Here is a 61,116-nt window from a genome sequence, read left to right on the forward strand (position 1 = left end):
CTCAGGTGTTCTTAGGTTAAAATCTGACTTGAAAGACCATTTTGAACCTCATCCCCCACTTGTCTCCTTTTCCTCCTGTGGATGAGTCTCAGGGTTTCTAAGACCTGCACATGGGGCTCCCAGATGTGGGCGAGGCCCTGCTGGAGATCAAAGACATTCTGGACCAGCTGCTGGATACTTGGAAAGGTACCTGAGGGCATTTTGTATCACACCAGATGCTTGCACGTGGGCAGCAAATCAAGCCAAACAGATTCCTTTTCTTCATTGTTTTTTTTTTCTTTTTTGGCTTATGAATTACAGTAGACTATGAGGCTTTTTGAGTAAGTGCATCTGACATAAAATTAATCTAAGCTTTTCTGTTTATTCAGAATAGTGTGATCCAGACTGCTGTACACAAGTCAGGCTGGCAGAATACATGCATTCTCCTGCATGAGGCCTGGAAGCAGCAGGAATTAGTGCTGCTGCTGTAGGGTTACCTGCAGCAAGGAAAGGGAAGGCTGAGTTATGAGGAAAATCCCATCAGTCTCGAGCTGTGGAGGCACCAGGTAGAGACAAGGCTGGGTGAGCTGTGATCATCTCTGCCAAGTGCCACAACTGTACATTTGACTGGCTAGAACCTGCAGGAGAAAAGAAATGAGACTTCCAGTTAAGAATAGTACAAAGTCAAGGAAGGGAATGATAGAGAGAGGTGGTTTGTTCATTTACAGATTCACTAATAACTCCACAGTAAGTTTTTTTGCTATTTTTTCCCCATTGAAGCATTTATAGAGCTGACTTGCCACTAGAACTAATAAACTTCCATTGGTAGTAAGATCAGAGGGGCAGTAAAAGCCTCTCCTGGACAGCAGTTCAGGGTGCTCAGACTTTGGAGTTGTGTCCCCCTCCCTGACTGAGACTCAGGACCAATCTGACTTTCAGTTAGTCTGGATTAAAGTCAGAACTTTCCTCCTGCTGTTTTCACATTTCCCCTTCAGCATGAGTTAACCTTACAAATGCAATTATTAAGAAAATCAATTTTTAAAATATTTTGCCCCTTGGCTTTGTTTTCATTCCTGCAGCTATTTGAATAACTAGCAGATATTTGGCCAAACCACCTGTATCTCTATCACTGCTGCAAAATCAACAAAGACTATGAATGTGCATTATAAACCATACATTCCTGGGTACTTGCCACTGGCTATACTTTTTTTTTTTTTCTTCACTTTGACTGTGTACTGCTCTATATTAGATACTTGAATTCATTCTCTGGAAATGTTCTGGTGCTTGCAGCACTAAACGTGCTGCAGTGCTGAAGGAAGGAAAAAATGGGCAACCCAAAACTTGCATAGTGTGCTTCTTACAACAAAATTCACTGTTTCATTTAGTGAACCAACACAGATAAGATTATTTTGTCATACATGAAGGGTCTGGTTATTTTTCCAGCATTTATATTCAAAGGTACTCCTAAGAGAGCACTTCAGTAGTTAACCTAACTGGCCTCTGTGTACCAGATCTCTACTGATCTCTACAATGGAGCTGAACCAGAAGTTAGACCAGAAGTCACAATATTACTGCTGTTGTTGTGAAAACTTCAGCATATTTTCAAATGGCAATTTTTCATAAAAATGCAGAAACCTATTGTTCAGTTGAGATTTTAACTAACTGGAATGGCATATTTTTTTAAATCTCTTTTTTTTCCCCCCTTTTTGACTGAAAATACCAAAGGCTATTCCAAAGAGAACATTTTAGCTTTCACTTACAGGGTTACTTAGAGGGGTTCTCTTTTAGCATGTGCAAATGAGAAAAAATAAAACTGCATCATTTAACAAAATGATACTGAATGTGACACTAAATGTATAAATCACACTGATCTCATATATGTGGTCATGAAACCAAACCTGTCATGTTCTGATGTAAAACAGCAAATATATTCCAGATATTAAATGGTCATGCAAGTTTTAAAAAAATAGTTTTATTATTAATTGCAAGTAAATAAATTGAGGGGGAAAGCCCCTTAAATGAAGGCACTCTTCTAGTTCAAAAAAGAGTTAAAAGGCAAAATAAACCTCTTGTCTTCTGCCATGGATTTGTGTACAGACAGAGATAAGAATTTGATAAGCAGTTGGTTTGCTGCTGGCCTGCACTAGCATCCATTCAGATAAAAGTAAGGATTGTTAGTGGCCTTAGAAGGCTGTGAACTGTACAGGCTGTAGGTGCAGTGCAGGGGCACTGTCACATCCATAAAACACAACTTGCAGTGAAGAAAAGTGGTTGAGCAGCTCTGTGTGGGCCTGGGTGTGAGGCCACCCTGCAGGACAGGAATCCATCCCTGAGCTCCCTGTGTGACCTGCAGCACCTGTCAGGGCCAGCCCCAGAGAGGCACCTGAGTTCTCAGCAGGGACTTGGCTACCAAACCTCACTAAGCTCTGCCAGTAAGACCTTTCTTACCCTGAGGTCAAAGCCCTCCAGAACTTGCTCTGATTTTTACCCAAACAGCCCGAGCTGTTCTGCACATGGCCAGCCCTGGCAGCAGAAGAGCTCAGGTACAGTCCAGGCTGGGCTCTGGCAATGATGTGCTGCTCCTCCTGCAGAGAGGCTCAGGGTAGCCCTCAGTCTCAGTGTGAAATTTTATAATCCAGCATCCCAAAAAAGGCACCAGGGGTAGTTCTGCCTATGAAAATGCTGTATGCAGGGTGGGAGCAGGATACAGTGATGGGAACAGCCTGGGTACAATCCAGTGTCTGTTTAGTGAACCACTGAAGAGTTTATGTAATACTGTAGGTGGGTTTCACGTCTTGCCTACTTAAAATCTCCAGGACAGAGCCACGAAGTTTTCAGGAATGTTTTAAATTGTGTCTTGGTTGTTGGGGTTTTTTGAATCTTTGTTGTATCTGCAGATGCATACAAACCATAGAAACCATGTAGGAATGAGGTGTTTTCTTGCTGGAGAAGAATGTTAAATATTAAGCTCTGGTGGAAAATGCTTCTATATTAAAGAATAAAATTACGTTAGTATTTGAAAAGCTGTTCTGCTTTTCTAAAGAATTTGCTGAAATAGCTTTTCAGTGTTTAAAAAAACACTTTAAGTTTCTTCCAAATCTAGGGAGTGTGCAGCTTGGGCATGGAAGCTTGTGAACAAAGGAGCTTTGAAATGTCTGTCTCTTCTTCAACTGCTCAAAATGTTTGACCTTGTTGTATCAGCACCAGTTTGGTGCTGATAAAAGCTTGCTGTTGTGTAGCTGTAAAGAAAGTCAGCTGTCTTAAGAACAGCTTAGTTTATTGTCAGTTGGGCATCTGAAACCAGAGATTTTTAGCTTGTGCATCCCAGGCTTTGGAATGCTGTCCTATGAAATCTAACACTGCAGGCAAACAATTAGACCTGATACCAGGAAATTGTAGGTCCAAAATAAATGGAGTCCTTGAAGCAGACCCTGAATATGATATGCATGTGAAAACAGAGCTAAACTGTGCACAAGCAATAGGACTCTTATCAATATGGAAATGTGAAGGACTCCTTTCTTCCATCCTTGTTTACCACAGACAAGGTCTGGCTACCCTGAGGTCAGTGGGAAACATCCTGGCCCATGTGGAGGGGAGTATCAAGGGTTAAAGTGATAGCAGGATAAGGTGGCATGGCCTGAAGAGCAGTGTCACAACTGGACCTACTGAAGGAGGAAAACAGTTGTTTTAATCTATAGAATGAAGCAAGGGGCTTCTCTTCTTGTAGTTAATGCATTTTGCAAGGCTCTTCTGTACTGTAAACATAGCCCTATTCTTCAAGCACATCTTGTAAAAGTTATTTTATATTGAAGCATAAGGATGTAGCAATCAAATGGAATTTGGAAGGTTTTTTTGCTTTGGGCTGTAACAAACTTTCAAGGCAGCTTGTTTATTGAACAGGCTGCTGCTATGAGGGGAGGAATTCAGGGACTGAACCCCACCTAGCTTGAGTCACTTGCTTTAGGCATTTGGAAAGTCACCCTAGGCTCTCTCTGGACTTGACAAAGACAGACATACCACAGACAAGTCTGAGGAGCAGCAGGCTCTGGGGCTGCATGCTACAGACCCAGCCTGGGTGGGCAGCCAGGGCACAGCCTGCTCCACAGCCATGCTGCAGAAGGATGCACAGGATTGCTCAGAGCACCTACACAAGTAATATAGTCAAACAGAATAATGAGTGCTGGTTCCTATACTGCCTTATTTCCTTTTTATTTCTTTGGTCCACAGTACATTTATGAATAAAAAGCTTTGTGTGAATAAACACTGGTTTGTGGCTGATTACTGTACTCAAAAGTTCTTTATTCATGTGCACCACATTTTTCCAGAGAATGCTTTAGAACATGTTCTAAAAACTGTAAGTATTGATCTCAATAACTTACAATTTTAAAATATTTTTGTCTGGTAACACAAAAACTCTTCTTATATATATGTGTGTCTTTAAGATCACTGAAATATTATGATGAATAATTTCTAATTGCTAGGTATCTGGAGCTAACAATCTCTTCTTATTCCAATTCCAATTCCAATAAAAACAGTTTAGAAAGTAAACGATAATGCTTAAAAGTACTAATGATGAAGATAGTGATTTAGAAATCAGCCTATCTAGAACAGGCTTAGACATAAGCCCAAATGTATGCCTGAAGACAGGCATTCTCAATTAATTACATGTGGCCTCACATCATCACTGTCCACCTCCCATACTGTACATCTCTGCTGTAGTTGTAAATAATCACTTTTTACCTTCAGAATTGCTCACTAGCCTTTTCTCTGTCTTTCTGCCAAGATCAAGCCTGAAGGCTGGAATGCCAATTAGAGATACAACTTCCCTGTCACAGCTGACTGCCACATCCATTCACTGGAGAGGGACTTTTCACAAGGCTGCACAGTGGCAGGACAAGGGCAAAAAGGTTTAAGTTGCAAATGGGCACATTTAGATTGTGTACTGGAAAGGTTTTCCTTACTGTGAGGATGGAGAGGCACTGGAGCAGGCTGTCCAGGTTGAGGATGGCTCTGAAGTGTTCCAGGCCAGATTGGATGGGGCTTTGAGCAACCTGGTCCAGAGGGAAGTGTCCCTGTTCATGGCAGGGGGGTTGGAATGAGATGATTGTTAAGGTCCCTTCCAACCCAAACCATGCTGTGATTACCAGTTTGACACTGAATTCAAAACCTGTATCTCTTCTACCTCCTGCCTTTCCCAGCACCTCTCTCACCTCCTCTCTTTGACCTTAGCTTCTCACTAACAAATCCAGAACCATATTGCAGAGTTATTACTACCTGCCTGCCCTTGTTTTGTCAGTACTATGTGACTTTTTAATGAAAAAGTGATAATTTCTCAGCAAGCCATTCCTGTGCAGTCAGGAGGAAGCAAAGGAGGAGCATGGCTGCTGTGTTTTACTCTTGATTTAGCTGGGGAATTAATTAGCAAATGTGTTTGTCAGACTTTCTGTTTTTTACATCTTTAAAAGAAATGGCTGTGGTGATATGATTGACAGGGACTGTGTAGAGAATGATGACTCCCAATGTAATTGTGTGTCCTTTGCCAGCTGTGGCAACTATTTGAAAGGCTGCACTTCTGGCCAGAGATTATTAACTTATATATACCAGGTTACATACTTTCATACAATCCGTTGCTTAATGCTTTATCTCCCTTGAGGGCATTACAGATATTAGGCAAAAACCTGGATTCACATTGAAGATGATTTTCTTTAGGAAGAAAGATGTTTTTACAGTGAATAAGCATTGCATTAATCATGAAAAGATCCAGCCAAGGTTCTGGAAAGCGATGACTGAATCCGGGTACATTTCTAGAATTCTCAGTCTAAAGGATTTACTTTTTCCAAAGCAAGAGAACAGAAAATGAAGTATTTTTAGAAGAGCCAACTTGCATACCAGGACCACTGCTTACCACACACTAATATTTGTGTTTGTATATTTACTTCCCATTGAAAGAAAATATAAAATGGTTGAAAAAACTAAAGACAGGTGCTGCTAAGGGCACTAACCATATTATCACTACAATCACACTAGTTTCCTGCATAGCTGAAATAATAGCAGCCTGGTTTAGTGCCTTGGACCAGTTTCTACTGGGTGACAGTAAAGCCTGCAATACATCTGCCATTAAAATTGACAGCACCTTAAATGTCACACTGAGTAACTACAGCAGGTGCTGAGAAAATCTCCATATCTGCCCAGGCTTGGTTTTACTTCTTGGAAAACCAGGGAGAGGATGGTTTGAGTAACAGAATATTTCCATCAGTAACAAACTGGACTGTTTTACAAGACCTGAATTAAACTTTCAGCTCAGCCCATGTAAAAGAGCAGCAGTAATGTTTTGGTGTTTTGGTGATCCCTTTTATTTTCAGTATTTGATTCATAAATTCTCTGTGTCCCTCTTCCTGAGTGCAGTGATACGAGGATATAATTATCTTTGGAGAGATTTGTACAGATACAAATATGTTTTGGAAGTAGTGTGCACTGGAAAAACTGGTTCTTAAGAAAGAAATACTAGGTCTTAAACATGATCTCTGCCATGTAGTTTGAACTCCAACAGCAGCATGCATTTTGAAAATTAATTCAGTCAAGAAGTCAGCAACAGTGCAGGCAGAGCAAGAAAAGCAGTTGTAAGCAACAGAGAAATCAGAAACTGATGGAATGAACATCATACAAAAGACTCAGCAGGAGGGAATGCAAATGATGGTATCAAACAGAATAAAGTATGGTTTAGGAGAAGAAGAAAGGAAGAAACACTGAGAACAAACAGTGCTGCATTCTGAACAGGTTGGGCAAAAGTGCAGTTTGAATGGGAACATGGAGAAAGCTCTGCTGATTTCCAAATAACAGGTGAAGATGCTAAGATAAATGAAAGTTAATGAGGTAAATTAAATATCAAAGAGCTATGGACAGAAGCAGGGCTGGAGTAGCATGCAGCAAATGAAAAACCAGGTTAGTAGTGGTGAAATAGTTGGGAGTATTGAAGAATGAGGCCTCCAGTCAGCAAAGATTTAAAGTGAGGATCACAGAAAAGAAAGAAGAGAGAATGGAACTGAGGAACAGGGAGTTGAAAGGGAGAATGGGAGAGATGACTGGGACTTGAAACTGCAGAAAGAATGAGGATTAAAGACAGGTCATATAGATAGTCATTGCTTCTCCTTCATTCAGCGATATATGGGATTTTTTATTGTTTCTTTGTCTACTTTATCATGCAGCACTTTTTGTATTTACACCACAGTTGCATTACATGTTTTCAAGATTAATTATTTCAAGCAGCTTGCAATATGACCTTAGGGGAGGCTTAAGGTTTTATAGCAACCTTTTACCTACCCACCACTTCTTGTCAGGAAATTTCCAGTTCATTCCTGCCATGACTGAAATACTGCATGATAGCATCTTTGCAAAGCCTTCAGAAACAGCACCAGGCCAAAAGCATCTTATTGTTTCTCAGTTAGCATTCTCTCAAAGTCAGTTTAATCCCACATATTTAGTGCTGCAAGCAAGCAATTTCAGAAAATTAAACTGGAATTTCCCTATGTGTTTATGACATGGCAGGAATGATAGATTTTTATTTGTAGCTAAATATTATCCTGCAGTGTTTACCAATTAAACATTCAAGGCACACAGGGAAAGTGATTGTGGGCTTGACTGAAAGCCAGATGAAGGGAGAAAAAAATCATTGATTCAGCTGTGATTTAGAATTGATAAAACCAGCCCAGAGAATGATTTGTGAATAAATGTGGGCATTTCACTAATACATAGGAAATGTGAATGCTTGTTTTTAAGGGCTGGAACACTTATGAGACTTTTAACTCCTAAACAGTCTATAAATAGAGCTCTGTGTTGCTTTCAGCAGAAGGATATACTGTAAATGTCTTACTGGAGGCTACCATTCAGACAGACTGCAGATAACCCAGGCAATGGGATATGCCATGCAGGATGGGTGTCACATGAATAGGACTACTCTGGCAATAACACATGCCCAATCCCTTAAAGCTGAACTCCATGAATTGTTATAAAGGTAGAAGGGAGGCTTACTGACAGAAGTAAGCCTGAAGCCAATGCTACTTACAAGATATGATTTGATCAGAAATATTACCTGCAAGCAGAGAACTATGATCCCTTTCCCATCAAAATTACCATTTAATTTTGAACAAAATACAGGGAAAACAAATTAATGTGGTTTTTTTAGCTCGATATTCATGAATGAGAAAGAAAAACAATATGAAAACCATAGAATGGCTAAGACTGGAAAAGACCTTTGAGATCATCAAGTCCATCCATCAACCTAGTGCCACCACCATGTTCAACATTAAACCATGTCCTCCAGTGCCCTACCCACGTTTTTTGAATACTTACAGGGATGGTGACTCCAACACTTCCCTGGATAGCCTATTTCAATGCCTTACAATGCTTTCAGTGAAGACATTTTTCCTAATATCCAATCTAAACCACCCCTGGTGCAACTCAAAACCATTTTATCTCATCCTGTCACTTGCTGCTTGGGAGAAGATACTAACCTCCACCTGGCTACAACTTCCTTTCAAGTAGTACAAGAGAACAATAAGGTCTTCCCAGGAACCCTTTTTCTCCAGGCTAAAAAACCCCAACTCCCTCAGATGCTCATCATTGGACTTTCACCAGCTCTGTTTCCCTCCTCTGGACTTGCTCCAACACCTCAAATAAATCTAATTGAAAGTAAAGCAAATTTGTTGCCAAGTGATCACTAGTCTAAACAGTCCTATATGCAATACAAATAATGGGTTTGCTCTCTTGTCTAAAAATCAAAGAAAATTTTCAGAGTCCCTTGAGTTTACCCTGCAAACCTACAATCATGTAGCCTCATAACTAGAAGGGATCCAACAGTAGAAATGCTGACAAGAAAGTATTTCCAGGGAAGAAGAACACATACAGAGTAAGGTGCTTTCCTCTGAGCATCTTGGCTTCCTCCTGGAGCTTCACTCAGCCTCTCCCATGTCATCCCATGGGACTTGTTCCCATAGGAGCATCCACTAGGAATGGAAAGGGGGACCAGAGGGACCCCAGCATCAGCACTCAAGCCTGGTTTATGGCAGGATAAGCTGTTATCTCCTAGGGCAGAGTCTAATCCACCTACATAGTTTCAGCAGGACAGTGTGTGGGAAAGCAGGGCTGGGTGCTGCTTCCACACTCCTGCAGTGCTGCAGCCAGCAAAGGCTCCACACTCAGTCTGGCTGCAGGAGCTGCCCTCAACACAAAGGAAAACTGTCCCCATGGACCAGGAGAGCCCTGGGCTCCCTGTGCTCCTCAGTGCCACAGTGTAACCACGTCAGAGTGCCATCAAATCTGCAGAAAAGTTTCCTGAAAGAATGGAGACAGGCAACTGCAGAATTTGTTCCAATAAGTCTGCATGACATATTGGTTAAGTTTTACAGCTTTGTTTGACATACCCAAAAGTGGCTGTCACATAGAAAATGTATCTTGTCTTTTCCTGAGCCATTTTAATTGCAAAATCTGTTATTCAGCATTTGTTGGTCCAAAAAGGAATTCATACACTTTCTCATTAGTTCCTGCACACTTTCTAAACAAACAGTAAAAGTTAAAGGCTGGCAATTCATATTGTTTATTGTTACATGGGGCTCTGTCAGTTTGAGTATGTGATGAGGAGAAATACAATAGTGCACAATTTAAAACAGGAATCAGGAAGAAAATATAATCCAAGAGTTATTTCAGCATTCTCAAGTATCTTTTTGAATCAGTGTCTTTTGGTATTGGCAGGACACCAGCTTGAGCTCTTTTGGCACAATGAAACAGTGTCATTGATTATGACAGATGTAGCCCTTGAAAACAGGGCAGAATAGAATAAAGGTCAGGAAGAAGTGAGCACTCAGAACACAGCAGCTTGAATTCATCAGAGTACAAAAACAAGGCCACCATATCACTGCCTAGATCAGAAGAGAAACCTAACCAGGATTTCTAGTACCCTGCAGGTACGACAATACATTCTTTTCTTCTTACAGCTTAACCCCTGCTTAGAAGCAATCCCAAAACACTGAGAGGATAGGAGCCAGACCAAACTAAATTATCCACCATTTGCTTTAGGTCATAAAAACAACCATTCTGTCAAGTTTTAATTGAAAAATTATAATGTTTTCACACCAGAAATTCTAACAACATTACCTATTCACGTACATTTTTAATTTTCATGTCATGCTGGTAAAGTTGGGATTGGGAAATGACACCAAACGAAACAGCTACTTGCTTTTTTTTTTCCAGGATTCATGCACTCACAGAAGTAAGACTCTGAATTGATAAACTTTAAAATACAGAAAATACAAATTGTTTTTCCATAGATACGTGAAGTCCTTAGAGTGCAGAACTCTGTATGAATAGCCTTCCTTCGTGTAGCTGAACAATCTTTGTCTATTGAAGCAACTGGCATCTTTGATGCCTAGGCTTTGACATAACTCTCATCAAGGAAGTTTTTGCTTCTATTTTTTTTTCCACACAGAGGAAATTAATGATGATTTGAATTCTGTATAAGAAATTCTTTTGCTCTCTCTCTTTTTCCAAGTGCACATTTCATTCACCATTTTCAGACCAAAAGTCAAAATAGATACAGTACTCAAAAGTCCTACCTTTGAAAATTATCCTCAGGTGTTACCAGTACCTGCAGGTTCTATTGGAAATCCCCTTAAAAATTTGAAAATCTTCCCTCTCAAGATTTTCACCTCTCACCCCTTTGAACAAAACCTTTCAGAATTCTGATGCTGGGAAGAAAAAAAAAAAAAAAACACCTACATTTGAACTTTGCATATGGTAAGTATTCCTATCTGATTACTTTTCTGATTTTCTTGTATTTGAGGTTAATGTTGCTGGCAATAATAGGCATTACATAAGCACTGCAGCCAAAACTTCTAAGCAAACTGTGTTATCTTTTGAACAACTGCTTGCTCATTGACAATATCTTTACATGCCATTCTGACTCCATCAAAAGTTCTTTCAGTTTAAAATTAACAGAGTAAAGAAGGAAACCTAAAAAAGAAATCTAAACCAACCTGTTAAATAACTGGAGAATATATTAAAGGCTGTGTAAGGAATCAGTCAGACAATATAAGGTAAGGAATAATATAAGACAAGTAATAAAGAACCATTATGGAAAATTTGTGTAGAATACAATATACATTATTCACAAGAGGAATTTAGAGCTACCTGTTGAATTTGTATTTTTTAAAATATCACAGTTGAAGCAGTTTTCGTTCTCATGGGTGTACAAACTAACTGAGAAAATACTGTAGCCACCAGTTTTTAGGTGGAATAATCATTAGCAACTTAAGAATTAAAACACTTATCCCCTGACTCCTAACCTACTGCTCTAGCTTCCCTCAAAGTATCAGCTGAGACATTTTAGTAGAGACTGAGCTTGCACCAGTGGGGACGAACTTCTACAATCAGTGTATCTTACCTGACAAACTTCTGAGTTGCAAGGACACATGAGTTATCTGATGTTTACAACAGACTGTTTCAGGCTGAAAATTGTTATGTCAACTCCAAAAGGCACTTTGCTGTAATTACTGCCTATTACTACTTTATTGAGTTCTGGTGAAGTTTTGGTAACAGATTGCAATACATTATTATTATATTACCTTGTCAGTAGCGTCAGAATCTTTATATAGGTTTTGGAGGATTAAGTACTAGACTTTTGTTAATTTCTCCAAATTTGGTTTATCCATTTTAGTTCTAATTGTGAAAGTACTTAGGTGAGCTATAGATCAATAACTTTGGATTATATTCTTGACTCTACATTTTGATTTCCATTGCATTTAAAAAAACAAATTTATGATTAGATGTTACCTGACAACTTATTAGAGGAACTGACTGTGAAAATCCACAAAGTCTTTCGTGAAGTCCTTTCAACTTTTTCTCTGTGATGTTATTTAATGAACTCAAAGATGGTCTGACAGCAAATGAAACGAGATCATGGCCAGCTGAGTGGATCAGTATTATCTTAATGTATTGTTTTTACCCCTGGAAAACTCATCTCTCTTTCCTAACATACTGTTCTGTATTTACAATAGAAAACTGAGAAGTTTGTGCAAAAGTTTCTGCTAAGGAGAAAACTTGAAAAAAAGTAACCATGGCTCTCATCCCACATGGCAATTCTTGTTTCTTGTTGAGAATATCACGGAATAGAAGGAAATGAATTCAATCTGTTCAAAGCACTCCATGAATGTGGAATTCACCTGGACTGTTCATAGGCAACAGATATAAGCAGAACACATTTTATCTGATCTGGTTTGAATAGATGATATGAACTGCATCTTAGAACTGGCTCTCTGCTGTTTCTGAATGCAGTCAAGACAGCCAGACCACATGCAGCTCCTGGACTGCAGACATCTGAGCTGGAGGAGATGAGTTTCATGCACAGGGTGCACACGAGAGCCTGATGTGCAACAGCTGTTCTGCACTGGCACCTGGGCCTGTTTCTTTAATCTGGAAATCCCTCTGCAGAACAGACCATTTTCTGACTTGGAATTTGTACTGCACTTGCAATCAAAAGGTTCACTCATGACAGGCAGTAGTAATACCTTGTCTCATAATAAAAAAGCTGAATTCATCAATAAAGTAATACCCCTTATAGAGCTCTGAAGGGTTGAGTTTATGACTTAATTGTACCTAGTATGAGTTATAATGCATGTATTTAAGCATTTTGTTCATTCTCCTTGGGTTTATATTTTGAATGCTGTTACATACAATTCTGCCTGAAAAGTCAAATGACCAGGCAAAAAAGAGTATTGGTCTAACCTTGCCTGCAGGCACCAGACAAATATTGATGTCCTGGCTCTCTTGAAGGTAGCATTAATTCTATGTTTGTCTTCAGTGGCAACAGGATTTCATGTAAGAAGCCCTGAATCCAGTATACCATACACATATGAGAATAAAATTCACACTATAATTTATTAGCATTTCTCACAGAGTGCACACTGAGGCATCATCCCTCAAACGAGAATTGGTGAAGGTAACTAAAAGGAACAATTTTATGAGAAATAATATTGTAAAACATGTACATAAAGTACATATTACTGATGTCTAGTTAAGATTTTTTTTTTTTTTCCCACACTCCCTCTGTTTTGCTCATCTGTCCTACTGCCTCCATGCTGTCTGGATGAATTCATTACTCTAATTTTAATCAATCTACCATCCATTCTTTTCTGTGCAGGGATTCTCTCCCTTCATAAAAATCCTTTTATCAGGAAGAATATTATTTTCTTCATGCTATGGGAGGCTAGGATTACAAATTGTCACCCCATGTATCTTTTCCCCTAATATAAAGTTTTACAAGGTGCAAAAGAAATTCTTTTGTCCTGATCAGGTTGTTTACAGTTTTCTATAATATTTACATTGTTTCAACTGTAGCTGCTAATGTTGGTAATAAGAAAGGAGAATGTTGTCCACTGGATACAGAGTGCTGTGATGTAAAAGATTTACCTATTCAGTGTGTCTTCTGGTATCTTGGGGTAAACTCTTCCTGGAGTCACCTGCATAACATGGGAAATTTTAATCAACAGACAGGATGCTGTAACTTGAAGGGATTGGGGAAACCTGTGCACTATTGGTTTTGTGACAGTAATTATTAGGAAATAGAAACAAAACAGAAGGAGAATAGCAAAAAAAATACCCAAGCAAGCAACTAAAACCCACTTAATGTAATAGAAAAATGATTCTTTTGTATTGCTGGTGGAAACAAGGCCTATCCTACAGTCCCAACCATGTCACACAGAGCCACCCCTAGCACTGGTTATCTGACCTCACCTGAGCTTGCCATCATTCTGCTTTGTGTGTGGGGAAATGAGGCATCAGGATCCAATTATTTTCTGTTACATTCTTTTTGATTGTGAAGCACAGGTCCTGTCCTGTACTCTGTAAGTCACCACTTGGGAGTGGTTTAGCCATTCTAACAAGTTGATGCAGCCATCAGACATAACTTCTATAGCTTAGGTCATAAAAGCAGACTAGTGCTGGCAGGCCCTATTGATCCCTGAGGAGCTGCATGCAGACAATGTGACAGGCATGACAGAAGGTGGACAAGCCAGGCAAGTCCCTTGGTTGCTATCCAGGATCGTGATCATCTGATGTGGTACTGGGAATCACCTGATGATCTGCCCATGGGATCAGATGATGACTAGGGACAAAGAGTGAATAGGGGAGATCATCTGATAGGAGTTATATAAAAGGTTCCTCAAAGGCTATTTTCAAACACCAAGAGGGACTTCTTATAGGATATATTTATTCTGAGAGATGACACAGATGTTAAGGAAAAGCTTGATCAAATTTTTCTGCATCACATGGTGGGTTCACAGGCAAAACTGTGTTTGGGATGGAAAAGCAGCATTCGTCTAGCCTTTCCTTGTATTTGTTTTGGGGGTGAGGAAATACTTATTAGGATTCTGGGGAATTCTGTTGAATGGTCAAACATCTATAGAGAAACACAGAAAGAAACTCTGTCAGGTCTGTGGCATTTTGGCAGTTAGGAAAAAACCCCAACCCAAACCTCCCATTATGTGCAGGTTAGAGGTATGATGTGGGGTAAGGTTAGAGGATGCTGCTGGGAAGGCAAAGGTAAGGAAGGGTCTGTAAGTGGTTTCTGTGGCTACTGCATTAGTTTCTGTCAAGACTGAAACCTGATTAATGAGTGTTTTAACACGAGTAAGGTGTCCCTGAAGAAGATGTGCAGGATGACCAGGATCCCGGGATGACTGGACTTGAGGTCTCACCTCCATGGTAAATAACCTCTGCCCAATGGAAACAAACTGAAGTCTATTTGGACCAAAGGAAATCCCAAGGTTTCACACACAACATTCTGGCTGAAATCCAGCAGAGGGTTCTCAAAAGGCAGGGAATATAATAGCTGCTATAATTTATGGTAGCACTTATTTAAGTAATTAACTCTTATCTGAGTTTGCTAACTTCCTGAAATTGTTCTCTTGTTCTGTGAGAAGTCTTACATCCTATGATATAATTTGACTCTCCAGGGTCTTTCTTTGCAGAATTGAAAAAAAAGAGGAAAAAAAGAGTCTTTATTCATCTTGTAATCTACCTGAGTAAGTTTCCTGTTGAACTCAATATGTTTGTCTTTAAAGTCAGAGATTTTTCTCATAATTTCCAGTGAGATGGAGAATCCACACTGCCTAAATTTAATTTTAAATGGACAGTTGTCTATCTTTTTTTTAAGCCTCTAGAGCTATGCCCCAACAAGCCTACATATTAGATAGAAAGCATCCAAGAGAAGGGGGATAAACTGTACTTGTTTAAGTAAACAGAAACATGCTCAGGCACAAAAGTAGAAATAAGAATTAAAGAAGGAAATTCATTACAATAATCAGTTCTTGTTTTCCTAGCTGTATTAAACAGTTGTTCACCTCTAGAAAACATGAATTTCATTTATGTAATAAGATAGTGCTGTTTCACAAAGTGGTAAATTTCAAGTTTGGTCACAATGGTGATACCACATTGTCACCTCAATTTCTACAACTATTAACTTACAAGATCCTTCTCATCCCACCCCACCAACATTTTTCTAAAATGAAATATTATCGTCCCTCTCCTACCTCTCAAAACTTACAATGACTTCTGTCAATGATAAGCAAATACTTAAGGACTAGAACTGTGTTTTAAAAAAAAGAAATTTCCTTGGGAAAAACTGATCCAGAGTGCACAAACAATGATGATGATGAGAGCACTTTCAGGGGTTTGCACCAAGTTCTGCCCTCTTCTGTTTGCAGCCCCTGCTTTTCCCATTTTGGTACTATCTTCTAGCAGCCACTCCAGCTTGGGGTTATGTGTTTGCACATGTTATTCTGTTTATTTAATTGCATTGCATTAATGTTCAACAATACTTTGAATATACAGACCCAGGCATGCAGAAAGAACTCAACTCATGTGTATGTATATTTTTGATAGATACATTTAATTTCAAGGTTTCAATTAGCATTGTGAGATGGCTGCATTATTCCCAAGTGAACATGTGCTCCCAAATAAGGGCTAACACAACCTTTGTGAACTCCTGTCTTAAATGTGTCATCACTTCAGAAACTTTTTAGCCATTCAAGAAAAAAAGTCAACTGTTGTTAAGCAACCCTAGTGAATCCTAGGCTGGACTCAGAAGGACCTGAAGTTAATTAATTTCTGAACAGGTTAAAAACATGAAGAGAAAAAATATTTTTCTTAAATGATGTTTCTTAGCTGTGTATGAGAAGAGGTTGAGTTTAACTTACATTCCTGAGGTGAACTTTGGATTGTGGCAGTTGTAGGTTAAATATTTTCAGAACAATGAACAGAGGGGAATGTAGTCAGAGAGGATGAACAGGGAATCTGTGGTTAAAAATGCTATTTCACCCCACTTAAAAAATAATTGAGACTTGAAACACAGGGTATTTCAGCCTGCTGTGGTCCTGTATGAAGAACAGAGGTTATGCAGGCTAAAACACACATCTAGTGCAGGTTACTGATACTGTGCAAAGCTTTTGTCCCAACTATTTGCCAGTGCAAGATTGTTCTCATCAGATTGTTCTCATCCATACCCTCTCAGAGGTAAGGACTCTGTCCTTGATTTTCAGCACAAAGCTTTCCAAACACCAGTGCTTCAACCTTTCTTTCCTCACTTTTGCAGTTTCTACTAGTTTCAAAATACACACATAATCTCACACTGAATAAACTCCTTCCAAACAATCTGTGCTAATCTTAACAATGTGATGTCATGCAAACTCCACAGCATTTGTGAAACATGTTTTAATATTCAAGATCTTTTGATCTTGTCTCATAAATCAATCCCTTCATCTCTTTAATTATTTTAATTGCTCTTTTAAAAATTCCCTTCAGTGTAATTTTCTAACAGGAAGACTCCAAAAATATCCCAGGCATGACCTAGTTAAGTAGTATATGCACAGAGTAGACATGCCAAAGAAGTGGAAGAGAATTTTGTTAGTTCCTTCCTCAGCAATGGGATCCTTCACAGGGAGGCTTAAATTTTGTGGACTTTGTTTTTATGCTTTTCTGTGAAACCATATGTAATTCACTGTTTGCTTTCACTTCCACATATTGATATTGCAGGTTTCTTCCTCTTGCAAGTTACTTCCTCTTGCAGGTTTCTTCCTCATGTTGGTGGCTTTCCTACAGCTCTACCAAAGTTTCCAAGATGAACCTCTTCTTTTTCTTCTTTCCCACCCCTTATTGAATTTGTTCATGTTGTTTTGCCAGCTTTCCCAGTACCACCTAACCCAATGACCAGCTGCAAAAGCCATTTATGGACAACAACTGTCCTTTAAGTCAAAGTTTAAGAAAGAAATACTTCACACTGTTCTTTGGAATAAATCATTAGCCTTTTCAGCTCTTTAGCCCACTATGAAACTATAAAATTCTCATTGTATAAAAAAGGACACAGTAAGACCACTGCTCTTTTTTCCATGGCAAATTTAATTTTAAAAAGGTGATGTTTCAACTTTCTCTAAGTGCCACTCTGATATGGTTGGCCTTAAGTTGCAAAAATAATGCCAGGAAAAGATTTGGATGACATATTGATGTTCATTTTTCTTTTCCCTGTAAACCCAGGAAAGTTGTTCATGTGTATGTAAGTGCATAATTTAGCAAGGCACTTGGCACGTATGAACAAATCCATTGGAAGGTACTTAGGTGGCAGCATCACTATTACCTTCTTCCAATTATTCCACAATGGAAAGACAATGTAATAGCTTGAACAGAACACAAGGCAACTTGTGGTCTGTTCTGATGAGAGTAAAAATCAATCCAGTAAGCTCCTTTATGGAATGAGGTAACTGAAACCACTGCAGCAGCCACAAGCAAAGGTGAGAGATGTAAGAGACTTTAAAGAACAGGGATTTTACTGGCTGTCTTGTGGCAGCCGCATGTCTGGAAAAAAAATGTAGAGAGATTGAAGTTGGCAGCAAGGAAGCATTGATTTTGGTTAAATAATAAAAAAAAAGAGAGACAGCAGTAAGAAAAATCAGAATTCCTGATGGAATGGCAACAAGGATACACAAGCCACCCAAACAGAACTATGTAATCTCCTATAACATCCAGGATTGGATCAAAGACATTGAATGAGAACCTGCAAAGCTGTATATTTTAGCTAATTAATCATAAAACCCCCCAGCCTCTCATGCATGAGCTGCATCAAATGAAGAGCATCTGAAGTTATACAGACCTGTAGATGTTTGTGTATCTTCTGATGCACATTTTATAGTGAATGTTTCTGCTCTGCTCAGGGTACCCGTGTGGAACTATAACTGTTCAAAAAGTTACTGTTCAAAAGGATACTGCAAGTTTGCCCTGAAAAAAACCTTATTGAAAGTTACGGAAATAATCATGGTAGCACATTAGATTACATACTAACAATTACTTGTAAATCTCTTAATTTAATTTTGGAATCGTGTGAAACCATTGATGCCATGGCATTGTGTAATTCCTCTCTCTTCATGCAATAAAATTAAAGGAGTTTGCCAGCTGGCAAAGTTTCTAATAACTGACAGAGGCAAACATCTTCCCTTGCTATCAGCAGTGGTGAGGCCACACCTGGAGACCTGTACCCAGTTCAGGAAGGACATTGAGGGGCTGGAGCGTGCCCAGGGAAGGACAATGGAGCTGGGGAAGGGTCTGGAGCACAAGCCTGATGAGGAACAGCAGAGGCAGCTGGGGTTATTTGGCCTGGAGAAAGTGAGAGAGGTGACCTGACAGATGGGACCTGGTCTCTTCTGCCAGGCAACCTGCAATAGGATGAGAGGACACAGACTTAAGCTGCACCTGGGCAGATTTAGGTTGGACATTAGGAGGAATTTCTTCACAGAAGGGTTAATGGAAGGGGCTGCACAGAAGGCAGGTGCAGTCAGCATCCCTGGAGGTGTTTAAGGAAAGGCTGGACGTGCCACTCAGTGCCATGGTCTGGTTGACACGGTGGTGCTCGGTCACAGGTTGGATTCGAGGATCTCAGAGGTCTTCACCAACCTAATTGATTCTGTGATGATGTGGTTTTGTGATCAGTCCTGAAGCTAACTACTTCTGGATATTATTTTGCTGGGCTTATAATTGCATGTGATTAATGTAATTTGCGGCTTCAGCGCGCTGTTTTACAGTTATCCGTCATGAATGAAAATACTTTAAACAAAAGGCTTTAAATGCTCCCTGGCGGCGGTGCCTCTGCAGGGAGGCAGAGCGGGCCCCTCCGTGCCCAGGGCGGGCCGCAGGTGACACACAGGACCGAGCACAGTGCGGGATTCAGGGAGCGGGGACGGTGAGCCGGGCCCCGCGGCTCCGCAGGGCCCTCGGACCCGCCGGGCGGGGTCTCTGTGCCCCATGGTCTCTGTGCCCCATGGTCTCTGTGCCCCGGGGTGTCTGTGCCCCGGGGTGTCTGTGCCCCGGGGTGTCTGTGCCCCATGGTCTCTGTGCCCCGGGGTGTCTGTGCCCCGGGGTGTCTGTGCCCCATGGTCTCTGTGCCCCATGGTCTCTGTGCCCCGGGATGTCTGTGCCCCATGGTCTCTGTGCCCCGGGGTGTCTGTGCCCCGGGGTGTCTGTGCCCCGGGGTCTCTGTGCCCCATGGTCTCTGTGCCCCGGGGTCTCTATGCCCCGGGGTGTCTGTGCCCCATGGTCTCTATGCCCCGGGGTGTCTGTGCCCCATGGTCTCTGTGCCCCGGGGTCTCTGTGCCCCGGGGTCTCTGTGCCCGCCGGTCTCTCTCTGTGCCGCCGCCTCCCCGCTCCGCCCCGGCCCCGCTCCGCCCCGGCCCCGCCCGCCGCGCTCCCCCCGCGCCGCCGCAGCCCCGCGCATATAGGGCCGCTCCGCCGCTCGGGCCGCGCCGCCGCCGCCGCTCCAGGCATGGCACAGGGCTCTACCTCACTATGGCAGCAGCAGCGCGGCACAGCACCCTGGACTTCCTGCTCGGCGCCACAGGTAACAGCCGTGCAGGGCGGCGGGGGGCGCGCACCTTCCCCACCCCCGTGTCGATGTCTCGCCGGGGATGAGGCCCGCGCGGGCGCCGCCTCCCGCTCCGGCCCTTTCCCCGCCGTTCCCGCCGCGCCGTGTTTGCCCCGGTACCCGCCTCTGCCCCCGGGCAGGCGGGCGCTGCGCTGCGGCCTCCGGCCCGGAGCCGCCGCCCGGGGGAACCGGCGGGGCCTGGCGGGCGGGGGTGCGGGCTGCCCGCGGCGGCCCCAGGGCGCGTTTTCCCCGCGGGGGCGGGAGGTGCCGAGCCGCAGCGCCGGGGGAAGGGACGGGACGGCGAGCGCGGCTGTTGGCGAGCGGCCGGGCCCAGGCAGCCCCGAGGCCGCTGCGGCCGCACCGCCTGAGGCGGGCGCGGGGAGCCGAGCGGGGCGGGAGGAGCGCGGTGTCACTGCGGTGCTGCCCGGACCCGCTGGCTGTCTGCGATTCCGCTGTGGCAGGGCCGGAGCCCGCGGGTGTCCGCAGGGCCGGAGCTGCGGCCGCAAGCACGTTTCGGGCTGGTGGAATGGCTCGGTGGGGGAAGGGGCAGCGCCGTGGGCGCCAAAGCGCCTCGCCGAGTGCCGAGCCAGGCCGCGGGCTCGCTGGGGCCTTCCCGGGGCCGGCCCTGCCTCCTCTGTCGAGCCCCTTTCTCCCTCCCAGTTCGGTGTGAAGGCAGCTCCCTGCATCTGCAGCCGAAATCTGTGAAAAGCTTGGGTTGAGATAGAGGCGCCTGGCCACAGGGGCTTTGCTGCGAGCGATGCCCTTTGTGGCATTGCTGCATGTGCGTTTCGGAGAGCCCGGAGCAGGAGGGGAAGGTATTACTGCAGGTCTTCCCAAAGTGTGCTTTACCATAGTGTGCTCTGGTTTTCACAGTGAAAAGCTTTCAGTTTCCCTTTTACACTGAGTTTTTTTTTCAGGGCGGGTTAGCTGCTCTGATGGTGACCTAATGGCAAATGAGATAGTCCTGCTATTTTCCTTGTGCTTGACTAATATGAGCAGCATTGGTAAGCTAGACTAGTATAAAAAGTAGTTTCATAGAAACCAGCCGGCCCCCACAGTGACCTCTTTGCCTCTGTAGTTCCCTGAATTATCACGGGTTCAAGAGTTATGGCAATGACTGGCTTTTTCAGAAGGGTCAGAATTGCCAGGGATAAAGTTGGTGTATTAAAAGTAAGCCATAGGTATGTTAGCTCCTCTATGATATAAAAAACAATGCTGTTAATTAGAGAATGTGGTAAGGATCTTAACTCTGTTTGCTTTGATTTTAGGTAGGCTTTTCCACTTATCTTTGCTTTTGAGGATGATGTTTGCATCGTTCTCTGACAAGATGTACCTAAACAGGGATGGGTTGATGGACCCACTGTAGAAGTGTTGCTGTATAGATCAAAGGAAGGGTGAAGCATTTTTCTCTTCTTACATTTGTCTCAGCAAAACAGACATCTTCAGTGAGACGTGAAGGACTTTTTCAGCTGTTGCAGCTCAGTAGTTTGTTTGTACTCTTTATTTGTGGTTTTCCCTCTCATCTAGTGTTAATGGTCCAAAGCACAAAGAGTCATCTAAATAGAAAAAATTGGTGAATATGCATGTGTATTTTATGTTACAGGAATTAAGCCTTATGCCTTAATCATAGATTGTCAACTAATTGAGGGTTTTTTTCAAAATTAGATGGACAATTAGACTTTGGAATGGTCTGGAATGCCATGAAATGGCATTTAGTAAAATTTAATGTGTGGTTTTGGATTCTCAGATCTTGTGAGGATAACCTGTTATTTCTAGCTCTCAGCTAAAGCTGTTGCATCTTTCTTCCTTCTGGAGAAGACAGAATCTGTAAACTTGGTAAATGCACACTACTTGTTCGTCAGAACATTAACTGTGTCCTTGTTTTTGACAAATGTATATTTTTGTTTAGATATTACTATAACAAAAATTGCCAGCTTATCATGGATGGGTTTAAAAGGGACCACAAGGGTTCTCCACTTACGTCCTCCCTGCCATGTGCAGCTGCACCTTGGGCTGGTCAAGTTGTGCTGAGCCCCATCCAGCCTGGCCTTGAACACTTTCAGGGATGCGATATCCACAGCTTCTCTGGGCAGTCTATCCCAGGGCTTCAGCACCCTCACAGTAAAGCACTTTTTCCTAACATCTAACCAAACCCTGCTGTCTTTCAGTTTGAAGCTGTTTCCCCTTGCCCCACTCCAGAACCTTTTGAAAAAAAAGCCTCTCTCCTGCTTTCTTTTAAGTTCCCTTCAGGTACTGAAAGATTGTGATTAGGTCACCTCAAAGCCTTCTCTTTTCTAGACTGAACAATCCCAATTCTCTCAGCTTTTCCTTTAGAAGAGATTCTCCATCCCTCTGATCATCCTGGTGGCCTCCTCTGGATTGGCTCCAACAAGTTCATGTCCTGCCTGTGCTGGAGGCAGCACTGCAGCTGGGTTCTCACCAGAGCAGAGGGGCAGAATCCCCTTCCTCACCCTGCTGCCCTCAGTGCTTTGATGCAGCCCAGGACACTGTTGGTTTTTGGGCTGCAAATGCCTGGTTTTGGGTCATGTCCAGTCTCTCACCCATCAGCACCCCCAGGTCCTTCTGGGCTACTCTTGGTCTGTTCATCCCCAGCCTTTGACACAAGCAGCTGCCCAGACCTGGGTGCTGCCCCTTGCACTTGGTCTTGTTAAACCTCATGAGATTCCCATGAGCCGCTTCTCAAGCTTGCCCAGATCCCGTTGGATGCCATTCCATCCTTCATGTGTGGCAGCCACACCACTCAGCTTGGTGCCATCTACCACTGATCCCTTTATCTGTGTCATTAATGAAGATATTAAATAACTGGTCCCAGTATGGACCCCTGAGGGCCACCACTTGTCACTGATGTCCATTGGAACTCTGAGCCACTGTCCACAACCCTCTGGATGTGACTGTCCAACCACTTTCTTAGGCACCAAACAGTTCACCCACTGAGTCCAGCTCTCACCAGTTTAGAGGGAAGGATGTTGTGGGGGTGATTGTGGCAAAGGCTTTATAGAAGGCCAGATAAATGGCACCTGTACTTAGTAGGAAGGTTATACAATAGTTTGTTTCATTGCAATGCATCTTGCAGTAACTGTATGTGGTAATTGTGGGATTCTTTTAAGAATCTATTTGGCCTGAGAGTTATTATATACATGGTTGAAATAATCTGTATATGTCTCCCTATTCACTTTTTAACATAGTTGTTATCCAAAGGCATCATTGTAATTGCCTGCCATCAAGATTGAAGATGATTATAAAGGCTGAGATGTTAACAGTTCTCTGGGATCTGTTATTGCTTTGTTCTCTGGTATGTGTGACTTGTCTTTATCCTCAGTCTTCTGAGGTTCTCTATGAGTAAAGGATGGAGGCTTTGTTGCTGGCAGGGTGAAGATCCACAGGACCCAGCTCTGCATGAGGAAAAGGAGATTTTTGTCATGTGTTGATATTTGTGGAGCTATTAGCAACTGCTTGTGCTGCAGAATGGTGTAGATTCTGGTGGGTTGTTCTCACTGGCTGACTTGGTATGTTACAAACCCTTTCCCAATAACAGCCCTGGTTTCTTCAGGCAGTCCAATTGTCTTGGGTATTGGACTGTGGAGCTTGGCGTGTACATTCTTCAGGACTGAAATGTACTCAGCAAGGATCTTGAGAATGGCAACTCTTATGTAGCCATTTCTTAGTGTTTGTAGTCATCACTTCTGTCAGATTGTTGGAAGTGCCAGCAATGCCAATAAAAACGTGGGTCTGGGGAGTTAGAGGAAACAAGTGCTCTTGTATTGATTTGAGATGTGGGAAGACAGCACTGCCTTGGGAATGGGATTGCATGAGATAATTAAAGTCATGTACATCTGCTAAAAGATGCCACTTTTTTTCAAACTTCTCATTTTTTTTGTGTACTACAAAAATCTACATACTGGTAAAAAAAAGGCTCTTTTGCATATCATTATAAAAATGAGGCATCTCACTAGTTTTTTAGGAAAATATTTAAAAATATAAGCAGGAGTGCATCTTTTGATAGCTGGATAGCATAGCCTGAGTTTCAGTCATGGTGTTCTCAAGAACTGATTAAATTAGCAACTCTAGAGCTCAGCCCTTTGAACAGAAGTATTTTGCTTATCTGTGACCCTGGAGTTAGACAACTTCAGCAGGCAAACATCAGAGCGCTCCCTATCCTAAAACACAAGAAGACTACTTTAACATTTATAAAAATGGACACAGCTCTCTGGCCTTTTTTATTTGGGACACAGAAAGCTTTAGTTATGTCTTTTTGTCAGTCAGAAGAGATGAATTTGAGACTCCTCAAGTTACATAGTTTGAGGACTTTATTATGAAGATATGTAGATATTTGATGCCTTATACCTGTACAGAGTTGATTTTAGATTTTCTGTATGTTGTAAATCTGCTTGCACATGGAATTTTTTTCATCTATGCATGAATATGTCAACTAAGCTTAGTTTTCTTGATTGTTGAGCGTTGAACTGATTAATGTTCAGGTTTGTCTTAAGAGTGGGAGGAGAGAGAGATTATGGAGACTCTTGTGAGATTTGTGGCTTTTGCTTCAAAAAGTTGCTTTGAATGGCAAATTAGTTGGAAATCAGTTAGAATTGTCTCCATGTGTGCTCTTTGGGATTATTACTGGGGGGATTATATACACAGTTAATGGTACAGTGGCACAAACAGTTGTTATACTCAGGGCCAGGGCATAGGTGAATTTTTAAGAAAAAATTTAAGTGAACATGTGTGCGCACTGGTCTTCTTCAAATTAATATTTTCAAGAAGCTAGAAAGAAGGGAACAACCTTTTGTGGGTGAGCATCCTCTGTCAGTAGCTTCCTGTCTGCAGGGTTGGGTCCACTGCTCACTTCTGACACTGCAGGAAGAAAATCTTAACTATCAGGTGTTCTGAGTTACTGTCCTATATATTCTTTCAGTATTGAAGTATTTACTTAGGCTATCAAATTGTTAAATACTTGAACTGAATGCAATTAAGATTTTCATTCCTGTGCTTCTTTGGATTGGAACTTTTAATGTTCTTCATGGAGCAGTATTAAAGTTTTATATGCTTGTTTTGATCAGCACAGCCAAAAAATTTTTAAGGGGAGAAGAGTTGACAAGGTTTTGAGTTTTACAGTTTTTAAAAAAGTTTTGTTGAGTTTTCTTACTTTAAGAACTAATTAAGGAAATGGTTTTCTGGAAGGGTAATCTCCTGGGAAAAGGAGTGTTTGAGAACTATATGGGGGGGGGGGTGTGTATTGGCTCTTTCTTGCTACCATCTTTGAAATCTCCACCCTAATTTCTGTCTGGGAAAATGCTGTATGGTTTCAGTTGCTTGTGTTTTGAACCATCTTGCTGTAGTAAAGAAATTTTGGGACTGCTGCTGCTTTGGTTTATCTGGAAGATAATCAGCAATTCTAGATGTTGAATCTTGTTTCGTCCCATATTAAATGTGCAAGTAGCAGAGAACGCAGGAAGAGATGACTGGCATTGAAAACTTGGTATTTTTCTTGAAAACTTGTGGGTTTTTTTCTCAGTTGTGAAAAAAAAGTGGTTTCTTCTCTCTAAGTGAATCTTGTATATGAAGAAGCAAGGAAATGTCAAGTTCAGTATTAGATTAAGCCTGAGATTATAGATGAAACTCATCAATAAAAGATTTGAGCACTTATCTCTGTGGAGAGTTACTTTTAATTTGATGCTCTCTGGTGAGTGCTTTTGTTGCCTGATGTACTAGAGATGCTAGGGCTTTGTTTTTTCCTGTGAGACTGATTTAGCTTTTGTGGCTGAACCTGGCTAGCTGTAAAAAACACATTTAAGTGTATTTGAACTTCTTGTGAGGGAATGGTATCCTGATCCTTGTAGCTAAATTTGACTGGTTCTGTCAAGCGTTGGATTGTCTGAAGTGCTGAAACATCTGATTGCAGTGATAATATGCAGATGATGGGCTTATCTCTTTACCTTATTGATTTATGATATGTGAGCAAAATTTGCTGACTCTTAAGCTATGATCTGTATGTGAAGACCATGTAAACAAGGGTTAAGCAAGACTCAAATGTCTCTGGGGCTTGCAACTGTTATAAACCTCGGCTAAAGGTGTGTTTGCAACTGCAGTTCAGGAATGGGTCTGTTTTGGTTGTTTCCTTAGCAGCCTCCATGAGTGGTGTGGGCTCAGCCTGTGCCTTTGTCTGGGCTGTTGTGAGCTGAGCCCTGCAGGTCTCCAGTCTAGTTCTGGCAGGTCTGGACTGAGAACTGGCCTGCAGAGTGTCAGAGCACAAATGGGGCTTGTCAGGAGGTGTTAATACAGGTATTAATAGCTTTCCATTTTTAGCAGTAAGGACTGCTATGAACTCATTCCCTGCTTTTGTTGGTTTGTAGTTTTGGAGATTAAAATGCTTTATGACTGGAACTCTGAAAATATAGTTATCTGATTCTTCAGCATGATGTCAAGTTTTCAGTGGCTGCGTGCTCAGACATGAAGGAACTGTCACCTGCAAAGGTGAAGGCTAACAGTATAGATGGTTTTTTTTGTGAGGTTTGAGGCTGTAGACCAAATTTTTGCCAGAAATGAAGAATGCTTTTGACAGTGTTTGCCATGTCATACATTTCTCTGACCATGCCTCTTAAATACAAAATCCTTGAAAGGACTGGAAAGTATAAAGGACAAGTGATGGTCAGGTCATAGTTGATTAGAGTGCCCTGAAAGATGTAAGGACCAGAACAGCTGGTATTATTTGGACATGCTGAAGTTCTGTTACCAAGTGTGCTTTCTTCTCTACAGGTTTTTTTGTGTGGAAGGGCTTACAGGTATTTCAACATATACTAAGGGTTTAAAATGTGAACAGTCTTTGTATGCCAGGTGGTAGACTTGAGTTGTGTTGCTGGGAGACAAATGAAGGTTAAGGCATTGAAACTACATTTGTTGATACTAAAGCTCAACTGAAGGCTTATATTGTTTTGGAATTTTTCTGGAGTTATCAGAGAATTGCATTGTGGTTTGTTGTGCACATTTCCAGAAGATGGGCATTTAAAAAGTGAACTGTAGTGGGATGCCATATCATTAGTAACTGCAATTAGATGCCAGGTATAGGAAAATACTTTTAAAGCATATATTTAATTAAAACTAATGAAAGAAATAATTTGTAAATGTTAGAGTGAATGGGGTAGACTCTAATATTGGTTGAAAATATGGTCTCTAGTACACTTCCAGCATGGTCTTCTAAAATTTTGCCAGAAGCTAGCAAGGGAATGCCCCTATTACAGGTCTCTGCGGTGGACTCTCTTTAATTTTCCAAAATGCATTGTGCTGCAGGGATCATGAGGAGTGAGCTTTCAGATATTGATGAATCCACAAGCAGAGGCACCTTGTATTTGTACAGTAAATTAGTTTTTTGATAGCCCAAATACACTGAATCAGGTAGAGGAAGGGTGAAGGAATAACTTTTATATTTAGTGTATTTATTCCATTGTAGAAGTTGATGGGTCTTGTAGACCTGTATTTGCTGAAAACCTGAGATTTTCTGTGGAATTCTCCCTTGAAAGTGATTAGGGAGCTAATACAAAGGGGGTGGTAGTGCAGGAGAGGAACAACTGTTAAATTCTCCTTTTTTGTAGCTGGATATTGTTAATACTTTGAGAGCTCGTTCTGATCCATGGTTGTTTTACCCACATTTCCTAAAGAAATGCTTGGATGCACAGAGTGACTCCCATTGGCTGTGGTGATCACATGGAAATGCCTCTAAGTTTGTGCACTTGCTGATGTGTCAGTGTATCTGGATTTGCCTGTAGTCTGTGTAGCTGGAAATCCTTAAAAATAGGAGTGAGAGAGGTGGAAACCTTTGGAAAAAGCAGCCTTCTACTCAACCTTGTGTTATACATAATGCAATAGAGTGAATGCTCTAGGAAACTTGATTATCTGTTTTCTCATGGGTGAATGAGTAGTTGATGACTATTTCTACCTGCTGCCCCCTTAAGCCTCGTACTATGTGTGATTTGTTAGCTTGTCTAAGTCAATGTAATGGGGATGGGCCTCATGGGTGCTAATTGATTGAAAGGAGTAATTTTAGTATGATTTTCTGCTTCCTGCTGTTTTCTTCTTTTGCAGAGCTGGCAAGGACAAAACAAAAGATTTTTCGTGTGTATGTCCTGATGGGAGACTTTGAAACTTAATACCCAGAAGGTGTATGTTGCTAAAGCCAGTTGTTATCCATTTTGCATCTGTTAGCATGCCAGGAAAAAGCTACCTGCTTTGTAATGGGCACATATGGAAGCAGGGATCTTGGGGGAGTACTTTCATTCTTGTGAGGTTATTTTGTTGTTGGAGGCAACTGTTGGCATTCTGACTTTAGTTGAGCCTGTGATATTGCTGTGTAAACTTCTCTAGATAGAATGTTTCAAACACCTTTGTGCTCTCGCTCGTTTTCCATGTAGGCAGATCTTTTTAATTAGGACAAAAGAAGCACAATTCTCAAGTTTTCTAGTTCTAAGAAAGAAACTGCTATGCAGGAGTTGATGACCAAGTGATAACAAGTTAACTGCAAATTATTAGGTTCTGCTCTATCCTCTCATGTACAAGGGAGAGGGGGACCTAGGAGGAGGCAGCTGTCAACTTTCCATAAACTGTTGTGACTTTTAGCTTTTTTTTTGTTTTATATTTGTCTTCTCAAATGCTAAAGGAACTCTAGGACATGGAAATCCATGAGAACTTGAAGCTTTTCCTTGACTCTGGATCTTTAAAGTTTATTAATAGTTTGCTCATTAAACATTTCTGCTGCACACTTCTTAATTCTGCAGTACTTTCATAGTTAAGATTGAGATTCAATATGGTTTGGAAAAATGCCTTGGATTAGTCTTGAGTGAGAGATTCCCTGTATGCCTCTGAGTCTGAGGACACTATTTCCAGTAAGATGTGATGGTGAAGGCCACCAGTTTGACTGGTGGGCTCAGTGCCAGAGCAGTCAGGTGTGCAGCAGGCTGCAGGCACCCCCTCCTGCTGCTCTTGAACTGCCCCTGCACCTCAGCTGCCTAGAAATGAATCTCTTCTGTCAGCCTCTTCTGAAGTGTTCCTTTCAATGCTTGTATATGGTGCCCTCCCACCCTGTCTCTGCACTTCCTTTTCCTGTGAGATTTTTGAAGAATTTGAAGTTGATAGAGAGTCTATGTGCAAGGATACCAGAATTGCAAAACACAAACATTTATTACATTGAAACAACCTAAACGGCTCTGAATTGAAACAATATGCCAGCAGTTCAAGTTGCTATTTACTATTAGCATATTCTGCATCTTGATTCCTAATATATAGTAACTCTTTAATGTATTCTTAATGAAGCAATTAGTTTGATTTGTTTTCTTCACTTTTCTGTATTGAATATTTAGCTACCAAGGGAAAATTCATCAGATGCAGAATCATATATAAGTGCTTTGATGTGTTGTACTGTTTTGGTTATGCTGTATTCTCAGTTAATAGCATAAATAATTGAGAATCAGGGTAAGAAAAATTTGAAGTTGGAAATGGGGTGAATATTTTCAAATGAGAGTTGACCTGTTCCCTTATCTTACAGAAATGTTGTTAATCATAGGGCATGAAGAAGTCTTAAGTCAGAGTATTTTGAGATAGTCTGGCTCAATAGCAGATGCCTCCAATGCTGAGCTCAAATATCAGGGTGGAACTCACCAGGGTTGTGCATGAGGTCAGACTTGATGCTTACAGTGACTCTGGACTTTGCTTTCATGTTCATGAATTACTGTCAAGTACTGACTGTTTTGCTGCTCAGAATCAGAGGAATATCTGCAGCTGCTGCATGTCTTCAAATGTGCTGGGGTTCAAAAATGTTCTGCTAAACTGGACATTAACTCTCCTGAAAGTTTCATGTATTTCAAAACCTACATAATGGATTTTTCCTGTTCTCTAAAGTTGAAACTGGGCATTTTTCATTTCTTCTGGCAAATAATTATCAAATACCTAAACCAGTACTTTATACTTGGTGTCCAGAGTTTTTCTTTTGTCCCTGAATCACCAAAAAAAATAATGACTTCTTGAATAAACACTTAGATGTAGACTCAAAGGTGTTCCTACTGTTTTAATCACCATTGTCCTATTTGCTTATCAGTGCTTGATAAGAGCATATCTGAGCTTGGAGTGAGGTGGTGACAAGTGGATTTGGGTGAGAGATCCTGAGATTACTGAAACTTACTGATGCCTTTAAGCAACCAGTCATACCTCAAACATTTTACTAAGGAATCTCCAACATGGGAGAATTAATTAGCCCCCCCCCAAGGCAAATCTTGTGTGGTATAACTAAAAGGGTACCTTGTGAAAAGAGCATGTTGTTTTAATTTCCTAAAGCTAGTATCATAATAGGGAGAGCTTAATCGAGCTTATGCCTGGGTTCTTAGCAAGGAGCTGAGTGCTGACCTGTATGTTCATGGAGCAGAGAAATCAGTGATGATTTGTCCTGCAGTGTCTGCCAAGATGCACCTAGCTGGATTCCTTGAAGCTGATGAAAACAGGCTAAATGTGGTATGAGTGCTTCAATTCTTTGTCTGTTCAGTATCTTGCTGCTATCTTGCAGGAGCTGCAGGAGTGAGGTGCTTTGGGCATTGGTTGGACACCAGTTCGACCTGGGTTTCATGTCGTTTTACTCTTGGCTGTGGGAAGGTGTGGCATGCATGTAAACAGAGTAATGTTTTTGTGGGTATGACTTAAGAAGTAGAGGATGGAAATGGGTACTTGTTTTGAGAAAGATGGAGAAGGTAAAGGGGTTAGGCAAGGAAGCAAATTCTGCTGAAGAAGTGGGGACCATGTCTGAAGTGGCAAAAATTCTTTGTGGATGTTCTGGCATTGGAGCAGCTGCTCTTCCCTTCTCCAAACAGGGCTGATGCCTGCCAGAAGCTGCAAGTTCAAAGTGAGAGTTGCAAAGTTCCCTTCCTGGTGCAAGGCTGCAGGGGTTAGAGCTAGCTTAGGAGCTGTGGCTGATAGTTATGGCCCCATTTATCTATTCTTTTGATGTCTGAAAAACATGTTGGTTTGATTGCTTGACCACTTATTACTGCTGTAACCATGGTTACTGAGCAGACAAGCTGTGTACTCTGAGCCTTAATTATTGCCTGTGCCATGGTAGAACCTGACACTGGGTAGGAAGTTTAAAATCTTACTGGTACAGATGATGCAGATTGTTATAGAAAGGTAGGGAAAGGAGGAAGTTTCATGGTGGCTGAGGACTGTGATGTTTCATTAGTGGTGCTTCTTCTTAGGAGCCAGCAGTTAAAAAATTCAGTGTGGTCTAACAGAATTTAGTTTTGTTGGTTCTATTTTCCTTTAGTTTGCAGCATGGAGTTAGTGAGATGTGGAAGGTGAAAAATAAATATCTCAGAACATGCACTGAGATCAGATAGTAGGAGCAATAAGCAAAGCCTTCCAACTTTTATTAAATATCCTTGGCTACTGGGGAATTGGCTTGCTCTTGGATTTGTGTTTTGAAGAAAAGTAAATGCTCTATCAGTTACTTCAGTCTGTCTGGTTGAAACAGTCAGGGGTAATTCAAGTCTGAGGTTTATAGATGGGCAAACAATTTTCAAGCAATCAGATTTTTAGCTTAGCCTACTGTGGAGTTCGTGGAGATGATTGATGAACTTTGATTTATTTGGTTTGGATTTTTTTTTTAGTTCTTTGTAGCTTCTACTACTCTGCTTTATCCTGGAAACTATTGCTGATTATGTCTGCAGACTACCTTTACTGGTTTCCAATGTGTATGTATTTTGGGAGCAGAGTAAAACAAAACACCTTGGGAATAACTCTTTAAGAAGGTCACATTGGGGAAGATTGTCTGTGCTGAAGCATTTTATGAACTGTGCCTCCATACTGTGTCTGTCAGGTGTTTTCTGTGGTAGAGATACTAAATCCTGGTTACATTATTGCCATATTGCATGACTATAGTGACTTAGTTCTGTGCTTTGTGAAGTAGGAATGGTGCTACTTGCCTTACAGGGACAACCTATAGGTTAGTTTTTTTGTTAGGTCTCCTCACTTGCACTGGTATGATTAGTTTTTCCAGTTTTGTTCCTGTTTTGCTAAGTGCAGTTTTGGGAGCATTCTCCACCTATTCACCTTGTCAACTCTAAAATAAATGGGCAAAACTTGCAAGTAGTTTTTGAAACACCTATTTGAAGAAAATAAAAATGTTCATTAAAGCTATGTTGTGGGTTACAGAACCCCCACAAAACTGTACAGCAAACTTGAGACTTCTGAACTTAGCATATTCTGATGGAAGAAATGCCTTTATGGATAACTTATCTGCTTGCTTTTGAAACTAGTTGTACCAGAGTAATGTCAGTTATTTCCAAATGAGTTTTTGTGTGCTCTTCTGAGAACACTTTCCCTAATATCATGAAGATTTCAACTGAAAAGCAATTTAAAAGACAGTTGTTTGGATACTATGCACTGAGAAATATCTCTGGGCAGATGAGGAAGGGCAGAGGAAAAGATACATGAAAATGTGTTCAAATGGCACTTAAAGAAAAATTAATTCAGGCTGCTATGAAAAACGTTCCAGACTCTACAAAAATGCAGAAGTAACTTAAGTGGAAAATCCTCACTGATTATTTTTTTTTTTTTTTTTTTGTCTTGCAGCTGATTGTAATGCCGTTCTTAAAGCTCTACAGCCCATTTTTCAGGAGCAGGGAATGACAGAAACAGTTCATAACTGGGAAGACCATGGTTATTTAGTAACCTACATTAAAAAAAATGGCAGGTAAGTGGATTTTCTTTTGATTGTCTCCGATGACCTTCCTTAAAATATTTTTCTCCCTCTGTCAGACCTCCTGTAGTGTTGACAGGGCAAGCTATCCTTTTATCAGCCTTGTGTATGAAGTAGCTATAATAAAGCAGAGTATTGTTTCTGATCTGGACTATGCCATCTTGCATCTTGTTTGGATATTGGAAGGTTGAACTTGTCAGTCTGGTCTGTACCATAGAATGGTGCCTTGGTCTCAGCACTACTCCTTCCAGATGCAGGACAGCTCAAGTTAGTTCAATGTATTTGTAGCTTTTCTGACCATTAAATGTCTAAACCTGTTAGACAAAGCTGCCACTGTTCACATACAAAGGGTTAGAATCTGTCTGTTTACCTGCTGTTATATGCTTCAAATTCTCAAGCAGCTTCTGAAGTAATTACCAGCATGATAAGGGTGATTGGTGTCATTAGTGACACAAAAGCTGAGACAACCTGATTAACAAAACTACATTCACTCTATTTCCTGATGCTGCTTCACAGTGTTGAGGGTTTGTTGATTATGATATACATTAATGGGGTCTATTTATAAGTAACTGCCATGATTTTATTGCACTTTATTTTTTTATTGTTCTTTAGTTACCTGTTCTTGGCATACTTGTGGGTGTTGCTGTTTTGGGGTTGCTTGTTTTTTGCTTTTTGCTGTTTGGATATTTTTTGTTTGGTGGTTTGTTTCTGTTTGTTTGATTGGAATTTACTTTGAGACACAAACTAAGGTAGCAAGTAAGTGGATGTAACTAGTTCTGTGTTTATCATTCTCAGTTGTGCTCTGGGAAGTTTTTAATATATTTCAGTTAGCTTTCCACGTGTGGTACTGGCTTTTTCTGCTCAAAATTATTCGTTTTTTATACTTGATGTGCCTAGAAAAAGTGTTAGTTTTATCTTGCTTTTACACAGCCTTATTTATTCTGTCTTTAGTTACATGTGCTTTTATATTTTCCTGAATAATTTGATCAACATTGCAGTTCTGGTAGCCTTTTTTCTGGGAGTTGGTGTAAAGATAGCAAAGTTGGTAATTTTCTATTCTGGTTCTGTCCTTCCTCTCTATTGAGTTAAGCTTTCATGTAATTCTCTTAGAGAATATCAAAGTTCTACAAACTCTGAAGAATTAAAAGATAATATACCTGAAAGTAAAAAGCTAGAGGAGTGAAAGGTTGGGTATACTTGGTTGCATGACCTCATGTTGCATGCAGGAACATATCTTCAAGTGATAGAGGGATATGAGATGTGAATTCTCAAATGATGAATTTGTCTGATCACTCCTGTTAAGGTGACAGCATCTTCTAAAGGAGCAGCTTCAATTAAATTGCCTGTCTTTTGATATGTTCCAGGAACTTACTATAAGGCAGTCTTTGTTTCCTTACTTTTCCAGGAGATAAGTGAACTGATACTTGGAAGCATTTCTGAGAAAGCTTCTTGTAAGAAGCTAAGTTATAAAATCTGACTTGATTGCTCTTGTTACACTGTCAACTGAACACATGTGCAGGAGAACTTTCTGTGATCTTTGGACCTCAGCAGTTTTGCTTCTTTTGGCTTTAGAAAAAGCCTGAATACTTTTTTCTTTAAGATAGCCCTAAACATTATATTTCTGCTAGTGTTGTTTGTATTTTGTTTGATTTAGTTTCAGTTAACTTAAACAAATGAGTTTGTAAACCCATAAAACCCAACAGACTGGACAGTTAAAGAATCTTGCAAAACAAACATTTCACAAGTTGTAAGAATGAACTGATGAGTGTATGGAGGATATCAACTAAATAGACTCTTAGTACCAGCAAGTTTGTCTGCACTTTATCTTAGTGCCCTAAAGTATCACATATTTTTAGTTAGCATAAAAATAGTACCTGACACAGCTAGGAAGAAAGTAGCCAGGACATGCAGATTTTTCCTCTTGTTTTCCCTGCAAAACAATGAGTGTACTTCATTTCCAGCAGCAGCTTGTAGTAAAACTTGGAAAAAAAGGATTGTGATGGAGGAGTAGCTGTGTCATGAGCAGCTCTTCTAAGGATGGCTGGCTTCAACTTGTCACAAGCTCCCTAGCAGAGATGGAGTGGGTGCTGAGTAAGGGTTTTATGAGCATTTGCACACAAACGTTTTTAGCCAGCCAAAGGTGACTGAGCCATTGCAAGACAGATGTGCAGTTGATGTGACAAGTTGGGTACTAATCTCTGGGAACAATATTTGAAATGAGATAGTGTACAGCCACTGTTTAGCACCATATTACTAAAGTTTGCTGAGATTACCCCCTTAGCCTGCAGGGTGCCCCTTGCTGCCATCTGTGGAATTGTGGTCACTGCTGTTGACAAAACTCTGACAAAGCTACCATGTGAACAGCCCCATGGAGGGCTGCACTGGTTGAACAAATTGGAGCTGATTTGGGGATTAAGATGTGCTTTCCTGTTGTCACTACCAAAGCAACAGATCCCTGTTCTCTTTTGTCCAAAGCTAAGCAAGCAAAAGTCATATGTGGCAACTCTACCTGGTCCATTTACTTTGTGATTTGTTCTGACAAAGAACCTAATTGAGGGAGGTTCAGCTGAAGATTTACTAAAGGGGTTATCAACACGAGGCTCTGGAGTGGGGCAGGGAATGGCTCACTTGAACCACTCAAGTTCTCTTCTGAAGTGGTGGGGGTGGATGCATTCCTCTGTTTTGCCAGTCCCCTTGCCCAAACTCTGCTTGGAGAACAGTAGCATGTGCCAGAGTAGAGCTCTGCCTCTTTAGTTTAGAGGCCCCAGAAATCTTATTTTTCTGAGCTGTGTGTTTTTAGATTTATTCTAGAATGGTTTGTAGGGTCAAATTAAGCAGCATACTTTGACTGAAAAGTCACTATTTTGGACTAAACAGTTGTTTAAAATGTGAAGCTTTTATCTTACTTAATGTATATGAGACTTTGTGCAAAGTCATAGTGCACAGTATATTTCAACAGATTGAGAAGTGTTGTTGCATCTAAGGAATAAAATATGTGAAGCTAATATTTGGAAATTGATATCTTCTGTTTTAATCTCATTACTGCTTGTGAGCAAGTAGCCTTTTATTATACTGCATAGAGCTATGAGAGGTTTTTCCTTGTGCATCTATGCTCCTTTTGCCATGTTCCACCTTGAAGTTCTTGAAAAACCCACAAAACCTGAAATTTGAGTCAGTTTTCACAGTAGAAGAGTGTCTTTTAGAAAAGCTTATGCTATACACATATCCATTTTTAACTTCAGTGTGTGAATTGTTTAGAGAAGTATAATCCTACTGGCATTTGACTCCACTGTTACAAGCAGTGCAAGCTTTACCCTGTTGAATTTGGTTTGTATGTCTCAGAGATGCTGATGAATGTGTTAACACTGAAGGGAGAGGGGAGTGTGTTTACTTTTTTCTTTTCTTTGTTAGTCTTTTGCTGATAGACAGCATATTTTAAAGGAGCAGGATGAACATTCTTCAGCTGTTTCAAGCTAAAATGTTGTAATTGCCTTTGGAGTGACCCAGAGTGTAAAAATGGACTGAAGAATAGAAAGCAGTTGGTAGGAAACAGCAACAGCTACCACAGTAACTTTTATTGGTTTAATTTTCTTATTCTGTAAAAAATTGGACTAATGGTATAATGAAGAAATGTGATTGTCTAGTTCCTTAAGGTCCCTCAAATACTTTGTAATTAAGGTGAAGAAGACTTCTAAAATGACTATGTTTTAGTGAAGCAATGTCATGCCATTTTTAAAATTTTAAATTTTCCTAGTATAAGCAAATTTTTATTTCCTCAGTAGTTTCCCTCAGTAGTTTTACAGGAGTGCCAAGCTGGTTTTGAAATACTTAAACTATTCTGTTTTATAGTGATTCAAAGTTAGTCAGCAGGATAAAAGCTTTAGTGGGTAAAAAGGAGTTTGTGGGTACCTGTCTGTATATCCAGCTTTATTCTTCGGGTGTGGTGGTTTGGGAAATCTTTTCTTGGGCATGTGGGATGGCAGTGTTTCATACTCTGCAGTACAAGTAACTAAGGTAGGATGGTACATTTTGGATTAGAATATTTTGATCTCTGCTTCCTAGTTGTTTCCAGCAGTTACTTTTCTTTGTGCAGTTTGGAATTATTTGTTGACATCTGATGTGTTCTGATGTTCAGGTACTAAGATGCAGCACTCTATGGAATTGTCTGTAGCTGACACCTGTTTCCATAAAAGCACAAAAAGCATGAGTACAGTCTTGGAGGATGTGACAGATATGCAGGTGCAGCAACAAGTGGAGTATTCTTACAGTGGGGACTGCTTTTCAGATGGAGATTTCCTTGCCAGATGGAAAGGAAGAGGATGCCTCCTCACTCAGCTATTTTTATTTTTTTTCCTTTTCTACTTTTATAAAAACACATGCAAGCACACACCAAAAGTGTGGCAGGTGGCTGTTTTTTAAAACAAGTGTTATATTTTTCAGAAAGGTTACACAGGAGGGGCTAATTTTGAAGCAAACTTTTTTCCTCTCATTTGGATTCTAAAGTGATCTTTCCTGTATTTTCATAGGTAGAAAATGGAGACTTTTTTCAGTGTTTTGAAGAACCCTCTTCTACATATTAAAAGAGCTTCTGCTGATGAAAACCTACATTCGTGTATGTTCTGCCAAGCAGACAAATGTGAAGTGACAATAGCCAGCACAGCCTTTGCTGTCTGCTGACTAAAGCTAGTAACTCTTTTGTGAGTTCAGCTTTGGCCTGCCACTACTGCCTTAATACTGCTTAATACTGAGCTGTTCACTTTGAGAATACTTATACTGTTGGCTGTGTGCTTAAATCTTTACAGGCATTTTAGCTTGTTTTAGTGTCTGTTTTCGTCCAGATAACTTATAGCCAAAGTATAATCAACCTGGACCTGTATTATTGTTGAGAATTTTGAATTTCATTCAAGTTGGTTTTCTTTTACCATAAACTAGCTGAGAATATCAACCAGAAACTTGGAACTTGAATTTTTGTCCTATTACACAGCCTGCTGCCTGCCTTTCATCTCTTCCCCTTTCCCCTAGGTGTCAGGACCCTGCTATTCTGTTAGAGGTGACAGATGAAATGAATGGTTCTGCAGTGCTATTGTCTCTGTATTCTAATGCTGTCATAGCACTTAAAAATCTGCAGCCATGTGGCTGTGCTTTCAGAGCAACTCTCCTCTCTCTCTTGGCTCCCATCTCAAAGCAGGGGCAGGAACATCCCCTGGTGAGGCTCTCTTGGAGTCACAAGGGAAGTGAAGATGTCAGCTGTCAAATCTTATGACAGCTACATGATTCTTGTAGGACATTAATTTAAAAGAGAGCTCTAGTCGTGGGGCAGTCAATCTGTTGCTTATTTGTGCCAACAACAACTCCCAGAGTATAGAAATAAGCTGATAAAAAAGCTTTTCTGATAGTGAAAATATTTGACACGATGCCAGTTTTCAGGGACTCAAATTAGAGCATCTCAAAAAATGCATATACCTGTTTGTGTTTGTAGTGCCACAGCTCTGAGGGTCTATGGACTTCATTCTTTTCACTGTGAATGGTTGTGTCCAAAACCTGCTGGAGTGGCCAGTACTTCGATCATCTAAATTCTGCTCTTTTGTCTTTCTCTCCTTTAAAAAAAACCCCAAACCCTCACGTAAACAGAATCCTGGTAGGCTTTTGTGTTCCCTAGTTAAAAGCCTGTGTTGGAGGACACCTAGTGGGGAAGCTCTGGGATGGAGGGAGAGTTGCTCCAACCTAGTGACAGTCTATGGGCTTTGGGCATGCATGTGTATGGTAAATAGAAATGCCTTTTCCTAGGGGCAAGACCTGTCTGCAGGGTCTCGAGGAAAAGACTCAGACTGCCCAGTCCCATCCTCTGAAGAGAACTGGGTTACAGTATCAACACATGACAGCTGCAGGTCACTGCTGTTCCAAAGCCAGGGAGGTGGTTTTATTCTTGAATTGTTTGTCAATTTCATAATTTGACCGTTTTACAGTTACCAGAAGTTACCTTCAGATAACACAGAATATTCAAGGTTTTATCTCTGACTGCAGCTGAGGGCTGAAGGTCCCAGCACCACGGGGGAGATGGTTGTTCCCATTGAGGCTGACAGTTTGCAAAAGGAGCCTGGGAAGAGACAAAAAACGGTGGGAGTGGTGGGGAGATGGAAGATCATGTAAACTTTATTACAGCATGAGTTGGTTTGTTTTCCTTTGGGGCTGAGTGGGGTGATAAGAGCAGAGACTCAGAGAATGATTCAGTTTTATCTGAGGTTTGTGCTGTTCTAATGCATTTCTATCCCTGAATACCTTTCTTTATTTGTTCAGCCATTCCTGTTCCCATCCCCTCTTCTGCTCTTCTTTCCCAGTGTATGTTTTTTTTTCTTCCAGTTCCTTTTTTTCCTCCACTTCCTTTGATCCCCTTGTAGCCTTTTTGTTTCTTTGTCCTCTCTCTTCCCTAGAATGGGAAGGATGTTGCCTTTGCTACACTGTTTTCTTGTGTCCTTCCCCGCTGCCCTTGGCTCTTGTTTTCTTAGTTGCAACTTCTCAAAGATTCTATGTTTGTTCACCTAATGTGCTAGCATGGTAAAGCTTTGGTTTTCTGCTTTTTAAATGTTCCTCTAGTAAATATGCAGTAGGAGTTTTGTTGATTTTGCATCTGTATTCATCGATGAGTTTGCTGCTGCACTTTCTTTGCCAGTCACAGCTGTGGTTTGCTCCAGGATGCTTATTGCTTCTCACAGATTTTTATTCAGCTTTGAATATGATCTGTGTCTCTGAATAGTTACTATAAACTTTTTTTTAAAAACCAACAAAAAACCAGACTACCAACCCCAATCACCTTGCCTGCCAACAAAACAGACAACACACCCAGAAGTAAAAAGGAAAAAGAGGGGAAGGAAAGAGTCTCGGTTTTCTTAAGGCTTTCTTTCAATTAAAAAGCCCAAACCAACACTGCAGGCCTTATAGACTAGCATGCAGCATATTCTCATTGTACCATAGTTGGTGTGGCTTAAACACCGTTTCACTGCCTTGCTTCCTACTGGTTTTATTAGTTGTGTAGTTATAGGCAAGTTCTTGCAACTTGTTTGCTCTTCATAACTTGCAGAGGAAGACTTGAGGTGGCACTGCCTACAGTTACAGATGCTGGGGAAAATATATTCATTCTGTATTTTAATAAAACTTGTTTTAGATTTCCTTACTCTGATTTTGATAATAAATTTATCATCATGGTCTCTGTTGTAGTTTTGCCAATTTGAGAATTCACCCTCATGGGCTGGTCTTGGTGGATCTGCAGAGCTACAATGATGACATGAAAGGAAGAGAAGAAGTTGATCAGGTATGAGTGTTGCTTATCTTACTAGGGTTACCTGACTGTATGGGGAGCCTCAGAAGGTCGTGAGTTCATTCCTCACATGGGACACCAAATGTGGGATTAATTTGGTGCTCTGGGCACCAGGTTGTTGGGTTGTCTTCTTTAATGAGTAAAGCAGCTAATAGTTTCTATAAAGTTGTTTATTGCAGAAGCACATCAGTCTCAAAAGGTAAAAGACTCACAGGCACTAAGTCCATGCTAAGTTTTAGTGTAAAGTCCTAAATAGAAGCAGAAGCTGCTCCTGGAGATCCCAGCAGGGCTGATGTCACTGGGCAGCTCCTGTCTTCCTCTTGGGTGTTGATGACACTGGTGAGAGAGCAAAGCAAAAGGCAAAAAGCACCAGCTCTCCCCAGTGCATGTTCTTAAATAGAAACTTCCCAACAAGCTGAGACACTAACTCAAACAACCACTTCTTAACCTATTGGAATTCTAGTTTCTTAGCATCAAGGTTACATATAAACTATACATATGGTCTATCTTGTTCTGGCTGAAAAATGTAAGCAGTATTCTTACTACAGTTTTATTGTGTCTAAAACTATGTCCTTGGAGCCTCCATGGAAAACACTGGTATCTAAGACTGTTTTTTAAACTTCACTGGAATTTGCACTTCTACTCTGAGACCTTTTACTCACTGAAAGCACTTAAAGATCATTCTGAAACTTACTTGCTTCCTTACTTATTCTAAAACTTAAACTTAGACTTTTTGTGTGAGTGGCTTAACATACTTCAGTCCATTCAAAGGTTTTAATTCAATCCCTGCATTCTGATTTCTCTCTGAAGAACTCAGATCTTTGATTACACACTCCAACAGGAGCCCCTTTTTTTCAGGTCTATCAGAGTCTATTATGGTCAAATATTAAAAATAATATAGTCAGTTTGAACCTGGATGTTCACAGATGAGAACAGTAGCACCTGTTGAAGTTGCACACACATTTGGCTGCATGAATGCACACACTCTTCTGCAAGTACTGGGCCTTGTGCTCTTTGTGGAAGTTATAAAGATACAACAGTCTTGGTAAGAGTTTGGTTCTCTTCACCTACTCAGGGCAGTGAGGGAGGATGTGAGATACTCAGTCTCCAACCTGGTGTATTAGTATGAGACTTTGTATTCTCTGTTTTGAGAGATGGGGAGCCTCCATACTCAAATCTTTTGCTTCATGGAGAGAAAGAACTTTATCTTCCCTGGCATGAAGGCTCTAGACATTGAATATTGCAGGGCAAGAGGCCACTGCTGTAGCAGGAATGGAACTTTAAAGGATTCTCATGTTCCCTCCTTGGCTGTGTTATCCTGGAGAAGAGCTAAATACAGTGATGACAGCAGCTGAAATGTGCACATTCTTGCTAGTAACAAGGCTGAGGAGGCTGGCTAGTTACTCATGGGCTTCTGGTGTTACATTTCAAAGCCTTTTCATAGCAGGTGCAATGTTTTATTGACTTCCAGGTAGACTAATTTAACAGATACTTTGTATGAAGTGAAGATCTACAAATTCTACCTCTGGCTTGCTATTTTTTTTTTTCAGCTTCTAAACCAAGTAGAAGAAAGAATGAAAGAATTGTTTCATGGTAACATAAAAAGGGTGAAACGGTAAGTTAGTTCCTCTACTTCTGTATGTGGCTTCTCTGCATAGTTACTGAAGATAATAAGCAAGTTATTCTTTGGTGTAATGCTGTGAATAGCCTGGAGTATGAAAGTATGGGTGGATTTTTTTTTATATTTTATTTTCTTGTGATGATTGCATGAAATAGTGAGAGAAAATGCAATGTGGAACCAGGAGCAGACTGGTCTGAAAGGGCTAGGCAGCCAAGGGTGGCAGAGGCAAAGGCCAGGGCATCAACTGTACCCTGTGGGTCACATCCCAAAGCTCACAGAGAAGGTGAGCTGATGATGGTGACCCTGTGGCTGCCAGGCTGGGCTGTTACTGAGGCAGCTCTGAGCTGTGTGCCAGGGATTGGCAAAAGACTTGGGCAGGTGGGGACAGAGCTTCAGTGCAGCTCTGGCACAGGGACCAGGGGTGAGGATTAGAGCTAAAATGGAGCTCAAGCCCATAGAGGAGACTTCTCCCTGACAAGGCTTCCTGCAGCTCTTTCTCAACATCTCTGCTTCTGCTGTGCCTCCTGGTGCTTGCTGTGGACATGTGCAGTTTAGGGACCTGCCAAGAACATATCTGTTTTGTAACCAATTTTTAGAATTAAACTTAAGGAGGGAGACTTTGCAAGCCCCTTGTTATTTTGGATTATTTAAATTCAAGGCTATGTGTTAAAATTTAAGGGTACAAATTGCAGCTCATGGCCTGGTGCTGAAATTACTTTCATACTGGCTTGTTGTTGTCTTTGTGGTGGCTGGCAGTTACTGATACCTTGAAGCCATGGAGCACTAACTGTAGGCATGCACATGGTAGAAAGTGCAGCAGGTGCTTGAAGGAACATAAAAGTGAAAATGGGTCATGAAAAGTAAAAAGCAAGTGTGACATCAACAAGGCTCAGTAAAACCAAGGAGCAAACTACAAAATAGGAAAACAGTTAAGCAGTACTATGGCAGAAAGTAGATCTGAAAGTTGAGAGACCACAAGTAAAATTGTAGTAATTTGAAATGTGGTATTGTACTTGCATATTGCTATTTCTGTTTTATAATTACATAAAACAGAGTAATTATCTTGTTACATCAACCTGGTAAAAGTGGATCAGGCCAACATCTGCCTGGAGATGTCTAGATCTTTGGGTAACCTTGGTATAGGAAGATGAACCTCCTAGACCAGTGAAGCTGGCTTGGGTCTTGTCACACACTCCTCAATGTCTTTTTTTGCTTGTTTCTAGTTTGTGTGGGGTTTTGAGGTCTTCTTGTTTGTTTGTGGTTTTGTTGTTGTTTTTTGGGCTCTTTAATTTGTGCTCCACTGTTTGGGTGTCAGCTGCACTAGGATGAATGTAGCTGAAGATTTTAGTGCTTTTTTGTTGCAAGGCAGGGCTGTTCTGGCTCCCACCATGTGCTGCCATCTGGCGGCTCGCTGGGGGTAGGAAGTGTTTCTGGAATGTCGATTGGGAATCACTAGGGAATTCAGAAGAAGCTTGTCTGTTTCTGGTCTTCTGCTACAGTGTCCTGGAAAAAGGCTCATTTAATTCTTTGTAGTGCTTGTGAGAGATCTGATGAACTCTGTGCCTGCACATTTTGCTTAAATGCAATCCCTTTGATTGTTTGCTATCATTTCAAAGCTAGTTTGTTTTTACAGGTGAAATACTGGTTTGAACCAAGGTACACCTATGGGATTTTAAAAAAAGCCTAAAACCCACAGACAACAAACCCAAAACTATCTTAGCAGATGCTTGAATCACTTTTAAAAAGTATTGCAGGCTATTGTCTGATATGAAGGATTGTACTTATGTACTATAGGCTGACCCAGCTCAGTTTGAAACAGTGTAATAGTTCCCTATTTTGTTTCTCTATGTATTAAATTGTGTCTCAGTGTAGCTTCAGAGAGAATCAGAAATGGTGTTCTTAATTGAACTGAGATGGGAAGAGGTTTTGTAATTTTTTCCCCCAGCTTTCTGTTTTTGTATTGTGTTAATTTCTAGTTATGAGCTGATTCTTCTGCAGAGGCTCATACCTTATGTAAATTCCATCTCTTAGAATGCAGAGAAATTCACAGGTACATTGTAGAGGTTGTACATGAAAAAGAACCATGTATATTATCTGTCCCTTAGCAAGTTATGTGTATTTATCATATAACTGGTGGATTTATTATATCTGTTAAATGTGGCAAGTTTTCTTAGATGCCTCTTGTAAATATTATTCATTATGGTGAGTTCACAGTAAGTTTAAAGTGAATTTTTGGAAAACAAACATTCCAAATTTTTTTGTCATTTTCTCTATTATTTTTTCTAGGTTGCCAGCCATTTTGAGAGGAGGTGTCATTGATAGATACTGGCCCACAGCTGATGGGCGCCTGGTGGAGTATGACATAGATGAAGTTGTTTATGATGAAGATTCACCTTTTCAGAATATCAAAATTCTGCATTCCAAACAGTTTGGGAATATTCTTATTCTCAGTGGGGATGTTAGTAAGTATCATCATTTAAGGATCTCTGGTGTGAATATGTCAGAAGTGTTTTCTAAGCTGCTATGGCAGTTTTAATAGGTGTCTTAAGGGTTGTGGTTCAGGTGCTGGTAACTGTTTGTGCATGTACACATATATCTGTTCCTGTACATTAGGGATGTTAATCAGGCTGACCAGTGTAAAATCTAGAGTTAAAATAAAGATTTATTTTTCCAGAGTTAGTGTCTTTGCTGCAGAAAGTGACTGGGAAGATAGAAGATATTCTATAGCAGAAATTGTTCTACTCCATTCTTCTATATGAGCTTTTCAGTTTTTGCCAATCCAACCTTCTGAGACCTTTGACAGTAAAACAAGCTACTTTGTTAGTCTTCAAAACACGATGGAGTTGTAAAGAAATAGGAAGTGGGATGTGTTGTTGTGTGTATAATCCTGCTGCTGCCTTGATTCTCTGAGGGAATTCCCTGCTTGGTGAGGTATAGCACAACTGTATCTCAAACCTTTTAGCTGCTTTGTTGGTGAACAGCTTTGGACTCTTCTTCAAAATAATAGAACTCAGATTTGTAAATGTATCAAAATAGTGACCCAACCTTTATGTGAGGGTTTTTATGTGGTACTTCATGCCTGCTGACTGTCTTTTTAAAAGTGAACTTAAGGAGAGAAGGTGGGCTACTGTTCTTTAAAGCTGGAGACTGCTGTTTGCTTGAAAAATCTAGGCAATGAAAGGACTATGCTTTGTAAAGTCTTAGTTCTTATGTTGTAAAGGACTGATTCTGGTAAATTAAGGACATTGCTGCCCAGGGTAGAATACCTATCTTCACCCTAATGGCTGAGTAATTAAGAAATTGAAATACAGCTTTTTGAAATCATTGGAAGTACCTCTAACAATTCAATTAGCTTTCTGCAACTGTCAGGAGGGCTTCTGTGCAGATGGCAGCTGAAAAGCACTGTTATTGAATGCATAAGAAAGGTATTTTCTAATCTAATGTACTAGAAATCATCAAATTGGATATTCAGTACTTCTAGCCAGAAATTTTCATCAGAGTTTAATATGGAGATGAGGTTTTGCTTGAACGTCATGACTGTGTGCCTTGTAGAAAGGGAAGTATGCCATGAGTTGGGATTTAGAAATAATGCTTTGTCTGATTTTGTTATTGTGCACTCCTAAGTGAGGTGGTGATTGCCAGGCAGAGGGACAGGATATGTCACAATGTGCTGCTGCAGAAAGCTTGGCCCTCAGTGCAGATCTGCAGCTTGGGAGTGTTACTGCCTGCTTTGAAGGTAATGCTGGCAGCAGGCAAGCTGCACCTTCAGCACCTGGGTATTAATGGTCAGGTTTGTTTCTGTGCAGGAATACACTGGTGTGCATCTAGATTGCTCCTTTTAGCTGAGATCTACAATGGATTTTAAATAAATTCCAGATCTGTGTATTTCAGGATGAGTTTGAGATAAAAAGCCACTGAAGTATCAAGTGTAAACAAGTTAAAGACTGACGTTTTGCTCTGCTACTTTTTTCCTTGTCACACAGTGCTTCCTAATGCTGAGGTGACCATTGTTAGGCTCATGTGGAGAACTGGAGAAATCCTGTGTGGGATTCTGAGAAGAATCTCATTACTTGGACTGTCTCTAAGAGAGGTTGTTTCTGTAGATGTTCTTGCTTTGGTTTGTTTTTGTGTAACCTCTGGATTAATACCAGTTAATGAGAACAACTGAAGGTTTAATATTTCTGTCCAATTCTCTTCCTTCCATTCAGATCTGGCAGAAAGTGACCTGGCATATACTCAAGCCATAATGGGCAGTGGAAAGGAAGATTACACTGGGAAAGAAGTGCTAATCCTAGGAGGTGGTGATGGAGGTATACTATATGAGATAGTCAAACTGAAGCCAAAGATGGTTACTATGGTAGAGATATCCTTTGACAAATGGCCCATCATTCATATCAGCCTGAGCTTTCTGCTGATACCTTAGCAGAGTTACCTGTCAGGTTCTAAATTGCATGAGGAGATAGGGTATAAAATGAAATCTTTTTGTCAGCTTAGAGAGATCCTGTGAATACATATTTGTGCATCATTATGTACCACCTGCTTTCAGGTTCCCAATCCATGCCATAAATCTGAGTAGCAGGTTACATAAGGCTGGAAAGGAATGCCTCTGTGATCAGACTGATGCTTTCTCTAATAACAGGAGACAGGTCTGTCAAGTTTGAGGTTTGGGCTCATATCTGATTACTTGAGTTCATCTCTTTTCCTAAAGAAAGCTATAAAAAAATAGTGCCTAGAAGCAAAAAAAAAAAATTAATCAATAGGAGTGTCACGACTTGAACTGTATTGATGAATTGACCAACCCTGTTCTAAAAATTCCAATACAAATCAAGTTTTCAACCTTTTGTAGTTTGTATAGTTGTAATGTAAACCACTGTTAGCCTATGAAATGTTCATCCTAGGTTTTGGGATCTATTTGTTAAAACTAAAAAGAATTGTTTTTAAAGTGTGGTTAAAATCTTAACATAGTTTAACTTTATGGAGTTTTCAATAGTCTTACAGTTCACATTTCAGGCTTTCACAGTAATGATAGTCAAAGGTATCAAAAATACTGGTTAAAACCAGAAATAAGCACTTCATAATCATCTAATTTAATCTGGAGGCTGGTACATAAGGTTGACTATTGCAGTATATATACCAATAGACACATCTATTATTCTCTGTCAATGCCTCTTTGACAATTAGTTTCTGAAGAAGTAGAAACTTTTACCTCCATTATTTCTGGAATGTATTTTGCCTTGACAAGCTTCAAACATTGACCAAATGGTGATTGACGGGTGTAAAAAACACATGCGCAAAACGTGCGGAGATGTCTTGGACAATCTGAAAGGAGAGTGCTACCAGGTAATGCTTGCTTTTCTTTCATTACAAGTTGTGTTTCAAATGCATGTAGACCTAGTCTGGAAGACTGCTATGGCAAAGTTTTGGGGACAAGTCTTCTGGCTCAAGTTTGGGAAGCTTTTTTTCCTTTTGTATGTATCCTTGCATATCTTAACTGAGTTCATGTTGGAAGTATTTTAACTCTGTCTTCAGACTTCTAAAACTAATTGTATAGGTAGCTTTTAAGGAATGTGAAATAGGAGAGTGTTTGTTTAGAAATAAAGAAGAGATAGCAGTAAGAATGTTGTTTAACATCATTCCTTAAACTCTTGAAAAGATAGAAGTGTGTATTTCTCGTTCTATACTGTTGAAAATACCTGAATTTGTAATACACATTTAACAATTATTAATTTGCAGGCAAAATCCCTTAGTATTACACTGCTATTATATTAAAATAAAAAACCTCAACAAATGTCATGCATCCCTGCAGCTGAGGTCTTTGTGCTGCATCTGATAGCACTTAAAAATGAGGCCAGGTGAAATCTGACATGTTTGTTTTCATTACTGGCCCTTGATGTTGTCACATATTAGCTTACAGGAGTGAGCTAATAAAAACACACAAAAAGTTAACACAAGTCACGTGCTGCTCTGTGGAAGTAAGCAGCCCTTCATACATAAGTACCTTATTTAACTCATGTTGGAGCTGCTAACTGTTGTCAGCATTTGGTAGGAAGAACAGTGGTCACAGATCCAGGAACTTCAGTCCTGAAATGCCTGTGTTTTCATTGTCTTAATCCCTACAAAGTTCTTCCTTTCTGTATGATGTAAAATGTTGAAAGTGGAGCCTAAAATTAAATATGCATTTAATTTTGTAGTTTTTTCTTCTTAATTGCTGCAAGTCCACATTTTGTTCCTTCTACCTGTGGTCAGTTTTAGGGCATTTTTAGAAGTAGCAGCAATATTTCATTCTTATAGGTTCTAATTGAAGACTGTATTCCTGTACTGAAGAGGTATGCCAAAGAAGGGAGAATGTTTGATTATGTAATTAATGATCTGACAGCTGTTCCAATCTCTACATCTCCAGAAGAAGGTAAATCTTCTAATTTGCTTGTAAGGATTTTCAACATTTCTGTCCTTCTGCTGCATAATAGTCTTCAGCATAGATGCTTTCATTTTTTCCATTTAAAAATCAAATCTGAGAGAAAAAAAGACATCTGTTTTAACTTTTTTTTAAATATTAGGAAAGAACTAGCAAGTGCCTAGCACTTTTAAATCTTATTCCAGAATAATAAACTCATGTAGCTCTTGAAAGTATTTGGAGTTCATACTCCAGTAAATTTTTCTCACTGTATAATTTATTGGAAACTTCAGGAAAATTCCCATGAAGAAAAACAATACTTCTGCCATCATTGTCATTGTGTATGGTTTGCATTTGTTTTTTGTTTTTGGTTTTTTTTTTTTTGTATCCAGGATTTTTTTTAGTTTTGCAAGTCTTGAATGTGTAATAAGTAAACAAGCCAATAATGTACTGTTCTGTTTTTCAATCATTCCCCATACGCAGATTCCACATGGGAATTTCTACGGTTGATTCTTGACCTCTCAATGAAAGTCCTGAAACAAGATGGAAAATACTTTACACAGGTATGATACTTGGATATAATAAAGGACTGCTTTATGTCTATTGCAGTTTGCATATTTTCGGTTAAAAACTGACAAAACTAACTAAAAATCTACTTCAAGCTGGTTTGCTCCCTTTAATGATGTTTCTGGCTTTTTGCATGAAAGTTAGGATTTGCTAACTAACTTGTCTTTTTTCATTATTTCAGCTGAATAAGTAGTGCTTATGTCTGGAGTTTAAAAGCATAATTTTAAGACTCAGCAAGGCATACTGCAGATTATTACAGCTAAACAATTCTTGGAAAAGCAGAACAGGTGTATTTCATTAAGAAATATTTAGTTTTTCAGCTAATGACTCCAAATGTAAAGTGTAGACCTTAGAAATTTGTCATTCATTAAGGTGTAAGAGCTTGACATAGGTAGAGTGGGATGAGAAATTAGTATAGCCACCTCACAGATAATAGAATTATGGTACAGCTTTCAACAGAAAACTCTTCAGGTAATCCTGAGTTTGGAATGCCACAAAGTTGTATGCAATTGTACAAGAAGGTGACAGGAGCCAGCAGATGGTTCAGTGAAGTTTTAAGTGTCTGGGGTTGTATTTTGTTGTGCTCATAAACAAGTCTTCTGGTGTGTGGAGAAACTAAGTACTGTAATTTAGAATCATATCCTTAAGCTCTGAAATTCATAGAAGTTGGTTTACTGTGATACTGTGCAGGTTTATCAAGAAATGCCAAACTGGTGGGCCAAGGTTTCTGGCAATTCTAATATGCTGCTCTGTTTTAAAATGCTGTGGTTGTATGGGGAAGAGAAGTTATCTTGTGGTTGAAATATGATGTACATGGTTTTACCACATTAAATTTTAATGGCATTTTTGTCCTGTTAATAATGGAAATATTTGAGGCAGTGTTTGATACCAAAAGGACGCTACATGTTTTGGAAACAGAGCGAATCATTGTGTTACAGTTGCTGTACTTGTAGCACACATAGTAACACTAGCTCATCTTTTTTGGAATGAAGGTAAACATATGTCTGGGACAGGTTTTGTTAGATTTTACAGAATTCTGGAGAAGCTTGTGTTGAAAGCTGAAATGATGGCTGTGCTGCTGCCAGAGGGCAGGGGCAGTTGTTCTGTGTCAGCTGGAACCAGCTGAGGTGGAGACTGGTGCTGCTTGTTTTGTCCTTATGCAGAGGAGATAAGTCAGCTCTCCAGTGTGTGATTGCACCCAAAGAAGTAACAGCAATCCTGAACCAGCCCTGGTGGGTTTTAGCTGTTGTAAGACTATGCAATGTTACACTTTATGGTCCCAAAGCAGCAAGGTGGTATGTGGCAGGATGGGAAAGAAACAATATTAAAACTGACAGGGTTTAGAATTGGACTTAGGGCTAACAGGTAGCCAGTGCAAGGACCAGACTACAGAAGCAGTGTTTTCTTGCAATTTAGTTTTCCTGAAAATGTTGAAAAAAGCTGTCTGCCCCAGTATTAATTGCATTATCAGAGCTTTTGGTATATCTGTTGGTACACTACTCAGCCCATTTGATGATCCTTGTAGCTACTTTCCAGTTGGGCCTGAAAAAACAAAATAGTCCTCTCTGGGTTTATGTGGACAGGTTTTGGTAGCAAAGGGGGTGTGGGAAGGGCTCCCCATGTCCAGCAGAGCCAATGCTAGCTGGCTCCTGGCCAAGGCTGAGCCCATCTATGACTGGTAGTGCCTCTGGGTAAGATTTTTGAAGGGCCAAAAATTGCTGCATAGCAGCAGTTGCAGCCAGAGAGAAGTGAGAATGTGAGAGAAACAGCTGTGCAGGCTCCAAGGTCACTGAAGGAGGGGCAGGAGATGTTCCAGGCACCAGTGCAGGGATTCCCATGATGACCATGGTGTAGCAGGCTGTTCTCCTGCAGCCCCTGGAGGATCCTGAGGTGGGGTGTGTGGATACCTGAGGGAGGCTGTGATCCTTTGGGATGCCCACACTAGAGCAGGATTCCTGGCAGAACTTGTGACCCTGCAGGGGACCCATGCTGGAACAATTAATGAAAAACTGCAGCCTATGGAAGGACTTATGTTGGAGAAGTTCATGGGGAACTGCCTCCAATAGTGGGGGGACCCCACACTGGAGCACAGTGGAGTGTGAGGAGGAAGGAGCAGCAGGAATAACATGGGATGAACTGGCCACAGTCCCAATTGCCCATCCTCCATCAGTGCAGTGGGGAGGAGGTAGAGAATTTGTGAGTGAAGCTCACCCTGGGGAGAAGAGAGGAGAGGGGAAGGTGGTGTTAAAATTTGGGTGAATTTCTTAACCTACTCTGATTTGCTGAGGAAATTGAGTTTATTACCCAAGTAGAGTCTGTTGGCCTGTGGTGGTAACTGGTGAGTGTTCTCTCCCCATCCTCATCTCAGCCCATGAACCTTTTGCTGTATTTTCTCTCCTCTGTCCAGCTGAGCAGAGGAGTTGTAGTGTGATTTTTGTGGGCACCTGGCATCCAGCCAGGGTCAACCCACCACACCCTCAGCTCCACAGTCTGGTCATAGGATGAACAGACTACTGAGGTGCTTTAAATAAAATCAGCTGTCTATAACTTACATTTAAATTCAATTGAACTAACTGAAGCTGACTACTTGGAGGATTGGTTATACTACAGACAGAAGTTCAATCATGACCACTATGAACTCTGGCAGCTTAGTCATACATTGGAAGCTCATAAATGATTTTGAGTGTTCTGTTGTTTGCTGTTAAATGCCAGTAGTTTTAGCTCTGTGTATTACCACTGGGAATTCAAGTTACTTTTGGTCCAGCTATCTACTTCCAGGATGCTTATGTTACATAGCAGGCCTTGCTGAAGAAATCATGTGCCTTTTAAGGAAGTTGTGTTTTTTAAAATGCAGGTCTCTGTGCCCCCAGCCCCTTCTTTGCATTTGGGTTCTCTAAAACAAAAAATACTAAACATCATCCAGAAAAGTGACTGAGGGAATGTCCACTTACTTCTTAGAGCCTCATCTTTGCAATGGTAAGGAAATGTTTCATAGGAAAAATGCAGCAAAAGGATTTTTGTCCTGGTGACTACTGCAGTTACAGTTGCCTCTTCTGCCTTGGCATTTTGTTGTACTAACATTGAAAATTCCTGTCCTTTGTACTTTGTAGTCTGTCCCCTTGCACCCTGAACAGAATCATGTGCATCTAGTTGGGATTTCATTTATTTCAATGCTGAAGAAATACTTTGCCCAAAAGTGGAATTGTGTTCATAGAATGCCATTCTTTCCCATATTTTATTGCTGCCTGTCTAAATGCCACTGCTGGGAAAGATAAAGGGAGATGCTTATCACCTCTTCATTGAGCTGTGCATGAGTTTTAGAAAATGTTCTGGTCTGTACATGAATTGTCAGCAGGCAGTGCTAGTGCTGTCTAACTCCAGATGGATATAATTTATCTGAGATTATAAAAAAGAAGTATTTCTGGCATGCTGCTTTTAACATACCTGGTGGTTCCCTTGGGATTCCTTCCTTGGCAATCCTCAAAGCAGTCACCAAGTGCTGCTGTAGAATGTCCTGTCACCACTAGATGGAGGCAGGTAACCAGTATTGCCTGGCACTTTATTAACATTTATGGAGATTCTGCCTGTGGAAGGTTTTTCAGACTATTTATTTGTATTCCTAGGGGGTATAAGAATTTGTGGCCAATTTTAAGATGTGAGAGGGACGACTTCCTTTTTTTTTTTCAGCTCTGGAAAGATATAAAAGGGCAGTTAATGGATGCCTCTCTGCTGCTTTAAGTTTGTCTGAGTGCGTTTGGGGAAAAATGCCTCCATACTTTCTCTGTGAAAATAGTAATCACAGCTTAGAACAAAAGCTTGTATGAGTAACAGCCATGCTTTACATGCCCTTGCTTTTCTACTGCATCATCCTATTGAGTGTTGCAGCCTACACAGGGTCTGCACAGAGAGACATGAGCTTTAGGACCTTTAGCCTGCAGAACTTACAAACCTGTCTGAAAGTTTAACACCTGAAGCTTGTTTGTGAAGACTTAGTGTTAGACATAATTTCATGACTCTGAGCTTCAGTGGTCATATGGCATGCTCTTAATTCTATTCTTCTGCTGCAACTGGTGCTTTGAAGTGTTTATTGGTATGATATGATATAAGGCCATGTTTGTGAGGTCCTTGGTGTTATGCTCTCCAAGGAGAGTTAGAGGTACAGGCTCCCAGCCATCACAGAGAAAAGAAATGAGAGTTGGTGAGGATGTAATACCTTAGTGTGTCCTGAGGTCCACTTTCATCTCTAATATACCTTCCCAACAACTTGTTTCTGAGCATGTTAAGTGTTTTTACAGTACATACTTTCTAAAAGTATGATTTTTAGATGGCCCAAGTGTTTTCTCTCGAGTGCATATACTTGTAGATATCAGCATAATATGTGGCTTTTGTTTCTCTGAGCCATCACTCTCTTGTGCCTTCAAAGAAGCACGTGAGGGTTGTCCCAAGAGCTGTGAAACCATGCTCTATCAGATGCTGAGACAACCTTTCAGCCTGTCTCTGAGTGTCAGTGGGTTATGTGTTGCTAAGAAAACGCATTTTTCTGTGCTAAGTTTTTGTTCTGTTGATCTCATCTTTTGAGGTTGAAAAGGCTATCATTTTCAGCCTGTTTATGTACTAGAACCTTTAAAAATACCTCTGAACAGGAATTTGTGACTTCCTGGTTGGGGTCACTCAGCCCAGGCAGGGTGGAAACTCAAACCACTCACAGGCTCCAGTAAACAGCACTGACCCCTGGTGCAAGGCATTATGTGTCTCATCTCCCACACAAACCTGTGGCCCTTCACTGAGCTGTCTCTTCCTCTCTTACACAGCCCTCTAAACGTCCAGACAATCATCATGTTGCTCCATAGTTAGACTCCTTTTTTTGGCTGCTGTGTGGGTTTTCTAATTAGCACTTCCAGTGAAGGGAGCAAGGTTCTCCATGACTGAACCATGAAAAAATGATGGAAGAATAGCTGTATGTCCCTATGTGAGCCTCTGATTTCCTGGTAGTCTGAGAGACTTTTTAAGGATCAGACATTTTTATTTCCTTTTGTTACTGAGAGCTCAGCCAGTGGAGGTACTTAGTCAGGTTTGCCTCCATGATTTCCTTAACAGCTCTCCCTGTCCCCCAAAATCTTTGCTAGGTGTTTCATGCTCTGTGTCTTGCTGCTTACTAGTCACTCTGAAGTGAGGAAAGATAAAACCCAACTGTGGTCATATCCAATTCTGGCACATCATCATAAAAAAGTAAAAATAGAAAGCCGTGCTAAAAATCAAAATTAAACTTCTCTGGCATACAGTTAGACAAAATGTCCAGTGACAGTGGCATATGGGGCAAGACATATAAGAAATGGGCAAGTATGGAAAAGGGACCTTTCACCTGCTTCCAACTCACTAGTTTGCTTTCTGAGGGTTGGAGGAAGCATAGTGGCCTAAATTCAGCCTGTAACCAGTTGATGGGATGCATCCACTTTATAGATGGTCAGAGTTAACTAGTACTTACAGGGTCAATTAAAACATTTGGGGTTTTTTTGCTACTTATTTTAAGGAGTGTTTTTTGTCTGTCCAGAACTGTATTTGTTATTTAAATTTGTTGTGCATTGTCATGTAGAAACCTAAAAACTAAACCCATGGATCTACAGAATTTCTACTTGGTGAGAGCCCAGGAAAATGCATGTTGGGAGAGGTGTTGAAGTGAGTTCAAGCACTGAGCAGAAGATGCAAAGACTCAGGAGTCATCAGTCTTAGCATGGTTTTTAGGGATTTGTTAATCTCAAAGTTAAAACTGCCTCAAGTACTTTCGTGTCTGAAAGATACGTCTTAAGGGTAAAAAAAAAATTACCATTCTCCTAGTTCTTACCTGTCAAATTGTTTGGCATGGAACAGAGATTAAGTGAAGGGGGCTGGGCAGAGGGGTTTGGTAGGGGTTTTTGTATGTGTTGAAAAATTGGCTGAACTTTGTGGGAGTAAAAAACGAAAGATTTTGATTTTTGAAAATCTGTTATTGGTGAGTCATTTGCTTTAAACCTTAGTAAACAACATTCACTACTAGCTATTGTTTGAGTTATATGGTGTCTGTTCAGAACAAACAATGCATTACTCTACCACATAACTCTTCATTAGGCAGTGGGAGTTAAAGTGAGCCCTGCATTGCATTCTGGGCTTGGTTCCCTGTGGCATTTCAGTGATACTGGAACAACTAAGTGTGATTGACATTGTTACTAACACTGTAGTCTTGATTAATAAAGCTTGTCATGTTTCAAGGAAAGGTGTTAATAATAGTGATTTTTTTTTCAATAAGTTTATTGAAATAACCCTTAGGTTTGTAGTTTTGATTTTTGGAGTGCTTAATTTTGTGTTGAGTAAAGACAGTTTAAAAAAAAAAAAACTATGCAGAGCTATAAAATCCTGTAGTGTTTCTCCAGAAGAAAAAGGTTGATAGAAGAGTCAGGTGAGTTGTTTGAACCTTTAGGCAAGATCTGGATTTGGAGATAGGGAGTTGAGGGTTTGAGAAGTAAAAACTGTTTCTTGGCATGTTCATCATTCCTGTAATTTGTTTTCCATGGTGTCTGCAGTGATTTCTCTTGCTGGAGAAGAGACAAAGGATGAAATACTGAAGTGACAGTCTGGGAAACTGGATACTCTTCTATCATTGTGTATCCTGTTCAACTTCCTACGTAATAGTGGTGTGCTCTGTAAATTACCTAGCAGTGTTCCTATTTATGACTGAAATTGCACACACAGGTTGTTGTTTAGTTTTCTTTTGCATTCAGTCTGATGTTGAAACAAAATGATATGTTTGGTGAAGGGCAGCTGAACCTAAAAAAACCACCACAATCCCCTGGATAATAACAGGTTACTAAACAAGTACTGAAGCAGTCTGTTCATTGTGCTCAGTTTGTGTTTATCTTCTTACAAATCTCACTTGTTTCCTGATACCCAAACCCAGATATGAAAAATTCCATATACTGCATGTCACCTTCCTTTACCAAATAAGCATGTACTGGTTTGTTTGTGCAATATGATAAAAATAATAATCAAACATATTTTATGCAAGCCCTTTTGAAGGAGTGCTTTCCCAAATACGATTTTGAAAAGATTAGAGAGTGATAGAATAGTGATAGGATTTACTGGTGTGAGAGGGGCCCACAGCAATCAGTCCAGCTCCTGGCCCTGTATAGGACAGCCCCATGAATTATATCATGTGCCTGAGACCATTTCTGTTAAGTTTTTTTTTTTGAGTTGAAGTTTTCTTTTCTACTTGTGCAAACTTGAGCACAATCAAAAAAAAATTGAGCTGCATGCAAAAAATCCAGAGGAAGATGAGTGGAATGAATTCTCTTTTCACTTTCTCTGGAAATAGAAATGTTTTAAATACACTGTGAAAAAATCTTACCAATAAAAAAGTAGGAAAAATAGTATAAATCCCAAAATCAGAATGTACATTTTACTTTTACGCTTATCATCTGATGTTATTACATGGATAAAGCAAGGTAAATGATGCTGTTTAAAAATACTGATTTCAAGAGTGACCTCTGCTTGTTTTGGCCTCTGCCTATTGTAAGTTTTAAAGAACATGGATAATATTTGTTCAAACTCATCTTAATTCCTTACTTTGTGGAAATTAACTTTCAGTTGCATTTGTGTGCCTGTAATAATTCTAAGGCCATTTAAAAAATCTGGGAGCACCAGAAATAAGCTGCACAGTAAAGCAAGTCTTTCATAAAGACTCTGCTCCTGGATTTAAAAGCTTTGCAATGTTTTAGCAGAGCAACACAATGTGCAAAACAGGCAGTCAGACACTTGGGAAACATTGAGTAAGTCCTTGGTTCCTGGGGTCCTCATTTCAAGTTAGAGGTCCTAAAATATTGAGTAAGATGTGACTGTAAGGGAGATAATTTTTTTCATTAGATCTATCTTTTTCTAATTGAGCCATCTGCAATCTTTTGCAGTTACAGGTTACACATTACTGAACAGCAGGAACAAACAAGATACTATATTCAATGGTCAGTTAAAAATACCCCCAAAATTATGTGTACTTGTGTACTTGCCAAAGTCATTCAGAGCAGCAGGAAGATTCTGTCCTTCTGCAGATGGAGGCTGTTGCTTTAGAGTCCTTTCTCTTTCCAGCACAACTTCTGTTCTTTGCATTTCTTACTATCATTTTGTGGGGCTTTGGCTCTTGTGCTGGATCATCAGGAACTGTGTATTCATTAACATAAAAATTCATTTTGTTTTCCTCTTTATCTTCTATGGCAAATGTTTCTCCACTAGAAGTGGTAAATTGTGTGGGAAAGCTGAGGATTCTTATATTGGAAGTAACTGGAAAATGCTAATTAATGCTTCTGTTTCTGCTGATCAGAAATCAGAAAAGGAAGGCAGGCTTTGTGCTAGATCATGGTAAAAGACATTTATACTACTTACTAGTAAACCCAACCATTAGGGGAAGATGGGAATGTGCATCTCCTGAAGATCTCATCCTGCCTTCCATGTGGCCAGACTGGCACATACTGTGTGGGTAAGGAGAGATTCAGTCATCATACAACTTGCTGTTGATGTGTAGTGTTACAGCATGGTTGGTTTGTCATGTTTAGAGCCTATAGGTTGAACTGAAGATTCCTCAGGGAAGTGGTGAAAGTAGAAGACTGCAAATCAATTCATTTGGCTGTCAGTGTGCCATGGGTCTTTAACAATATCTGCACCTTGACCACAATCATAGTGTACTATCTCTGTGCTATGCTATAGCAACAGTACACTTCTTTTTGGTGAGTCTTCATCTGGTGCCTCATAGCTGGAAAAAGAAAATCTGAGTGATTTGTAGACCATGCAATGATGTCTGTATTCAACTTCACCTAATTTCAAATTAGTGTCCAAATAACTGTATTTGCCACACCCTTCCTAAGACCATTGAATTTAAGATTGTAAAGTATTTGCTAGTCTACTCAATTTGCTATTGAGTATCTGCTACTCTGCTACTACTTATGGAGTCAATAAAATTGAAAAAGTTTTTTTTAAATTGAACTTACACAACTAACTTTTATTGCTTTTGTGTAATGGTGTTTGTTCAATCTGGTGTTCCAGTGAGCTCACTGTAACCACTAAATCTTCAAATGTGTTATGGTTGTGGAGAATTCAGATCTAATTAGAGTTTTTGCTATATGGTCATTCCAGGTATACATTGCAGTAACTTCTGCTTCTTATTAATACTTAGCCTGGGACAAGGTAGTGCTTGCAAATCGGAGTTGCTTGGGGGAGAGCTGGGTGAGGTTTTGTTTTCATTTTTTTGGTGGGGGGAAGGTGTTTGGTTTTTGAAGGAGTTCTGTCATTGGGGTTTGAGAGGTATGGGGTGTGGTTTTTGTTTGGTTTTTTTTTTTCCTTGGGTGTGACTTTTTTTTTTAATTCCTCACTTTGTAACCCTTGATGTGTTTGTATTCCAAGAATGATAGGTTGTTTCACCCCAAGTCAAAAAAAGTATCATAGCAATCTCCTTCTAGGAAGCATGACATGTGGAAACCCAAGACAATGTAGCTCACAGCCAGAGAACTTCTATATAATTGGATGTATTTTGTCATACTGATTTGTGGAAGAATCTGTTTAAAATTAATAGCTATAGTTTTTTTTAATAGTGCATTTAAACACTGTAAGATCTAGGCAATGTTAAATAACAGGAAAATCTGGACGTTGTAATACTGTTTACTAATATGTTTAAACAATCATAAAGAAAATGGTTATAGAGTAAATTTTATAGGTAAACAACACATGGTGGTCTGTTTTAACTGAAATCCCTCATTTAATGGTTGCTTTTGCTAATGAGAATATAGATAATCCTCCCATGCTTACCCTGTCTTGAAAGGATACGAATTGTTGTTTGCTGTAGGCAGAATGAAGACAAGCTGTTCAGTGTTTGTATGGTAAATATTAAGAAAAGCATGTATCTGGTTCTGAAATATGTGGGAGCCTTGCAGTAATGTCAAAATGTATATATTTATCTGAATATTTGCTTGATTGTGACTGGGAATTTTTTTTCTTCTTCAGGGAAACTGTATCAATCTGACTGATGCCTTGACTCTCTATGAAGAACAGCTTAGCAGGCTTTATTGTCCTGTGGAGTTTTCAAAAGAAACCGTGTGTGTTCCTTCCTACATGGAATTGTATCCTTAAAGACTGAAGAAGACTGGAGAGTGTTTATTAGTAAATCAAGCAGACATAGATTGGTTGGAGGTAATGAGCTCAAAGAAAAAAGCAGTTCTGATTTAAACACTTAATGTTTTTTCCATAATAAATGAACTACTGCAGTTTTACTTTGAAGATAATTGTAGGAATTGTTTTCTGAAAGTTCTGTAAATTCACAACTGGTGAAATGATCAGCCCCTTTCATGAACAGGCTGTGTTTTTGTCAATGTTTTTGAGTGGTGTATGTGATGTAAGATAAACTGTAGGTAAGGGTAATGCTGCCTGACATTTCTGACGAGGCTGTATCTTCTTATTTTCTTTTTTTCTTTTACAAAAATAAGAAACAAACTTCATACTGATTAGCATGATTCAGATCCTTAAATATTGTCTGATACAGCTATTCTTGAATATACATCTCAGACTTGATTTTTAAGGCTGGAGAACAGGGAAGAGTGATTCCTAACAATCATTACTAGATAGTGTTAATGGAAAAAATATTTCAAGTAAAGGGGCATGCATAATCTCAACATCCCATTCCTAAAAATAATCATTCAGAATTTTTTTTAATTTGTGGGTGGCAAGGAAGTTATATAAGGAGCCTAGAAGTTTAAGCTTCAAGCCTTTAGTGTGAGAGGGGCATTTTGATCTGCTGTAGGGTGCTTCTGCCAACTGTTTGCCTTGAGCATTTCCTGCTTTTGTGGGATCTCCCTGGAAATGTTTCTGCAGGGTGAAGCCTCTGTGGCTGTTTCTCTTGACAGGAAACATCTTTCCACAATCTTCTTATTCATAATTCACTGAGCATGTGATACTGCCACAGCCTTTCTTCTGTTGTGTGTTCATTTCCCTCCCTTCTGTGTCTCTAAGCCCAGCAGTGTTCAGTGCTGCAGCCCCCATACTGACCCTGTACTGACTCCAGACTGACTGTAGCCAGCTCCTCCTGCTTCTCATTATTGTCAGCTCTTTGGAAATGCAGATTTGACCTCGCATTTTCAAAACAAAAGAATGTGAAGGATATCAAAATATTTATTCTTAAAGCATATAGTTTCAGAGAAACTGGTTATTTTTGCCCTTCCAGCTGCCAGGCCTTAATGGAACATGTATGGATTTGAAGAGTAGCCATCTTTGAACTGCTGAGTCAAGGAGAGAATCCAGAGAGATTTCACTTTTGGGTGTTTTGCCTGCCCTTTAAGAGCTACGAGGAGTTTTCAGAATTTAAATAGAAGTAAAAAGAACTACATTTTAACTGTGTACAAGTGTTGCCTTTTTTTTTTCCTTAACTGCTTATTTTCTCCAGATGGGTATTCTACACGATTTGGAAGAAACAGACTGGCATCTGAACATCGAGATTATTTGAGATTATCATAAATGTACATGCTGCATGGAGCATATAGATCTGCCACATGCTGCATATTGGCATCTTGAACCTTTAAATTATATGCTGTAGATGATCCTGAAACTTAGTCATGCTATTGATTGTGAATTCTTTAAATGTTTTTTTTTATTATTATTTTAATTTAAAAGCAAATGGAAAATGTATATTTTGACGAGTTAGGGTGTTATTTTTGAAAGTCAACTTAAAGATGAATAAGCAGCAAAACTATATAGCTGCTGACTGCACTGAACCTTTAGAATGTGATCCTTTTTATTTTTTTTGTAGATCTTCACAAACTGGTTGATTAAAAAAGACATCTTTAGCATTTCATCCCTGAAGGGTGGTCCAGTTTTTTGTTTTTCCAACAGATTTTTCATTTATGGTGCTTTTTAAAAATGGGAGAGGGTTTTTGTGTGGTTTTGGTTTTTTTTTTTTTTTGTTTGTTTTTTTTTTTTTTTTAAATAAACACTGCAGAGAAGGGCATAACTAAAAAGAAAAAAAAAAACTTGTGGGAGATTACCCCAAGTCCTTTGTTGCAAAGGGAAGAAAGCTAGTCTTAAATTTTTATTTAACCTAGTTTCATTCATGATTGGTGTGATCTCTGCTGCAGAGGAATCTTTGGCCTTTTACCTCCTGGATTTTTTGGTTGCTGCCATATTGATTATTTGGATTCTGATATGGGTTTAGCAGTAGCTTTGGAGTGAAGCATGAAGATCAAGGCTGGATTTTCATTCCACCACAGTGCAAGAAATTGAGTGTAATGAGGTTCATGTGGGCATATCTTCTCCCCAGCTTTATGGGAAGCACTAGATTTTTGAGGTAAAGCTTTGCTTAGAGGATAAAAAATGTGGATGTGATGTGATCTATATTTGTACACCTGTACTGAATGTTTTGAAGCAAATTTGTGCTTCAGTAGGGTCAGTGATGGCTGTCTTGCCACAGATGGCCCATATTGTGTGAGGCTCCTGCTCCATTAAATTCACTTGCAGTGTAAAAATCAGTAGAAGTTAG

The 61,116-nt window shown here is 40.2% G+C and overlaps 1 protein-coding gene across 1 annotated transcript; it reads left to right on the forward strand.

Annotated features, from left to right (window-relative positions):
* The first annotated feature begins 19,746 nt into the window (after positions 1 to 19,746).
* Positions 19,747 to 60,443, forward strand: SMS (spermine synthase). The gene is made up of 11 exons (XM_079320205.1): positions 19,747 to 19,906; positions 32,555 to 32,675; positions 39,897 to 39,990; positions 41,547 to 41,611; positions 43,904 to 44,079; positions 45,826 to 45,980; positions 46,868 to 46,957; positions 47,909 to 48,023; positions 48,495 to 48,574; positions 58,596 to 58,711; positions 60,028 to 60,443. Exons 1-11 carry the CDS (start codon positions 19,855 to 19,857, stop codon positions 60,068 to 60,070), a joined length of 1,107 nt encoding a protein of 368 aa, XP_079176331.1. The 5' UTR covers positions 19,747 to 19,854; the 3' UTR covers positions 60,071 to 60,443.
* The last annotated feature ends 673 nt before the right edge of the window (positions 60,444 to 61,116 follow it).

Source organism: Erithacus rubecula (genome assembly GCF_903797595.1).
Source record: "Erithacus rubecula genome assembly, chromosome: 1".
NCBI classification, from domain to species: Eukaryota; Metazoa; Chordata; class Aves; order Passeriformes; family Muscicapidae; genus Erithacus; species Erithacus rubecula.

Bases quoted from the DNA above. Each gene is read 5' to 3' on its own strand.
- SMS (XM_079320205.1), top strand. From the start codon at position 19,855: ATGGCAGCAGCAGCGCGGCACAGCACCCTGGACTTCCTGCTCGGCGCC. The intron at 48,024-48,494 runs GTAAATCTTCTA...CCCCATACGCAG, and splicing joins CTCTACATCTCCAGAAGAAG to ATTCCACATGGGAATTTCTA. The intron at 48,575-58,595 runs GTATGATACTTG...TTTCTTCTTCAG, and splicing joins ATGGAAAATACTTTACACAG to GGAAACTGTATCAATCTGAC.